At 37.5% G+C, this 51,626-nt stretch overlaps 6 protein-coding genes and 1 pseudogene across 12 annotated transcripts; 1 reads left to right on the top strand and 6 right to left on the bottom strand.

Annotated features, from left to right (window-relative positions):
- Window positions 1-2,774: 2,774 nt before the first annotated feature.
- On the bottom strand, window positions 2,775-4,199 carry LOC149384982 (O-fucosyltransferase 13-like; annotated as a pseudogene). The gene is made up of 3 exons (XR_016301364.1): window positions 4,094-4,199; window positions 3,912-4,000; window positions 2,775-3,834 (listed from the first exon to the last, which is right to left on the bottom strand). The product of XR_016301364.1 is annotated as an O-fucosyltransferase 13-like (transcript).
- A 1,466-nt stretch (window positions 4,200-5,665) lies between these two features.
- On the bottom strand, window positions 5,666-7,433 carry LOC149384981 (pentatricopeptide repeat-containing protein At5g15010, mitochondrial-like). The gene has a single exon (XM_089626215.1). The coding sequence runs from the start codon at window positions 7,431-7,433 to the stop codon at window positions 5,943-5,945; it is 1,491 nt and encodes a 496-aa protein (XP_089482341.1). The 3' UTR covers window positions 5,666-5,942.
- A 489-nt stretch (window positions 7,434-7,922) lies between these two features.
- LOC149384980 (putative pentatricopeptide repeat-containing protein At3g15200) lies at window positions 7,923-9,470 on the bottom strand. Its single transcript, XM_089626214.1, has one exon. It carries the CDS (start codon window positions 9,468-9,470, stop codon window positions 7,923-7,925), a length of 1,548 nt encoding a protein of 515 aa, XP_089482340.1.
- Window positions 9,471-17,951: 8,481 nt separating this feature from the next.
- LOC149384979 (Pectin lyase-like superfamily protein) lies at window positions 17,952-21,419 on the bottom strand. Its single transcript, XM_089627389.1, has 5 exons — window positions 20,873-21,419; window positions 20,148-20,268; window positions 19,631-19,805; window positions 19,150-19,220; window positions 17,952-19,055 (listed from the first exon to the last, which is right to left on the bottom strand). Exons 1-5 carry the CDS (start codon window positions 21,302-21,304, stop codon window positions 18,427-18,429), a joined length of 1,428 nt encoding a protein of 475 aa, XP_089483515.1. The 5' UTR covers window positions 21,305-21,419; the 3' UTR covers window positions 17,952-18,426.
- Window positions 21,420-32,212: 10,793 nt separating this feature from the next.
- On the top strand, window positions 32,213-35,577 carry LOC149384978 (protein CHUP1, chloroplastic-like). Of its 2 annotated transcripts, XM_089625306.1 has the most exons (8): window positions 32,213-33,133; window positions 33,214-34,140; window positions 34,235-34,366; window positions 34,464-34,645; window positions 34,742-34,853; window positions 34,932-35,075; window positions 35,174-35,282; window positions 35,365-35,577. In XM_089625306.1, exons 1-7 carry the CDS (start codon window positions 32,390-32,392, stop codon window positions 35,252-35,254), a joined length of 2,322 nt encoding a protein of 773 aa, XP_089481432.1. In that variant the 5' UTR covers window positions 32,213-32,389; the 3' UTR covers window positions 35,255-35,282; window positions 35,365-35,577. The 2 variants fall into 2 exon arrangements, with proteins under 2 accessions (XP_089481432.1, XP_089481431.1); XM_089625305.1 differs by having other exon boundaries at window positions 35,174-35,577.
- A 718-nt stretch (window positions 35,578-36,295) lies between these two features.
- Window positions 36,296-39,961, bottom strand: LOC149384977 (P-loop containing nucleoside triphosphate hydrolases superfamily protein). 5 transcript variants are annotated; one of them, XM_089625308.1, is made up of 11 exons: window positions 39,732-39,961; window positions 39,559-39,640; window positions 39,079-39,308; window positions 38,888-38,996; window positions 38,724-38,805; window positions 38,524-38,609; window positions 38,044-38,147; window positions 37,606-37,736; window positions 37,435-37,528; window positions 37,165-37,220; window positions 36,296-36,547 (listed from the first exon to the last, which is right to left on the bottom strand). In XM_089625308.1, exons 3-11 carry the CDS (start codon window positions 39,121-39,123, stop codon window positions 36,448-36,450), a joined length of 807 nt encoding a protein of 268 aa, XP_089481434.1. In that variant the 5' UTR covers window positions 39,124-39,308; window positions 39,559-39,640; window positions 39,732-39,961; the 3' UTR covers window positions 36,296-36,447. The 5 variants fall into 5 exon arrangements, with proteins under 5 accessions (XP_089481434.1, XP_089481436.1, XP_089481433.1 ...); XM_089625310.1 differs by having other exon boundaries at window positions 39,079-39,280; XM_089625307.1 differs by having other exon boundaries at window positions 39,559-39,961.
- A 4,176-nt stretch (window positions 39,962-44,137) lies between these two features.
- LOC149384976 (uncharacterized) lies at window positions 44,138-45,190 on the bottom strand. Its single transcript, XM_089626213.1, has one exon. The coding sequence runs from the start codon at window positions 45,188-45,190 to the stop codon at window positions 44,138-44,140; it is 1,053 nt and encodes a 350-aa protein (XP_089482339.1).
- Window positions 45,191-51,626: the final 6,436 nt, after the last annotated feature.

The raw sequence follows: 51,626 nt of genomic DNA, 5'->3' as shown, positions 1-51,626 counted from the left end.
CTTTCTTCCATTTCTTATGAATATTTTGAATATACATCACATATATTTTATATTTTGTAATAGTTTTTGTATTATATGAAATTTGTCATTAATGTAATATTAACTAAAACTAATCTTATATTATTAGTTAATATTTCAAAAATTATTTTGAATACGTCATATTTTCCATCAAAATAATATTATGAATTATTTTAATAATTCATTAATAACAATATACATCAAGCAATTCGCAGCATAGCGCGGACATTTTACTTGTATATATATATACACACACATAGCCATCAGACAAACGCCATCCAACCCTGCCTCACCCCACCTTACCCAGCGAACACAACCCATCTAACAAACCACAAAAAGAATATACTATTTTCTCATCATCAATTAAAAAAATCAGAGTGATCAAATTCAATTCATGAGTTCGAGTGAAGTGTAACTATTACTAATATAACATGAAAGCTTGGCATATTAGAGGCGAAAAAAACTCAACCCACACAATTTTTGTGTGCGCAAATGCAGTTCCCAAAAAGCGAACGCTTCCCTGTTCTCTTCTCTACTTCAGTAAGAACCATAAGCACAAGAGAAAATAATAGAAAACGTTTACAAAAATAAAAGATTACCGTTCTTCGACGAAGGCTTAACAAACCCTTAAACAAAAGATGAGCATGCAAGAGAAAGAGACCAACGATCGAGCTCATGAAGAGAGACAAAATCAAACCGAGAGACAAATAGGAAGAAGAAAAATGAAAACAAACAGTTCTTCGATGAAAACGAGCACGATTGACACTCAGGATCTTCTTCTTCGCCTCATTTTGCACAAACACGAGTGCCCAGGAAACTGATTTGTTTGTTGGGTAATTAAGGCATAAACATTATTATTATTTTGTTATTATTTTGCAAGGTAAGAACAGATCTATTGAAGGTTTTATCAGTAAAGTCGGTACAAGAGAGAAAAAAAAAAGACACCGAAGCAAAAACATACGTAGAGAGAGGGAATTTCGGTGTAGGAAGAGAAGAACTAGAGAGAGTAACGAATGAGACCTTAACCTGACCTGAGCGAGTCCAAGACAGAGACACAATAGCAAAAGGAGATACGACTTTCGGAGCTCCGGGAGCTTGAGATTTCGAATAATCCAGCTCAGCGAGTCCTCTCTCTCTCTCTCTCTCTCTCTCTCTCTCTCTTCTTTATGGATAAGCGGCGGAAGCAAATGAAAGGTATGAAAGTCTTGCACACAAATATAACTCACGCATAAGTTGGGATTTTATATTTGGGCTTATAATTTTCTTTGTTTTCATTTCAGGTCTAAGTAATGGGTTTGGTTTGGTGTTTCGCTGATATAGTATAGAGCAGTGTGTATATATAATGTGTATTAACTGAAACTATGTATTTAATTTTCCAATTTGCATGATTTTTAATAATGTTGCCAACAATATTTTCCAATACATAATTTTTAATAATAACTATATTTATTGTCTTTCTTTCAACTACATGTTTATTAATATAAAAAAAAATCACATTTTATTATTTTTAATTAATTATATAAGTAAAAAATGTATTAATCATTAATTTATATTTGGGTTTCTATTTTCAGTTACATTTGATCTTTATTTACATAGACAATTTAAATAAAAAAAAACTATTATTTAGTATTAATGCCTTTATAAAAAAAAAATTAGCATTGTCTCAATTCATGAATTCATGTGAGATTTTAAAGGTGTAAGGATACATCGTATTAAGTCACATAACAACTTATGACGCTATGTTTAACTGGTTATACCAATTTTATTAAATTGAATATGCAAATTAAAAAGGAAATTTGAAAATTTGTTTGCTTACATTATTGTGAGAGTCCATATGGTAATTTCTCTTTTTGATTAATTACTAATATTATATATAACCCAAAGATAAATAAATTACAATATACACTGTCACAGAACCGCATATGATGTATGCCACTATATAGTATGCCATAATTTTGATAGCTCATTAATAATCAAATATATTAAGGAACCCGCAGCAACGCGCGAGTATTTTTGCTTGTAACATTATGATATTTAAAAGCCTCGCCATTGTATTGAGCATAAAAGTACTAGAGAACTTCAAGCTAATATAGTTATAGTAATTGCACTCAATTAATCAGTAGAATATTGGTGACTGGAAAAATGGCGTTCCACTACATGATAACTAACCCCGTTTTATAGTTTTCTTGGTGAATCCCATCTGATTCGTAATTATATGACAGTATATAGACTTGCCATATATCTTTTACTGTCTAGTTTAATTAGTTAACTAGAGTAACTAATCTGCACATATGTAATCTGGGTGATGGATTGTTAAGAATTGTCCATTTTCGTTGCTGAAAATTGGGAATCATAATGGTTTTCGATTGCATTTGTTTTTGTATGTCAGTGATTTGTGGTCTTTAAACAAGATTAGGGAGAAAAAGAAATATTTATTTTTTATGTTACAATTTTCTGAATGATCTTATTACTATCAAATAGGCGTCTAATTAAGCGCAGTAAAATCCGAGTCATAAATAAATAATTATAAAAGTTAAAAAATACGTGATTTCAAAATGAGGGTATAATATCTATTTGAATGAAAAGAATCCCAATTTTTTTTCCCGGGTAAGAAAAAACCCTTTTCTTTCTGTTACAAACCAGACCAAAAAGCAAGGTTCAACTTGCCATTACCGATTAAAGGTGGGCATTTTATCCGATTAACTGATCGATTAATTTACATTTATCTGCTTAAATAAGAGAAAGATGGATAACCGTTGAACATACATATAAATCATCTTACTACGGATAAATTGTTTACAGACAAACGAGGCAAACTGTAATAATTTATATAACAAACAAATCAGAGGAATGAAACCAAATTCAGAAATCACAACTCGACTTCACAGAAGCAATCAGGCAAAGCAGACCCTATACCCATCACGAAATCATGTCTATGAGCTTCCCACAAAGCTAACTTCAGTTCTGTCCCTCTTAAACCCTGCGACGTGAAATTTGCGAAATCTCTCCTGCTCAAGAACAGAGTCTTGTACAAACCCTTTTTCGCCCTCATCGCCGAAACCATCTTATCCATGTTCCCGAAATACGTCGCGACGTACGATTCGCTGTTGATCAAGACATAGTAGTCCAGAGCCGTTTTCGTGTTCCCGTGCATCGTTCTGAAGTCTTCTCCGCTGAGAAGACCAGACTTCGTGAACACGTTCTTGTAAACCAAAGTCAACCCTTCGAGTTCCATTATTCCGTCCCCAGCGGCGAGATATATGTTTGTGCTTTTCGGGATCAAAAGCGACTCGAGAACGAACGCGGTCTCGTTCGGCGTGAGAGGGCATTTCCCTCGGCTTCTCCACCGCACGGCCTAGTCTCCGGTCAAAGGCCTCCGATCATCTCCCCGAGCTTTCTCGATGGCTTTCAGAGAATTCGAAGAGAGACCCGAGTACTCGCATTGGCTATAAGCCACCATGTCGGGCTCGAATCGGAGGTGGAGCGAGATGAACGGCTTCGAGAAGCTGAACGGCTTTTTTCTCCAGCGATCGGGTGAGGCGTAGCGCGTCGTAACAAGCCTGGCACAGAGCGGCTTTCGCGTGCTTCGTATATCTGTCACGTCTTTGGCTCATCGCCGGCGTGATCGAGATGTAACGATGTTCCAAGAGCGATGGAAGAACGGTTTCGACGTAATCGAATTGGCCTTTTCGTTTGCTACAATCCACGTGGAACGATTCCTTTGACGCGATCTCCGGCGGAAGATCTTTAACGACGTTGACGAAGCCTTCCATTTGTTCGACGTAGTAGTCAACGTCAAATACGTCTGCGAAACCGCTGATTTGTCGGCCAAAATTTAGTTGAGACAGTGAGTATTAAAACATTTAAGCCAAAAAAGTTACGGTGTATTTCACCTTTGTTCGTCCCAATACGCAGCCACTTCAAACTTTGGCAAAACGAGGGTCGCGTTTAAAAGATGAGCAATTCCAACGCCATCGCAAAACTGCGTTACCCAGGCAACAAACATTGGTGTGCTTAGAAAAATAAATATGAAAAAGTAAAAAATAAATAAATAAAATAATTTTTGGGGACGCACATCTCTTCTCATTTGGTTGAGTCCGCCGTAGCAATCCACTCGAATATATCCGTTGGTTTGAGCTGGCAGAGCTCAACATTTCAACAAATAAACCAAAGCAATTTGTCTGCAACGAAAGTCAACAACGGATTGGACTCGGAATATCGAAACACAATTCAAAACCCCAAATCAGAATCTACTTTATTTTTAATAATCGAAACATAATGAACGCCGAACAATTTCAGTGAAGAACACAGTAAAATTGAACTAAGATCATAAGGACATACTCTGGATTATATTTACAAATCATTGAACAATTACAAAGCCATAATAGAGTGTAAGAATATCTGTATTTGTGTGTGTACCGGGAAAATTTCCTTGTCGCCACCAATTGCAAGGTCTCCATTCGAACTTCCTTGTCACACTTCATATATCATTCTCAATTCTGCTTCCACACATTTCAACAACACCATGGAAACTAATGTTTGAGGAAACTCAACCGAATCAACAAAATTCACGACAAAAGTTAGGGTTCGATACTCACAGCTGAGAAGTGGAAGGGAAAGGAGTCTGTGAGAACGGAGAAGAGAGAGAAAAGAGAACGACGGCGAGGAGGAGAGAGAAATCCACCGCCGCGCTGATTGTCGGCTTCACTGATATCATTCTCACCACCATCTCGCTTTTTTCAACACAAATCTGATTCGGTCACAATCTTCTTCAGCATTTAAACACTTTAACCCATTCTTGTTCAAGTCTGAAGTCAATTTCTCCACAACAATAATGAAATAGCTTAATTTTGTCTCGCATCACTCAACAAACACTTTGATCCGAACTGATAATCCGTTCACAACCAAATGATAGTTTCTTCCTTACTCTGATCTCTCAGACCATTTTGATGCCCAATCTCTACTAATCCCTCTTATCTATCTATTGATGATATGAAAAGAAACAGATTGTAAATAAAAACGGATAAAGAACTCGCCTTGGGTGTGAAGGAGCATAACAATGGAACCGAACTCGCTAGAGATGGAGGATCGAACGACGAAGGAGATGATTGGAGTGTTCGTGTGCGAGTCTTAGCTGAGAGGTCAAGATCTGTATCAGAAAAGAGGAAATATCCGAAGATTAATTTTTTTTTATTTATATAAATTGATTAAAAGAATTCCGGTCCCGTCCAAATGCACAAATTTAAATTGAACCAGTTGTTAACAATATCGATTTTTTTTTATTTTTTTTTTATTTTTTTTTTTAACATGGCACATTAGTTTTACTTTTTGCATCAAGCGTAACACATAATTTTGATTCCGAATTTATTCGAGTCTCTGTTACACAATTTTTGGTGTTTGTTTAACTTGTAAAGCATACATTTTCAATACATAAATGGTTTTTTTAATTGAATTTAACAAAAAAAGAAAAGAAAATCACACAAATTTCTCTTTTTATAATCATAGGTTCCTATGTCATGTTTATATTATTTTTGAGCAAGTTCATATTAATACCTCACATCAACATATAATTTAAAAAGTGGAAAATATAATTTGTACGAGAACAAACTTAAAGGAGCATAGAAGTCATATTTTAATGTCACCTTTATTTGTGTGAATTTGTATCACTTTTGCTACTTTTATGTCGTTTTTTTCATATGGAATGCCATTTTTATCACCTGATCTTAGGCTACTTAAACATACTTTACAAATCGCTCATGAGAAGCCATAAAATGTGAAGCTAAAAATTTACTCTGTGACTCAAACTCAAAGGAACAAGTAAGTCTTTCTGATTTGACTGTTTCAGTGATTAATGAACCACAAATTCAGTGATCATCTTTACGATAATTAGTCGGCTTATTTCGAGCTCTCATCACATAAGCCATCTATCGTACCGAGGGATACGTGCTCAGTTCCATTTTAGTAGCAATACGCTCAATGCTCTCAGCCAATCCCAGCCTCAGAAGCCGATCTCTCAGCCTCTGAACCGTGGTCAAATACGGCACGATTCCCCGGTCAACCATCTCCTCCAAGTACTTGCAAGCCATTTTGGTCTCTCGATTTCCCTTCATCAAGAATCGGTGTATCAACGTCGAGTACGTCGAAACCGAGCCACGAAACCCTTTCTCCGACATTCTCTCCCAAACCACTGACATGTCATCGAATCTCCCGAACCGAATCAGCAACTTGAGAACCATGTTGTACGAGTCGCGGTCCGTCCATTTCTTCTCCGTAGCAGACAAGAGCTTCAGAGCTCGATTGACCTCGAAGTTCTTGCAGTGGGAAGAGATGATCGCATTGATGGTCGACGAATCCGGCGAAACCCCGTTCTCGATCATCTCTTTCATGAGCTTGTAAGCCTCGTCGGCTTTGCTGTGATTGCACAGCTTGTTGATCACGAGGTTGTAACCGGAGAAACCCGGAGAGAGATTGTGTCTCGTCATCCCGGCGAGGACTCGGAAAATCGCTTCGATGTTATCGGATTCGCAGAAAGCTCGAAGGAAGATCGCGTAGCTTTCCGCATCGGGGCTCGGTGATCCTTTCTTCGCCATTTCGCGGAGAATCTCATGAGCCTCGTCGGAGTTTCCTCCTATGCACATGGATTCCATGTAAGCATTGTAAGAACAGACGTCGAGGGAAATTCCTCTCTGGGACATTTCGTCGAACAGTTGGCGTGCTTTTTCTGGGTGGCCGATATTTCCCCAGTCGAGCATCAAAACGCAGTAAGTCTCGGCGTTCGGGTCGAGCCAGGGTTTCGATTTCTCGAAGAACTCGTGTGCGTGTTCGACGTGCTTGTGGTTGCGCAGAGCTTTCAAGAGACCGTTGAGATCGTCAACGGTTGGTTTGACTCGAAACTCGGACATTCTGTTGAACGCTCTAATAGCGTCGCGAGGCAAACCGGCTTTGCTGTACGCCCGGAAAATGACGCAGAAGATCCCGGAGCCGATCTCGAAGCGACCAGAGTCTTTGACATCGATGAGTAGGTCCCACAAGATCGCGAACTGGTTGCCAGGACCCAACGCGTCGACCAAGATTCGGTAGCTCTCGTAACTGTGTTCGAAGCCTGGGATTCCTTTGGCCCAGAGGAAGAACATGTGCGCAGAGAAGCCTAGGGTTTTGCATCGCTTGAGGACTTGTTCGACGAGGTTCGTAGAAATGTGTGGCTTGAAGGAAGTGAGTGACATCTCCAAGTTGTCGTGTGGGTTTCGGTGGTCGCTCAGAACGCGAGAAAGAGATCTCGCCAGTCCCGGCACCGACGGTTGCGACGGCTTCGAACATATCCGGCGAGAAGTTTCGGTGGTCGGCGGCGAGAGAAGAGAGCGAAGGACTGAGCCGAGGACTGTGTGCTTCGAAGAGAGACTAGTCCTGAAAGCCATTGTTGTTTGTTAGAGAGGTCAATGTTCGGCTTATTTGTTTTTTAGGATGTTAAGCGTGTGATTGGCTTCGACACGTGTATAGTTCATTATTAGATTTAGTTGCAAACGAAAGTCCACTGAATTCCATTCTGTGAATTTTCTCATTCTCATACCATGTCGCCTATAAACACCTCTTCATTATCCAGATTTAGATTAGAAAAATGTAAGTCTTGTGGAATCCAATGCTAAAAACGACTTTCATTTTGATGATTTTTCTAGAATCTTGAACCATTGTAATTAAGTTCTCTTGCATCCGATTTTAACTAACTTTGAACACAACTGAACTAATTCGTTGAATTAGTCTAGACCATACTTTGTATTCCTCTCATTCAACTTCGTTTAAACTATGAAATTCTTCAATCCTCAATTTCATAATCGGCTCGAAATACCTTTGTTTTGTTGCTCCCAGGATCATATCAAGTCCGTACCATCATTTTCGTGTCCGATGTCTCATCGAGTCGGTCTCGTTCTTAGCCTCATCTTGGGGCTCAGATCCTCGCCTTTGAGTCCTCTCATCTGACCCACCATCTCTCGAATCTTGCAGCTAGTGCTTCGTTCCATCTTGTCGGCGATGACTCGGACTCGGCCGGCGAGCCTGTCCTCGAAGAGCCGTTCCCTCAAAAGCTTCACCGTAATCGGGTACGGCGGGACCCCCTGCTCGATCATCTTCTCGAAGAACTCGGCGGCCGATTCGACCTTCCCGTTCTTCCGGCATAGCCCGTGGATCACTACCGTGTACGTCGACCCCGCCGGATAAAAACCCTTCTTCCCGAGCCTTGCCCAAACCTCGGCCATCCGATCGAACCTCCCGATCTCGATCAGCATCTTCAGGACCATGTTGTAGGTCTGTGAGTCCGGCTCCGCTGATCCCGTGTTCTTCTTCGTCTGCATTCTCTGAAGCGGGCTCAGAGACCTCTTCACCTCGAAGTTCCGGCAGTGTGAGGCAAGGATCGCGTTGTAGCTCCAAGTGTCCGGGGAACCTCCGTTCTTTGTCATCTCTTCAACGAGCTCGTACGCCTCGTCGACTCGCTGGTCGTTTCCGAGTTTTCTGATCACGTGGTTGTACGTCGCGGTGCTGGGTTTGAGGCCGTACCGTTTCATTCTGTCGAGGGCTCTGAAAGCCGAGTGAAGGTCGTCGAACTCGCAGTGAGCTCGGACGAAGATCGAGTACGACTCCGCGTCATGGCTCAGCCCTTTCTTCAGCATTCCGGTGAAGATCTCGTCGGCCTCGTCGGATTTGCCTCCTTTGCACATAGCCTCCATGTAAACGTTGTACGCCGTTGTGTCGGGAGAAAATCCTCTCTGGAGCATTTCGTCGAACACCTTGCGGGCTTCTTCCGCGTCGCCGATCTCGCCCCAGCCGCGGATCAGGATCAAGTAAGTTTCCTCGTTCGACTCGATCTCCGAATCGGCCTTGGCTCTGGTGAAGAGCTCGTCCGTGTGTCTCACGTGCTTTCGACCAGAGAGGGCGTGCAAGAGGTTGTTGAGATCGTCAACGCCGGGTTTGACTATGAACTTGGGCATTCGATCGAACGCCCCGACGACCTCGACGGGCAAGTTGAGCCTCGCGTAGGCTCCGAAAATGACGCGGAAGATCTCGGAGCCGACCTGGAATCGACCGGAGTCTTTGACGTCGACGAGGAGGTCCCAGAGCGAGTCGAACTGCTTGTTGCTACCCAGAACGTCGACCAGGATTTGGTGGCTCTCGTAGCTGTGTTGGAATCCCGGGATTCCTTTGGCCCAGAGGAAGAATCTGTGGGCGGAGAAGCCGAGGTTTTTGCATCGCTTGAGGACTTGTTCGACGAGGTTTGGTGACACGTGTCGCGCGAAGGAGGCGAGTGAAGGCTCCAAGTCGTCGCGTGGGTTTCGGTGGTCGCTCAGAACGTGAGCGAGCGAGTTCACCAGACTCGCCACCGAAGGTTTCGACGGCTTCGAATAAAAGCGATGACAGCTTTGAGAGATAAGTGAGCGAATGACTGTACTACTCCGATGGGCCATTGTTCTCTTTTCTTGTCCTGTATCTTGTACTGTAACGTCAGTACCATGAAAAATCGGTCACACTTTTACGTCAAAACTAAATTTTCTAAGCTCAAAAAATATTTCAGTATTTCCAGCTCAGGAAATACTATTTCTTTTTTTTATTATTACTTTTACAATTACAATTTCATTTTAGCTTTAAGAAAAAGCGTTTTAAATAGAGTATGAGTTGTTTCCGCTGGTGTTTGAGAGGGAAAAAAAATTCTAAACGATATTCTTAGAATAATCATAAAATATAGGGATAATTCCATAATTATGATAATTTAAAACAAAAAATTGACCAAAATCCATGGATTGCTTCTGATTCTAAAACTATGATCAAGTTTGTAACGAGTTTTTTATTGACAAGTTTGTCAATAGATAATCATATTTTGGAAAGAAAAAAAATTAATGATCGTAGTTATATTATGGTATAATCATAAATATAATTGACATATGGGTGTAAACTTCCTGGTAAACAATTTTAAGAAATGGGCTGAATTGGTGGACCAGAATACAGGCTTAGAGTACTGCTAACCGTGTTTTTGGGTCAACACTTAGAACCGTCCGTGGTTCGGTCTAGGGCCAGACCCTATGACCGCACGTAGGTTAGATGTGGTGAAATCTTCTCTTCTCGTCGTCTTTGCCTTGCCGGAAAGAGGTTTCCGACGTCACGTCACTTCGTGATTAGTTCAACTTCGTGTTCTTTGGGTTCTTCGGATTCGTCGAGTCCTTCTAGTTAGTCGTGTTCTTTGGGTTCTTCGCATTCTTCGGGTTCTTCGTGTTCGTCGTGTTCTTCGCCTGAAAAGACAAGAAAAGTGAACTAGAGGGACGCGGATGAGTTTTCCCTGGCGCGCGCTCCGACGCTCAACATTAGTTGAGGTGGGGACTTATCTCTCGTCTCAAGTGTCGAGAGAGAAAAATATAGCGAGTCGGGAGTGAAACGGAGATTTTCTAAGTCGAGAAAGACTTACCTTGAGAGTGGATGGAGATGCGGTATTTATAGTTTTTCATCTTGGAGTTTGAGTGGGTTTTGGAGGCAATTGAGCCTTGGAGGTCGATTTTGGCCGATGGTGTGCCTTGGATGCCGATAGTTCCACGCCGATAGTTCTATGTCGATAGTTCCATGCCGATAGTCTTGTCCATGAAGCTCGCCGATAGTCTCGGTCATGAAAGTTCGCCGATAGTCTAACGCCGATTGTTTTGTGCCGATAGTCTTGTCCGCCGATAGTTTCTCAGATTCTTGTCTTGCTGATAGTCTTACTTTGCCGAAGATTTTAGGACGCCGATAGTTTGGTCTTGAACTTCGCCGATATATGGCCGCCGATAGTTCAATGATTTTTCTCTTTGTCGATAGTCTTGCTTTGTCAAAGGCTTTAGGACGCCGATAGTTTGGTCTTTAACTTTGTCGATGGTTTGCATGACGAGGGTTTCAACACGTCGATAGTTAGGTCTTGAACTTTGCCTCTTCTTATCGTTTTTGCTCTCGGGGTATCATTTTTATCTTGTGAAAATGATGGCATAACAAGTACTCTTCAATATCTCAGTCTCTTGTTACAGACCTATCAATGGTCGTTTGTCACGACGAAAGGGCAAAGAAACGACGACCCAAACTAGTGAAATTTGGAGGGTACAACTCATACTTGCCGTATATATATTTAGGCACTTATAATCTTGAAAAAATTACCGCCTAAACAAGCCCTGCAAATTATATTTTACCAACAAGGCAACAACCACATGAGCTTTTTCATATGGAAAAGACACTTTGAAAAGTTAAACTTAACGTCCAAATACTGACGGAAGTGGCAAGTTGTAACACGTGTCTAAGTTCTGAGATTAGTTCTGCAACAATTCCGAGTCCAGGGGGTGAAATGAAATCGAGGTACGAGTCCAGGGGGTAAAAAAGGAATTAATTCAAACGTGAATGTTATTTTGACAAGACATAAAAAGAAAAACTGGTTTCACTACTCGTTATAAATTGTTATATACCACTTTAAGCAAATGATATATTTTTTTTTTTACTTTTTTTAATAAACCAATAAATCAAATATGTGTTTCGACGTTTTCATTTTACATATCCTAAAAGTTTATTATCTATTTATAGGGTTGTGAAAAGGCGATCTAATATATATCTTAAGTTTTAACCTCCCTCAAAAAAATATTTACCTTAAACAAATATGTTTTTACTGCTGAAAAAATTATTTAAGGAATTAAATAAAATTAATTAAATTATATTGTTATATAATACTTTTTTTAAAAAAATAAAATTATTCAGTTAATATGATCCTTAAATAATTCTATTGGTACAGATCATATTTTCTTGAATATAAAATCTAATAATTAAATCCTAAAAATCCAAATGTAAAGATTAAAGTTGTAGCAAAATACACATAAATAGAGTTATTATTACTAATAATATTATTGCTGTCGTAAATAAATATCATTATTAACCGCTGTACTTTTTCTGAAACTTTTTAAAAAAAATTGTTCTCGTAAGAATTTTTAAGCGCGCTTTATTATAAATTAAATTACAAATGTATTTAAGTTGGAGAATAGAGATTAATAATGAAATAAAATATGACTTGAGAGTAAAGTTGTCAAAAGGGCCGGACATGGTTGGGCTTTTATGGGGGCTTGGGTCGATCGGGCCGGGTTTGAGGGTCTATACTCTAGACCCAGCCCATGCCCTTCATTAAGTCCGGGTTGGTCCGACCCTTTTGACGGCTTTACTTGAGAGAGAGAGAGAGAAAAAAAAGTGGGTCTCGCACTCGAGAGTTAAAAAAAATAGTAATAAATTATTGGAAATGTGTCATCTCTCATGAAGAATTGTTGGACCTGACTATGAGCAAAGTTAAAAAAAAACGTGGGGCCCCGCTGTAATAGCTGATGAGAGTGGAGAGATTTTTTTTTAATTTTTTTTATTGAAATGAGAGAGGAGAGATGATGACGTGAGGGAGAAGATATATGTCACGTGGCTTCCTATAAACGCAAACATCCGCTCTTTTATACTAAAGTATAGATAGATAGTATCTCCAACTCAAAGCCGTATAAATGAATATTTTTTTTATACTGAGTTTGTATAACTTTAACTAGTAATTTATCTCTATTCCAATACTCTATTTTTAACACAAAAAAAGAAGTATTATATATTTTCCCTAATATTTTAATAATTGTAATTTCCTAATTATTACATTATAGTCCATACATAACTTGTATCTTTTGTATCCAACCAATCTATATAATTATATAAACTTAAAATGATTATGCGACTCTCCAATAAACACAAAGTAATATTTTTTTTCATGAAAATAATCACAGATTACACATAACATTTAAATACTTGGCAAACAATTATAAATTGAAATGCACCATTAGGTACTAATTAAAACTTTACATATTAAAAAAACATAAAATGTAGAGTTTTCTAAGTAACTAGGCCACCTATAACATTAGGTTTGGGATTTAGTCTATGTTTGGAGTTTTTTAGGGAAATAGCCAAACGTATTAGGTGGCAAAATATTTTTTACTTTTTTATCCTTCAATAATTAAAGCAATTTTTTAAGTCACGTTTTTTTTTTCTTTTTTTTGTGCATGTTAAATTCGTATTTTGTAGAAGGTAGTTACGAATCCACGTTCTCTCTCTATCTTCCACGTTCTCTCTCTCTCTCTCTTTATCTCTCTCTCTCTCTCTCTCTCTCTCTCTCCACAAAATCAAATCTGGGTTTTTTTTAACCACGTTCTCTCTCTCTCTCTCTCAACAAAATCATATCTGGGTTTTTTTTTACGTTCAACACGCCAAGATGACGAGGAAGACGCCGAGGTCGCGGGCCAAGGAGGCAGTCCAGCCGAAGAAGTTGTCGGCGATGACGCAGATCGGCCGGAGGCGGCGAAGGAGGTCGGCGAAGGCTCGTCGGAGCCAAATCAACGCCCACAGGAGGCGGTTGACGAGAGCGTAGGGGAGGGAGACGGGGTCGCGACGAGTCTCACGGTGGTGGTTGGCGGGAGAGACAATCGGAGCTTGGTTAGAGGTGGCCCGACTCTCATTGTTAATTTTTTTTTTAACAGTGAAGATTTTCGAATGTCAGTTTTTGGAAAAATGTAGAGGTACAGATTATTTATTTACAGTTATTTCCATTCAAATTACTTAAATGTGGAGAATGAGATAATTTCCAGTAATTTACGTTTATTATCTGTGTTGACAGGTTCTTACACAGTAACGTCAGTCTTGGTGAATCCGTTCTAGATTAGCGCGCCGCATGATTAATGATATATTTGATAAAATATTTTGTTGAGATTTGTTAGAGGTTAAAGGCTACGTATAACAATTTGAAATTGTCTGTTATTTTATATCGTTATTGCCTATTGTTTAATATAATTATATTCATTATTTCCCTTTGATTAAGTAAAAGGGCAAATTAGTCTATTAATAATTGACACCTAAGCACGTTGGCTATTTCCCTAAAAGTTATGAAACATAGGCTAAAAACAAAATCTATAGTTTCAAACTGGCTATTTTGCTACACTGCCCTAAAATGTATTATGTCTATAATATTGTTTGCACTTGACTTTATAATGTATTGTGTTAAGCAATTTATTTTTAGGGTTTTAATTTATATATATACCATATAATTTAATGACTTTTGATTAATTTTCATGCCAAATTAGAAAAATATAAAAATGATCTTGTGATAAATTAATGTAATTATATATAAAATATTAAAATGTAATAATTTTTTGGGTCATTTTGAAATTATTTAAATTATTTTAATATTATTAAGATCTCACTCCAAAGATAGCACAGTAGAATGAACAGTGAAACTCTATTTGAAATTATATTATTCTCTCACTCAATAATAGAATGAATTGTATTGAACAAATTCAATTTTATTTTTATCATTTTTCACTCTATCACATAGTGGGGGTTGGAGCTGACAATGAAAGTTCAAATTGGGGTTCAAGTGATGTTGAAGCCACTTTCTGAAGCTTGATTTCTTAATTGAGAAATAGTACCATGGGAAACTAATAGCCGAACTAATAGCTTGATTGGAGGTCGTGGGTTCAATCCCCACTGCAGCAAAGCTGCCTTAAAAAAAAAATAGCTTGATTTCCAAAGATAGCACAGTAGAATGAACAATGAAACTCTATTTGAAATTATATTATTCTCTCACTCAATAATAGAATGAATTGTATTGAACAAATTCAATTTTATTTTTATCATTTTTCACTCTATCACATAGTGGGGGTTGGAGCTGACAATGAAAGTTCAAATTGAGGTTCAAGTGATGTTGAAGCCACTTTCTGAAGCTTGATTTCTTAATTGAGAAATAGTACCATGGAAAACTAATAGCCAAACGAAACATATGTGTAATAATGAATTAAAAGAAATGAACAAGTTATGTTACTTTGCTGTCCATAAGAAATCCATACAAGTATTAGTGGACTACTCATAAAGACCACAAGGGTGAACTTTCCTCTTGCCATATTAGAACTCTAAGAGCTCTCAAACTTTACCAGATTCTCAAAAGAACTATATTTTTATGTGTTTCTCTCTTTCATTTTGTACTTGGGGTTACTTCAACCTATAAATAAATGGAAAGTCTTCAATAGAGGGAAACTCCATCTGAATTGAATTCAGACAATTCGTAGGATGAGAATTTCATGTATTTTGTAAAAACTTCAAGATATACTTGAAGTTTAACGGTTCTTCATGAGAACTTATAATTTTATTTATTTATTTACAGAACATTATCATAAATCACGTTGCGTAAGATTACCAATTATGAGATTATGAATGATTATTGCATTTATCATATTTGATAACAATTTTATCGTTTTTATCCGACTTAGTTGGGATGTCTGTTCTCAGTTTGATTAGCATAGGTTGTCATTTATTTTTCGATTCGAGCTTAACTCGATTATTTAGAGGTGAAAAATCCTAGTAGTTTATCATAGATGGTGTCAAATTTTTTATGCTAAAATCTTTCTCAACAATCACAAATAATTTTTAGTTGGGATGTCATTTTGAATTAATATTTGTCGATCTCAAGATTTTATCATATAATAATAAGATAAGCTTTTATTTGTAATTTCTATGAGATGAATTGAATAATATAAATAATGAGAACTAGCTAATGAAAAAATAATAAATATTATTAATCTGGCAAAAATAGTAGGATTGATCGAGCTTGACAACTTGATTGCAGAGAAAGTCAATTTGAACAAGAACGAAATAATTATATTAAGTTATCAAAACTAATTATCTTAAAATTAATCATATCTCTAAATTATTTAACATACCAATTATCATATTAAAAAATTAAAACCTAACATATTTAACTACTTAATTAACTAAAAATTTAATAATTAAATACAAATGTATTTAGTTAATTGAATTAACAAATTAACGACGTCCTTTTGTATTAACGCCTGAAAATGTTGGCGGAGAAAACAAAAAAATTAAAATTTGAAAGATTAGAAGCCCTAAGTGGCGGAAAAAATATAGAAGCAATAAATGTCGCTTCTAATCTCAAAAGTATAATTTTTTCAAGATATAATGTTTGTATTTCCGTAAAATAGGATGGAAGCGACTAGTCGCTTCTAACTGACAAATGTCGCTTCTAATATATTATGTCGCTTATAAAAGCTGTTTTTGTAGTAGTGCTTCTTGAGGTTGGCTCTTTTCTCATGCTATGCTGTTTTCTTGTCATCCTCGTGGTTGTCGAACAATGACCTGGTGTTAGAGCAGAGTTTGAGAGCAGGGTCTCCGTTTTTGGCATGTTCTTGGCCTGTTAATTAATAAGAACACATTTTTCCTGGTCTCTATTTGTCCATCGAAGAAGGATCGGAAGGATCGGAAATGAAGAAACTTGAGAACGGTTTGTTCACCTCTCCTCGTTCTCTGATCGAGATGTAAAAAAATGTTGTGTTTTAATATCAATAATAAAAGTTGAAATTACTAAACGTGTACTGAGAAGGTTGTTCAATTATATCGTTTGAACAACTATCTGCTGGCGCAAGAACAATTAAACAAGCAATCAAACAAGCTAAAAAACAGAAGGCAAAATAAAAAGCGCACGAACTTGGTAACCCTGTTCAGTGATAAAACACCTACTCAAGGGGACTGATACGTACAGTGGTGAAAAACGACTCACTATCTCAATAATCAAAGGTACAAAACTTAGGTTTGCATACTCTACGCCTAGTTTCTTTGACTTCTTCAATGGATGATAATCTGAGCTCCCCTTAGATCAGAGACTTCCTCTCTCTTTCACGCGACTCTTCATCCCGAAGATCGTACGATCCTCTCTCGAAGATCTTCTCAGCGTTTCAACGCAAAACACGCACTCACAAAACCATGTACAAATAAAGCACATTAGAAGCAAGTTCCTCGAACCAATTATCGATGAAGATCTCCTAACAGATAGACTAGTTCTAGGTTAAGGTCAGCTTGAATTGACCTAAAAGTGACAATCGGCCTAATGAAACCCTAGGCAGGTTTTATTATAGTCAATAACAAAATCTCTGCGAATCAAAACGATATGGGAAACCAAATACGATCGTATCTCCATGATTTTCGGAACTGAAAACGAAATATTTTTAATTAATTTCTCGCTAGAGGAAAGTGATTTTAAGTGTCTTGGATCTTGAACAACTTCTTACAACTTGTTTTGAACAACTTTGACATAATTTGTTTTGCCAAACTAAATCATGCCACAATATAACCAACAAAAGTTTCTTAAAAAAATAAATATAAATTGTCTTCAAAACTAAGATTGTGACTTGTGGCATTCAGTTTAATTTTGACATCAAACAAGTAACAGCGATAATAAAAACAAACAATAAGAATATTACCCGTCGAAAAAAAAAATAAAGAGTAAACTATATCCATCTTAAAACTTTAAGAATTTATGGACCTATTTTCAATATATATCTATATATATATATATATATATATATATATATATACATATATATCGAATTTTAAACTATGGGAGCTATAATAATTTATATTAAATCCAAATTCATTGTTTTACCATAAAAAGTTGGATCGGTTTTCTTCTACATTCACTTCTATAAAGTAAATATTAAAAAAATAAATAGATAAATCCAAGTTCTAGATGATGAATATGTACTTTGTCTGACTTATCTGGAAATTCACTAGATGTTAAATTGACTAAAATGGTATTTTTGTATGAATTTGCGTCAAAAGTTCAATTTTTGAAATTTTTCGACTAAAAGTCTAATCTTAATATTTTTTCAATTTTGAGGTTTACAAAATGAAATTTCTAATAATATGAAGAATACAATAGAGGAAAAGTTTGAGAAACACAGAAATTCTGCAGTCAGGAACGCGAACTACGATTATTGAAGACTGAGATGGTAAGCATCATCAAGTAAGAATATAGAAAAATTGAAGGACAGCAATCATACTCCAAAACTCTTCACAGTCAAACAATTATAACCCTCAACCCCTTCATCTTCCTCGTACTTTAATGGGTTATCCATATCAATAATTTTACTTGTAGAAATCCGTAAATATTAAAAACACACACTGAAGGGAAAAACTCAACATTTATTCGAATATCAAATATAAATGATCTAAAATCTGTCCTCTGCGCATTGTGCTTGAAGCAAATTCATAGCAGAGAGCAATCTCCACGTGCGTATTGTAAATTTGTAGTTTAAATCAAACGCCACTCAAAACCAAGTGACAGATTCATGGTAGAATACAATATCAACCAACCATGAACCTTTTAAAGAATGAAGTGAATGGTAAGCTCTATCCAAACATTCATCAGTGAGGTATCTATACATGATCATCTCCGACGCTTACAAGCCTGGACTGTAAAGAACACCTGTAACCAGCCCATCAAAAAGTAATAACGGAAAACATAAACCATAAAACTCATGGAGTATAGAGTTTCCGTCCAAAATTCATCTACGAACACCAGTGCGTAGAGTTTCCGTCCCGCAACTCGGGACACGGGGCCGGAAACACCCCGTCGGCATAACCCGAGACCGAATCGCAGTGCCACGCTGCCGATCGAGGCAAGCCAAGCACCGTGAAATTCCTGAAGCAGATCTCTTCGAACAACGCGCCCTCGACGGCCTTCAGTTCCGGGGCTCGACTCGAATTCACACTCATCACGTTGCTCACGGAAATGCCCTTCACTTTGGGGAGGGCTTTCCGGTCCCACCCATCGTCAGGGTGGTCGTTGGAGCCGCGGCTGAATCTGATCGGGATCTTCACTCTCTCCATCCTTATGTTGCTTATGCTCACATTCACTATGTGCCCACCTCGGCCCTTGTCCGATTTAATCCTGACCCCGGCCGCGCAATCCCAGATGTGCATGTCCTCGATCGTCACGTTCGATACCCCGCCCGACATTTCGCTGCCGATTCCGACCCCCGAGCACGTCGGAGTGGTGCCCGAGACTCTCCTCACAATGATGTTCGAGCTCGGACGTGCCATTCTTATCCCGTACTGGTCCCACCCACTCTTCACGGCCACGAGATCGTCCCCGCTCTCGATGTAACAGTCTTCGATGCAAACGTTGGTGCTGGAATCTGATAAATCAACCAAAACAAAACAAAGGCATTTTCCTTTAGCATACATGAAAAGCTTGGAGATTACATGTTGGTATAAAATAACTTCACGTACCTGGGTCTATGCCATCGGTGTTCGGGGCATTAAGGGGAGCCAAAATTGTCATATCCTTGATGACAACGTTACTGTGACAGATCACAATCCAATTGAAGTTAAACAACAAAAACCGGACAGTGAAAAAGCTAAAGCAGAAAAGTATCGGGCATTTTAAGTCTTGCTACTTTTTTCTTCTTCTTCTTCTCTGTATTTAAATAATAATAAAAACAAAACTTCTTTTGCTTCTTTAAACTCTAAAGGACTATAGATCATAGCCTTTGACAATGTATATTTGCAAAAAACATTAGATTGACTTTTGTACCCTTTGATTAGGCTTGATGCCATAATTACACATTTCCTTTTACCTATTCATCTAATCATTCATGATAAACAAAGTCAAATTTACAAGCTTTAAATCCTTAAACGACTAAATTCAGACCTATCGTAATCAATTAATAAACAAATAAAAAAGAAGAAAGAAACAAAGAAGATGGCAGACCTAGAGTAAACAGGATGGATAGTCCAAAAAGGGGAATTGAGGAAAGTGAGATTGGAGATTAGAACGTTGTTAGAGTTCATTATCTCAACAAGGTGACCTCTCGTGTAATTCAGTGTTCTGTTCCACCATAGTTCCCACCACATTTTCCCTTGCCCATCAATTGTCCCATTTTGCCCTGTTAAAGATCGTTGGTGAGAAACACACATATCGAATTAATTAATCATGACCTTTTTTGTGCATAAACTAAACCATATTAATGTCGTCATTTAAATCAACAATAAAACAGACCAGGCATCTCTTAGCAAATTGTGTCTCATTCACGCCTCAAACAAACAAATTCAAACAGAGTAAATTTGGTTGGTTGACACTTGTACTTGGCTACTTATCTTATCTAACCAAACTAAATCATGTTTACACCAAGGAAGAAGTAATAAAATAGTTGCTCCTAGAATGAGACAGAAGTAAGTTGGGTCTACCACGCTACGCGACAAACGAGAAAAATTAACGTTACACTTACCTGTAATAACAACATCTGTGAGACCATTTCCGTGAATAAGGCTTATGTGTCTTCCTCCTAATCTCTCTCTCCCTCTTCCGTAAGAAGGTAGTGCCTCGATCACTGGCCATTCTTCTGGGTCCTGTTGATTTTCAAATAATAAAGAATTCAAGTTAATATTCCTTCTAATAAATCATTACTAAACAAAAAGTAAACGGTGCTTTATGACTACTTAATGCATCACCACCCAAGTCACAAGATGAGCAAATGTCCACTTTCTAATTCTATGCATCTTAATAAATAATTGTTTTATTTTCTTTGCAGGAAATCTCTATATATTATTATATGTCTTATACATGTGAAGTCTAGAATCAGGTTAGGCATGACTAAAAGTGCACTACAAAGCGTAGAAGTTCCATTTGCCTTTCTCTTTCTTGGCCAAATCCCAAAAGCCATATATATGTATATATTCTCCTACACTAATATCACAACAAATCTACGGTGAATAAGACACATTGTTCTTATATATGATTTGTTTTTTCCTTTTTCCCTTAGCAACTTTTGGTTCACAGGTTTTTTTTTTCTCTTTCTTTACCCAAGTCACTCATGAGTCATGCATATCCCACAGGAAATAAAATTAAAAAAAAAAAAAAAAAACACAGGCAATAATAAGAATCGAAACAGAAAACTATAATTACATCAACAAGAAATAAAAGTGAAGAAATCGAGATTGTTTAAAATCAAACCTGAGATCCTAAAATAACAGCACCGTCCTCGAGGAAAAGCGTGAAATTACTGGTGAGATTGAAACTCCCCGTGACCCACCTCCCTCTCGGTACGTTCAGTTGCGAACCGCCTCGCTCTCCGAAACGTTTCAGATACGAAACGGCCCTCCGAAACGCCTCCGTCTCGGACCTCTCACCGTCGCCGACTCCGCCGAAGTCCCTCACCGACATCCTCACCCTCCTCCGCCCCGGGTATCCTTGGAATATCCCCGCGCAGCTCTTCCGGTCGTCGGAGAGGACATCTCCGGCCCCGGCGGCGTTCCAGCTCGGGAACGCCGATCTGTTGGAGATTTGGACCGACGCGACGGCGACGAACGCGAGCGCGAGGAGAAGCGCCGCCGCGGAAGGTGGCCGGAAGGGGAATGGATTCTCCGGGTGGGTTTTAGCCGACATGCATGGGATTTTGTTGATGGAATGAAATAGAAGCGATCGGGTGAGGGAAAAAAGAAAAGAAAGAAAGAAATGAGTTTTTACGTGAAGGAAGGCGTGATGTGAGGTACGTGCTGGTGTGGAGAAAAATAAAGTATGTTTATAATTTTATATAAATAGTCAACAATGCGTGTGAACTTTTCTTTTGGTGCGGGCTCTCAAATGACTGTACTAGTGCACAATAACTTAAGGGTGGAGATTACTTCTATTATTATGCGGGAGTGGATTAAGAAAAATATTACATTTAATTGAGAGTCTATGAGAAGAACCATATAAGAAGACCAATGTATCTTACTACTAATTGGAAAATATTAATGAAATAATACATCTAATTTATAATTATATTTTTAACTTTGTTGGTTCAGTTAAAATTATTTTAATCACATTTTACAGAATAGAAAAATTTGTATATAATAATTATGAATGTAGAACTTCATCTTCTTTCTTTAAAAGAGCAATTGGGCCTTATGATTTTAAATTTGTGACCCGTCAACCCGTGTTGGTCCATCGGGCCATCGGGAAGCTCGCGGGATCCTGGACACCATGAGGTCGTACGGGACCGAGAGTTGGCCCATGTGTTTTCCCTCATTGTCTGTGCCAATCTCGTGAGGTTTACCTTGTGTTGTGAGTGGATGAGTTATTTATAAGAGTTAATGAGTTTGGTGGTGACGGATAAGTGGTAGATGGTCGAGTGGATGAGTGGTCTTGTTTGGACAAGAGGTTGACCGTTTCTCTCTCCCGGTCGAGTGGTTGTTCATTTTCTTTGGCGGCTGAGTTGTTGGTCACTTTCTTCGGAAGCCGAGTGGTTGGTCACTTCATTTGGCAGCTGAGTGGTTGGTCATTTACTATTCATGGCTGAGTGGTTGGTCACTTTTCTTAACGGCCGAGTGGTTGGTCACTTTCTTTGGCGGCTACGTGATTGGTCACTTTCCTTGGCGACCGAGCGGTTGATCACTTTCTCATGATGATCATTTTTGGCTAGTCGAGCGCTTACTTTCTTCATGACAACCGAGTACTTGGTGTCGAGAAGGTCTTGGCGCAGACATGTCTTTGAGTTTAAATCTTTTAATAGTGGGCTCGGGCTCTTGTATTATGGCTTGCTTTGTCTTTTTTTTTTTTTTTGCACTCAAGGTGTCGTTTTAACCTTGTGAAAATGACGGAATAACATACTATATTTACAAGAGATTTATAAACAACTAGCCTACTTATAGAGGGGACTTTTAAATTATAGCCCAACTATCTATTTATTTAGGGAAATAGCCCATATTTCTCATACTTCCAAAATTGCCCTTGGTTTCATAAAACATCGTTCTTATTTGTTTGTTAATTCTAGATTTTTTCCAGTTATTCATCATCGGATTTGAATCATGGAATCGTTCGCCAAATCGGAGACATGTATTTTGTTTTTTCGAATGGTAAATAATATTTCACTACTACAAATACTATTTTCCGCTGCGGAAGACATTCAGGTGCGACTTTTCGCACCCACAATTCGCACCAAATGAGTCTTTCAGTTGTGACTTGTCGCACCCAAAACTCAAACAAGCATATAAAAATTTTCGCTAATTTTTTTAAACTTTTGGTGCGACTTTTCGCACCCAAAAGTCCGTCAAAACTTTTGGGTGCGACTTAGTCGCACCTATAGTCTTACAACATTTGAGCGGTCAACTTTCCCCTCTTTTTTGTGAAATACTATTAGGTGCGACTTTTCGCACCCAAAAGTACTATTGGGTGCGACTTTCCGCACCCAATAGTACTATTGGGTGCGACTTTCCGCACCCAATAGTACTATTGGGTGCGACTTTCCGCACCCAATGTCTTAAATTTTATCGCGGTCAAATTTTCCCCCTCTTTTTTTTGAAATACTATCAGGTGCGACTTTGTCGCACCCAAAGGTACTGACACTGATCATTGGGTGCGAAAAGTCGCACCCAAATTCTAGGTCATGATATGAAACAAATCAACCCGAGCCTCTCTCTCTCCGAGTTCTCTCTGTTTCCATCTTCTTCTTCTCTTGTCCGTGCGCGAGCTGTGACCCCAAAGAAGCAAGGAGGCCGCGAGTTGGAGCGGTGTCACCGAGCTGAGTCCCCCGCCGCCGCCGCCGGACCTCAGGTGAGTTTCCTCTTCTTCTCTTTTTTTCTCTCTGTCCGACTCTCTCTCTAACTTTGTCTCCCTCTATTTCTTGTTTTAGGTCTATAGACCTGGTTCGCCTCTCGCACCCCCGCCGTTGGCTCCGATCCGACCACCGAGCACCGGCCGAGAAGAAATCGCCAACCTCTCGTCCACACAACCCAGCCAACCACCGAGACTTACCACTGGGCGCGCGCGCGGACCGATAAGGAAGGGGCTGAGAAGAAATGTGTTTTTTTCTGTGTGGGTGTGTATGTGTGTGTGTATAGTAATTGAGTGTGTGTGTGTGTGTGTGTGTGTGTGTATAGTAATTGAGTGTGTGTGTGTGTGTGTATCCTTGGTTCGGAAGCTGTGGAGCCGGTCGCAAGAGGAGCGGCGACGGAGATCTGGTCCCTCTCGAAGAGAAGCACCTAAATGTCGCCATTTTTTTGTGACTTTTTAGGTGCGGCTTTAGGTGCGGAAAGTCGCACCTAAATGTCGCACTCGAAAGTAAAGACTTTTGGGTGCGACTTTTAGCACCCAAGACTTTTAGGTGCGGACTTTCGGGTGCGGAAAAGTCGCACCTAATGATATCTTTTGGGTGCGAAAATTGACTTTTGGGTGCGAAAAAAGTCGCACCCAAAGGTCTTTTTTGTACTAGTGTTTACTATCGGATGACCCGACTATAAATATTATTTACCATTAAAATTATCCTGCGATTTGCAACCAGGATATTCGACAACTCATTTGGAATAGTAGGATCATCGATTTAGTAGATGTTCTTCTATTGTTCTTATATTATCTGTTCGTTTAGGTTAGTCATTTAATCCTTCTTAGTTTATGTTTGTTTAGTGTAGGTGTGTAGGTTCTTTAGTTTCTTACAACTTCATTCTTATTTGGTTGTTAATTCCAAATTTTTTCCAGTTATTCATCATCAGATTTGAATCATGGAATCGTTCGTCAAATCAGAGACAAGTATTTTTTTTTTGAATGGTAAATAATATTTACTATCGGATGGTCCGATAGTAAATATTATTTACCATTCGAAAAAGCATATTTTATAGTTAATCTAACAGAGAATTGATCGGAGATGCGGGAGAGGGTTTCGATTATGGTGTTCTATGGGTTAATCGAATTGGAAATAATATATACTTACCATTTTTTCCAAGTCTGAGAACGGAGACGCTTCGTCGGCTTCGGAAGTGGCAAAATCAGAAAATTGGTGGCGAAAAAGGAGGTCGGACGCAATATCGGAGGATTGAGGGATTCGAAATCGACGGAGAGTTCGGAGGCAATATCGGAGGATTGAAGGATTTTGAGTCGGATCCGAAAATTTTGGTCTGTATTTGATGAGGAGTAAGATAAGAATATAATATTGTTTGGTAGTGGATTGGGCTAGTTAGCTAATTTAAGTAATAGTTGGGCTATAATTTTAAAAGAGGTGCTCAATTTGGGCTACATACCTAACTGGCCCAATTTACAATTCAAATTTGGGGTAATGCACCAATGCAAAAGAATAATAAGATGACAAATAATTATGTGTAGTCTAGAAAATAAGATCCTTTAAGATTGTTTTACAAACTCAAACCAACAAAGATCTCGTTGTGTGAGTGGTTCTTCTGAAGTAATGTCTTGTTCCTCAAGCTCAAGTTGTTCCGATGAGTAAAACTGGTATGTATATGCCAATAACCAACTTTGATAGCAATCACAGCGTTGTCGACTCTTGTCGATTTTGGGAAAATAAATAAATAAATTCAAGCATTAACTGTCTATGAGTAAGGCACATCTAAAACAATGTAAAAAGCTTGGCTTTCATAATTTTTTTGTTCAACTCTAAAATAAATACAGTAACTCCATCATCAAGCTTCGCTTTCAAGAGAATTCGATAATTGTTGAAAGACAAAATTAGTACAATAATTCTCTCACGAAGAACAATTAGTTTCGAGAACACAGTCTCGAGAAGTCTGAGTGTCTACGAAAAATTATCTATAAGTACAGGTGAATCTAGTAAATAGAGAACAAGTAAATGAGGGTGCTGAATGAAATGTGAAGTTTTGGACTTGTGTTTTGTGTGTGAAAATGCGAATGAATCTCATTCAACGTACTTTTTCTCTATTTATAGGTAGTTTTGGGTTGAGGACGTGTGGTGATCAGTCCTGTGTTTTTGACAGTTATTAAGTAACGTTCTCATTTCGTGTGTAGTGGGTTGTTATTCCTCGTATGCTTGGTATAACCGTTGATGTGGGTGTTTTGTTTTGATTTTACACGTGTTTGTTTTGTTTTAACTAGTTTTTATCTATCAGCTTCTCTTCTCTTTGAAGTTCTGCTCGGTAGGGATCGTTCTTGCCTTATGAACGAGTCGTTCCTTATCCTTCATGAGCTCTCGGGCCTATTTAACTCGAGCTCAATATTGGATTCCTTCTGTTCTTAATGTCTCCGAGTAAGTGCTCGGATTCAAGCAATTTATATGAGTTCCAATTTATACAAAGACGTTCGCAAAGAATAAGTGAAACCACTACTCCTGAAAACTCGTTAGGGCCAAGTAGTTCGTTGCGAATCTCTTCGGACCTGGACGGATTAGCTCTCCTTGTCCCTCTTCTCGCATCTTCGAGAAGACTATCCCGTGATTGTAAATGAACTTCGTCACTTCTCTACAATTCTTAACAACTTCGGCGACAGTTGCTCATTTGCCCACGTCCTCGAGCATCAAGTCAATACAATGTACGGCGCACAGAGTCTAATACAGATTGTATCGCCGAGCGAGTTTCATTCCAGCTTTCTTGTAAGCTGAACCATTATTAGTGATAATCTAACAACATTATGTTCTCCGACTTCTTTAACCACGGGCGACAGAATCTTATAGATGTATAAATAGTTCTTGATCTCATCTGATGCATCAACAGACTTCAAAAAATAGTCTTACCAGCCGAATACACCAGATGCTCAAACGCGTCGGTCCCGTCCATCCGTCTGACATTATGGTGCATTTATATTCCTTCCACACTTCCCGTTGCTGATCAATGTACTTCTTGAAGGACACAACCTCGTCTCTCAAGTACGTGTTATAAATCTCGTATGGAGTCAGAAGCGGGATACCTGGACCTGTGAAGTTTGAAAATGCAAGTATAGTTGGACACGACAATATTTGTCAAATTAAAACCGTTACTTTAAATACACGAGTCTTACCTACTGCCATACCTTCATTGATCATGCGTCTGAAGTGACGCGACTTCACTTTGTTTGCCGGTATGTTCTCGTGGATGACGTAGCTGCTAATGGCTCGTCCTAGTCGTTGCTTCAATTTCGGATTTGTGGTTTCTGAAATAGTTGGTTGTCGTCCACTATCTGGCCGAAAATGATGAGGTGGTGGTGCAGTCCCGGAACCCCTACCAGGGTCAGATCTCCAAGCATCTGGCTGTGTCTCTTGACGGCTTCTTCTAAGAGCTTGCATAATATCATGTTCGTATTGTTGGTCGGGGTTAAGCTCTATGTGAGTCGGACCGAAGCGTCCGGCCAAGTGCTCGTCAACGGTTTCATCAAGGACGGACTTGTTTTTCTTCTTTTGGAAGTCGTCACTTGTAACGCTAACATCTCTTTGCGTACTTCTGCAGGACAACTCGTACATTTCTTCACATTCTTCTTCGGATCGTTTCCACTTAAGTGAAACTTCATCCGTGTGATTCCCCCTCCCCCGGTTACATGCCCACAATAATTGCACGTGAAGTGGTTTGAGTTTGTTGCAGCTGGGGTGCAATGCTTACGAACTCCTTCCTTGCTCATCTTCGATATACCTGCATATTAAATTCAAACTTTCAATCCAATTTCAACATGTCAATAAATTCTACTCAAACTACTTTCTTTTCAATATGTCCACAAATTACCTTCAACACGTCAATAAATGCTATTCAAACTAATTTTATTTCAATTCAAAACGTAACAATTTCAATTCCTACTCTATGCTAACATCTCCTAGCATACATGATAAATTAATTTCAATTCAAAGTCTACTCAAACTAATTTCATTTGAATATATCAACAAATTTTCTTCAACATGTCAATAAATTCTATTAAAACTAATTTCATTTCAATTCAAAACGTAAAAATAAAAATTTCTACTCTACTCTAACCTCTCCTAGCATACATGATAAATTAATTTAAATTCAAAGCCTACTCAAACTAATTTCATTTCAATATATCAACAAATTTCCTTCAACATGTCAATAAATTCTATTCAAACTAATTTAATTTCAATTCTAACTATTTCAATTTCATTTCCAACTCTATCAATTTCATTTCTAACATACATGATAAATTAATTTCAATTCAAAGTCTAACTATTTCAATTTCCAATTCAAAGTCTAACAATTAAAATTTCAAATCAAAATCAAACAACATCAATTTAACACAACATAATTAAAACCAATTCAAAACATAAACTTATGTAATTTAAAATTTAAAGACATAACCTGACATAAAAAAAACAGAAATAAAAAGTTGAGAAGCTGATTTTAGAGTCGCCGGAAAAAATGGTGGTTCGTCGGAAAAATGGTGATTCGTCGGAAAAATGGTGGTTCGCCGGAAGTTCTCTAAAAAACCTGAAAAATATATATCATAGATCGTCACATTACAATCAACATTCATGAAGGGGATTATATGAAAAAAAAAATCAAATTACTCAATAAAATGAACATGCAAGTTTCAGAAATTAGGGTTGTAAAACGAAAATGGAAATTCCATAAATCCGGACGAATTTCTTCGGCGATTTGCTGCATTTGAACCTTACTGAGACGAAAGGAATGGAAAATCGCCGATTCTCTTTGATTTCGCCAGTGATTGCGTCGCCTTCTTCCCTGCTTCGGTCGGCCCGAAATTAATTTTTTTCCTTCGATAATCGCTGAAAGCTGTGGAAAAATGGAAGCTTTTTATATTGAGATGTAAACGAAAAACGACGACAACTTGGGAACGAAACGGCGTGTCGTTGCCCGGCATTTCGAACGACAAAAAATGAGGAAACGACAAACTTGCATGTCGTCGACCGTTGACCCACCGAAAACGAATTTCCCGGTGAAAAACCAGGAAATTCTCAGGCATTTAAATCCTTGATGCAAATACATACACCAAATACACATTAGTCATGTATAAATATATATTATATCTGAATATTAGAAATAAAATAGTATAGTATCACAAACTTGAATATAATATTTATGAGCCAAATATGTGTTGGAGAAACAAGTGTGGTATCAGACACGAACAGTCGCTCTGATACCACATGTTTGTGACGCACTAGTGGTATCAAACACGAACATTTACTCCGATACAACTCGTCGGGATTATGTGCTCACATTGATAACCATATAACTTGTGGAATAAATTAATTACACTAACAAGAGCTAATTAAAAGGATAGTTATCTAACAAGATCTAGATTTACTTTATTAACTAAATAATGAAAGCATTTAATCATGTCAAGTAACCAATAAGATCAAAGATCAAGCCTTATAGAGAACTTACCAATTCGGGTCACGAACAAAATCTTCTAGCTTTCACAATCCGTCTTCAAACGCCTTGATCTCATTCTTCAAGCTTTCATATCCTCGTACTTGAACGCATTGATCTCCTTCTTCAAGCTTTCAGATCCTCGTCTTTGAACGCCTTGATCTTATTCTTCAAGCTTTCAAAACCTCGTACTCCTGTTAATGACACCGTAGTCTTCCGAAACATAATCTCCGGACGAATAAAGAAATACGGCGTGGGACCACACTCTTTAATCTCATACGATCAAGAAACAAATGTTTTTTCAAGATCTCACTCTTATTTTCTAAGAACGGAATAGAGAAATTCCAAGGGGTAGAGAGAGAGAGAATCGGCCAAGAGGAGAGGGAGAGTCTCTTGGTCAAATTTTCTGAAATGCACAAGTGTGTTTTTCTCTTCTCATGAACCCCTTATTTATAGTAGTGGAAATGATATATTCTTGGTAGTTTCCAAAATATATTATTTTCTTTTATTGTGTTTACACTAGTGAGTCTAAGCTTGGCCATTGGATCTTATCTCATGAATCCTACTTTCTCTTTTAACCATCAGATCAATATCTATGAGATTTTATTTCCTGTTTAAATAGAGAATATTTATTAATGAGAGAATAAAGGAAATATCTTATTTCCTTTTAAATATTATTCTCTCATAAAAGATAATAAAGGACAACATCTTATTTCCTTTTAAATATTATTCTCATTAATATTCATGAGAGAGAATAAATGACAATATCTTATTTCCTTTTAAAAATTATTCTCTCATTAATATTCACGAGAGAGAATAAAAGATAAATCTTATTTCCTTTTAAATATTATTCTCTCCTTATATTCATGAAGGAGAATAAAGGACTACATCTTATTTCCTTCTAAATATTTTTCTCTATCATTTATTTAAACAACTAAAGAGAAAATATTAGTAAGTACCAATAATATAGTAAACGAATTTCTACCTCACGGCCAAGAGGAATTGCACATATCCTTGTGCCAAATCCTAAAAATTCGATTCCCACTTTGGTGCAAGGCCCAATTGTTTAAAACTCAATTAATTATTTATTTACTTGGTCCAGCAATAAAAAATAAGTAATTGAATAATTATTTACTTGATCAAACAATAAATAATTAATACTACCATATATAATTATTTAATTATGCAAATACCCGTATTTCAGAATTGATGTTGTCAATCACAATTACAACTTGTGAGATTATAATAATGAAACACATTATTATTAGAGGTTCTTTATTCGTCTTATCGAAGCCGAATCGTTGATTATGGACCTAGTAATAGAAGCTTAACAAATCCGATGAAAAGACGAAAAAGTCATTTCTCTTTTCCACATCAATTTGTCTAATCTTGGTCAGACTCCACCTAGGTAAGCCAAGATTGAACTCTCCTTTATACTAGAATTATATTTATTCATCGCGACGAGTGTCCATTAATCTAGTCAGTACGTGATCAAGATCCTCCAGGTTCAACCTGTATCGAGAAAGGTCAATTTTTCCGTTATACCTTTCTTGATACATATATACCTTAAGCATCGTTGCTTCCCAAGCGAAAGATTCTTCCGAACGTACAAACTTCGGAAGTTCTGGCAATCTATCGGTTCTGGAATCAACCCTTAGGTGAGTGAACATTGACCTTTTTTCAGGAAGGTTGGATTCCGTATCTGTCAACCTCTTCCCACTCGAATCATGCTCCGAAAAACTCCCAACACATAAGCTGTGATTAGCATGACATTAGCCTTTTAGCGAATGAGTCAAAGGGTTCAGTAACATGATCCAGTGTCTATGATCACTCCAGGATTTAGATCAAGTCTCACTGTGACCATCATAGCGAGCCCGGTTAGTGTGTCATAACGGTACTTAAACGACACGTCTACAACCAAAGTCTGTCCGGGTCGTACACTTACCACAAGTGTAGAATGCTCGCACGTCGTGATCAACTTTCACTAGTGTTCCACATATATGACTTTAGATACAGCTGTCCAGGCATGTATCAGTCATCGACCATGTTTTAGCAACACTGCCTGAACTCAGGTGTTCAACGCGTGACACAGTTTAATACGGAGGCTATGGATGATAGTTACTATTGATTCTGATATTCAGACATCAACCCACTAATCATATGATGCTAATAAAGCAAACCATTATTCTATTTAGTAATCATTTATTTATTATCTCTTGTGGGTAAGAATTCCTAAGAATATGCACAATATTTTTTTTATTCCTTTAAAAAAGAGAGAGCTAATCATATGAATCATTTAGATATTTTATGACTAGTTTGTCCTCAAGGAGAGGGCAGCTTTGACACTCGAGTTGTTCGGTCCAATAATTTTGTTGAAGTGGGGAGGTCGACTTCATGGGCCTTTGAATGAACTTGGACTTTTGGCCCAATAATTTTTTTTTTTGAAGTGATGAGATCGACTCTACAATCACAACAATGATTTGGAATATATTTAAAGATAATTAATTTGATAAAGTTTTATGTCTAAGCCATACTTTGAAACTTTAGTAAATACTAATCTTAATTAAACAACTAATAAATGTATTTTTAGATATTCTGGCTACTAAATTCCTCTATTTGAATTTTCAATTTAGACGGTTTTAGATTGCAAATAATGTCATAAGTGTTTTATAAAAATATAAAGTAAAATAAAAAAAATAACGTGATGTCATAAGTTCTCAGTTCTCTTGACTATTATTGATTGTTTTAGTCTTCAATAAACACCGAAGAGGTTTGATATTTATGTATTGTTTGGTAGGAAAGAATAAGAAGAAAAAGGATGGATCATAGCAAAGAATGTAAAAGAAATGAAATAATTTAATAATTTCTTAAGTATGTTTGGTAGAAATGAAAGAAAATTAGATAAATAAATCTTTTAGGGATATATTTATAATTTTTTTTTTTTTTTCATGGATTATATTTCCTTTCAAAATTGGAGCTTGAAAATAGTGGGTCCGGTGAATTTACAATCAATCCCTCCAAATTCATTCCTGTTTTCTTTCGATCTTTCCTACCAAATATAAAACTGTCGATCAATGGAATCAATTCATTTCCCTCTTATTCCTCTGTACAATAAAAATAATAATAATAAAATGAAACTCCTGAAGTGGGGCCTACCCGGCACAAAAGTCGACCGTTGCACGCTTTCTCTCGTGGCAAACCAGAGTAATGAGCTTCTTATTAGCATTCAAATTTCAAAATTTAAAAAGCACATAAACCCCTTGGATTCTGCCGCAAAGAACAAGAACGAGGTCTCCTTTCCAGAGACACTTTTCCTCGTAAGTCTCGCACCTCATCTCGGCACCAGAGCTTCTTCATCACTCGCTCACTCACTTTAAACATTCAAAACTATCAGGAAATTAAAAGCTCTCGCTTTACTTCCATGTCCGTCAGTTAACACGAAATGAGAGAAGATAACCCGTCAGAGACCAGACCTAAAGCCTCTAAATTCAGCGACCAGAACCAACCACCAAAGCCTCACAACCAGAACCCCAAACCAACCACCACTACCAACTCTTCAAAACTGAGGTCCGCGTCTTCATGGGGGTCTCAGATAGTGAAGAACCTCGCCGGAGAGAAGAAGCCCAGAGCCTCAGCCATGTCGAGGAAACAGCCGCTACAGAGCTGCTCCGATTCGGCGACCCAGAAGAGTACGACCACCATCACTTCGCAGGCGCGAGCAAAGCGATCGCTCATCGGAGACTTGGCTTGCTCGGTCAACCCGACCCAGGTTCATCCACAGTCGTTTCAGATGCATAGCAATCATCGGAGGCAGTCTTCGCGGGACTTGTTCAACGAGCTTGATCACCTCAGGACTTTGCTCCAGGACTCCAAGGAGAGGGAGTTCAAGCTTCAGGCCGAGCTTTCCGAGTCGAAGAGGGATTCCCGTGAATCGGAGCTCGAGAGCGAGGTCGATTGTCTCAAGTGGAGAGTCGAGGAGCTCGAGGACGAAAAGGCTTGCCTTTCGGAGCAGTTGTTGTCGGGTTCGGCACCGCCGGTTTCTTCGGAGAAGGGCGAAGAGAATATAGAAATGGAAGTTGTGGAGCTGAGGAGGCTTAATAAGGAGCTTCAGCTTCAGAAGCGAAACACCGCTTGTAGACTTGCTTCTCTCGAGTCTCAGTTAGCTTCGACGGTCAAAGCGTCCGAGGTATCAATAAATTCACATACCTTTGTTTCTGCTGAATATAGTTGCCTTCCTCACTTTCCTGTCTATCTGTGTCTTATCAGAGTAATAACGTAGCGAAGATCAAAGCCGAAGCGTCTCTTCTGAGACACACCAACGAAGACTTGTGTAAGCAAGTTGAAGGGTTACAGATGAGCAGACTGAACGAGGTTGAAGAGCTTGCGTATCTGAGGTGGGTTAACTCGTGCTTGCGAAACGAGCTGCGTGGTTCGGCCTTGAGTTCTAATGGGTTGTCGAGCCCAAGTGCGATGGAGAGAAGCACAGAGTCCACCGCTTCGTTTCCTTGTCAAAGCAACGAGTACTCGGAGTGTGGTAGCTCGAAGAGGGTGAACCTCATAAAGAAGCTGAAGAAATGGCCTCTGAGCGAAGAAGACTTGTCTAACCTAGAACGCCCGGATTGTTTGTCGGACAAGAATTGGGTCGAAGTGGATGAACGGAGAAGCCCGAGAAGGCGACACTCCATAAGCGGATCGAAATGCATCACGGAGGAGTTGCTTCCCAATAAAAGGAGGCAATCCGATGCTTTTATAAGTGCGAAAGAAATGGAATTGGAAATAGAAATGGAAAAGGAATCGGAGCCACTGGGTTCCCAGTTCTACGGGAACTGCCATGAAATACTCAAGCTTTCAACTTCGTGCGATGTCGAGAAAAGGGCTTTGCGAATACCAAATCCTCCTCCGAGGCCTTCTTCCTCTGTTTCGAGTGGGATCAAAGAGGAGGGTCCATCACAAATTGCCCCTCCGCCACCGCCGCCGCCACCGCCGCCACCATTTCCGCCAAAGTTTGCGGTCCGGAGTAATGCGGGGACATTTCAGCGAGCTCCTCAAGTGGTAGAGTTCTATCATTCGCTCATGAAGAGAGACTCGAGGAAGGACTCTCTGAGTGGAGGAATCTGCGACGGCCCGGATGTTGCCAATGTTCGTAGCAGCATGATAGGGGAAATTGAAAACCGGTCCTCGCATTTGCTTGCAGTGAGTTTCTTCTCAAACCTTGTTTTTTTTCGGTTAGATGTCGGAGGTCAGAAAGTTTCAAACTTGTCAATTTCTAATTTTTTTTTCCTTTTAGATTAAGGCAGATGTCGAAACGCAAGGGGAGTTTGTCAATTCATTGATTCGAGAGGTGAACGATGCAGTTTATCGGACCATCGAAGATGTCGTGGAGTTTGTCAAGTGGCTTGACGACGAACTCTGCTTTCTCGTAAGCCGATTTTCTTTCCTAAACTTTTCTTGACTCGTGATGACCTGATTTAAAGTTTGATCTTGTGTTTGCTTTCTTGTAAAAAAAAAAAAAAAAGGTGGATGAGAGAGCAGTCCTTAAACACTTCAATTGGCCAGAAAGGAAAGCGGACACATTGCGAGAGGCAGCGTTTGGGTATAAAGACATCAAGAGATTAGAATCTGAAGTGTCTTCTTACAAGGATGATCCTCTATTGCCTTGTGACATTGCACTGAAGAAACTCGTGGCATTGTCTGAAAAGTAAGCTGAATAAAGAATCAACATAACTTTCTCTCAATCCTATAGTCCTCAACCTTTTGCAAATATCTGAAAGTTTTTATTTTGTCCCTCGACCAGGATGGAACGTACCGTTTACAACCTTCTTCGGACGAAAGAGACTACATTGCGTAATTGCAAGGAGTTTCAGATCCCCACAGATTGGATGCTTGACAACGGAATCATAAGCAAGGTTCGGTTATATAACGGAATATGACATGTCATTTATTCAAAGCATGGCAGCTTTCTATAAAGTGTTTTCTCTTTTCAGATAAAGATTGGCTCTGTCAAGCTAGCAAAGATGTACATGAAGAGGGTCGCTACGGAACTTCAGTCAAAAGCAGCGTCGGAAAAAGATCCTGCTATGGATTACATGCTTCTTCAGGGAGTGAGATTCGCTTTCAGAATTCATCAGGTTTGTTTTGTGGGCATCAAATCACTACTCTCTTGCTTATGCGTTTGTTATTTGATCGTATGTACTTATTCGCTGTTTTTTGTTGTTTTTTTACGCAGTTCGCGGGAGGTTTTGACGCGGAAACAATGCACGCGTTTGAGGAGCTTCGCAACCTTGCTCATCTTCTCAACAAAAAGTAAAGGGTTTGAGTCATGGTTTACTAGCTCGGTAACCACCATATTAGATAGTGTACACATCTCAGCAAAGGATTTGGGTCTGGTCCGGAAGCTAACATTTTTATTGGGTTCAGGACCTTCAAGTTTTGGATTCTTCAGGAGTTGGATTACTTGTGTTCTTCCAAAGTGACATGTAAAATGACAGGAGAGCCTGATTTTTTGTATTTGTTTTTGTTCTTTGCTGGGGACAAAGAGAGCATGATGTAAATGAAGTATTTTTTTATTAGATCTGTGGAAAATATGGAGAAAATTTATTTTATGCTCCCAAATTTTTGTTCATCATTTTACTTTTTGCCCCATTGTCTATTCTACTCGTTTCATATATTATTTATGTAAGACAATAATAAACAATGATGGTAGGGATGATAATTTTACCCCACTCACACACCCAAGTTCTACTCGTTATGGGTATAATTTTACATGCATATATAGGTATACAGTGATAATATATGCCATTTTCGGTAAAATTACATGGTTATAACTTATAAGTAGGACTTCATATAAGCTACCTTTTATCATATATTGTTAGGGGTTTCACTACAAACTCAAAATAATATTCTTTACTCTAAATAAGTGGAATTTGTTATTCAAATCAATCTTGCTTTCAAAGATCTAAAGAAAATGTCTCTCTGCATCGATCAATCTACCTATAGAGTCTCATATCAAAGATTTGGTCTGATATTCAGAATTAGAATATCAGTAAATACGCACTATTTCTGATTGAGGATTTATAAAGAATATTAGAGGTCCTTGAAATTGACATTAAATAGGGGAAAGAGAGTGGGACAAATTAAAGAACAAATATACAAGCAAGAGAGATTAATTATGAAATAGTGAAAGTTTGGAATGAGTTCTTTTGTTTTGGTCGAAATTGAAATTTATGTATAATCTCCCAATTTCAGATTAACTTGCGTATTTTTATCAATTTAAAGTGTTTTTATCATTGTATTACCGAGTCTTGTCATTCACACTGATCAAAATGAAAGATTTTCCTCGAAATCCAGATATACAAACCCACTTCCATAGAAGATACAAAACTCAGTTTAATACAAGTAATATATTGAAAAATCAGCTGCATCTTCAGAGGGATCCATAATTCAGTGGCTTAAACCCAAAGCACGGCGTTTTCGAAAGGCCAAAAAGATTGTTAGAAGGGTCTAGTCGTCATCCTCCGGCGGATCGAAGTCCTTGATCTTCACATCAGCATCTTCGCCATACTGTATGGCGGTATCAATTTGAGACAGAACATACTTTATGCTGTACAACACAACAAGCACAAGTCAAAGACCAGAGGAACCGAAATGCACGCACGGATTTTAGTACATTGCAAATTGACCAAAACGACTAAACCCACCGACTAATAAATATTGTTCACTAGAATAGCCTTGTGACAGAATCATGTTCCCTAAATGGTAAATGAACACTCAAACCTCAAGTGGTCAACGAAGCAATAATTTTGTTATTACGAAGCAATTGAAAGATATATTATTTATTTATTTTTTATTATTTTTTTTACTTGAAAATATATTATTACGATATGCATAAAATAATCAAAATTAATTGATTTATGAAATGAAGGAAACGGGTAAAAAAAATCTTTGTTAATTATGAATGAAAATATATCTATATTTTTTTATAAACAAGGAATTTTTTTTTTCCTTTTTTTTTACGAACACATAAATAGATCATTCTCTAATCACTACTGCAAAAAACAGGTCTTTAAATTCTTTGATTCTACAATCAAGCCACAGGGTTCTATTACAATTGATAAAATCTACCCATTTGCAAACTGGATAAGTATCAATCTTGATTGTGAAAGTGCACCAAGAATCCACAAACAATTGGAGGACCAAATCAAGTTGAAAGAATTATACCTGCTCTCCTTCCTCAAGTCGAGTGGCAAGAAACTCACCATGTTATAGTCCTCAACCTGAAACCATATAGATACCATGTTAGAAAACTAGTTCATCGAGAAGAAAAAAAAAATTCCACTACGGACGGCATCATAAAAAATATCAACCCTCGTCAGTTAATTTTTTTGCTCAATTAACTGATATGGCGCTTATTTGTATCTAGATGACTGATATACTTGTTCTTAAATGAGTCAAATTTGGCTTAAACCGACAATAGACCCATCTACTCACCAGCTCAATCAAAGACTTGTTAAGCTTTGAAAACTGTGGAGCCATCCTCTGATTTAGTTCCGACAACAACGCTCGAGGATTTGGGTTCAGGAAACTACGAATAATCAGCACAACAAAACGATCGTCAATATTTAAAGAAAAGAGAAAATCGGCGAGGGTGAATGAACTTACTCTTCGATGTCCTTTTTGTTTGAGACGAGGTCCATTTTTGAGAGGATATTTACATGGGGAACCTCAAGCTGTATCATTGCAGAAAGAGAGGACATACACCCACTGATAAACTTTGTTACATCTGTCATAAACTGATACAGTGAATGAGAAAAAAGCATTAGTATGAATAAACTAACAAAGTGGCAACTTGACTTGACCAAGACAGTAACAGGTAACAACATAATTTAATTTTTCTGAACCCTCTGATAAAAGTCTGACGAAGTTGCATTTTTCATGGCAGAAATAATAAACCAACATTTCTGAAGTAGCTGAAGAATTAAAAAAAATCATCCACACACGTGAATAAAAATGCACGCTTACATGTTTACAGGCAAGACTCAGATTGTACCTACTATAAGGGTATGCAAATTAGCCAATCAAACAAAAAGAAGTAAATACCTGCGAATCAAGCAAATACACTCCGCAAACATTGAAATTTCTACGTTTCAAATGCTCCACAAAGCTCTGAAGAGCTGAAACATGTGAGAAAAGTTCTATTTGGCCTGAAAAGAAAAATGAGGTTTCACAACTCAGCATCACCATCCGTATGAAAGGATAGCATGGTACTCTTCATTTTTCTCTGTTTTAATGATACATGTGAGCAGTGGAGAACATATTTGTAATCGAAAACATAAAAACCAATTATCTGTTGGTCGACTAAACCCATCACACATAAAGCACTCCTGTAGGATTTCGTCGACTAAACCCATCACACATAAAGCACTCCTGTAGGATTTCGTCGACTAAACCCATCACACATAAAGCACTCCTGTAGGATTTCGTCGACTAAACCCATCACACATAAAGCACTCCCTGTAGGATTTCGTCGACTAAACCCATCACACATAAAGCACTCCCTGTAGGATTTCGTAACCTTACCTGGACAGTCAAAAACAATGTAATCATCGTCTAGGTAATTTTCCAGCTCTTCTGTTAACCAATCATCCATATTTTCTTCAAGGTGTCTAAACTCGGAGGTTAAGGCCCAACACCAAAGAATAAATAAAAAAATACTTGCAAATAACAAATGTCTTGTCCATCATTACAGAGCGACAATAAGAAATGGCACATAAGGATACTCCATGCAGTATATAAGACCACCATTGGGACCCAGCCCAAGTTCCTCCATGACATCATCCAAAGAAATCAGTTCCCTAATATCTACACGGCCACATCATTACATAGTTGGATTAGTAAAACACTAAACTAATAAACGAAAGCTTTTAAGAAAGTATGCCCTTACCCATGGCTACAGGGTAGTCGAAGTTTTCAGCAGCAGGATCTAGGTTTATGATATGAATCGTCCTCCCAATAGCTTCACAATGTTTGTGAAGACTAGAACAGTACGTCGACTAATTCCACACCAATAGACAGAATCAGCAGACACATTCACTAATAATAGTCAGAAATAAAAGAGCGGGATGGTAAAATCACCTTTCCACTGCCCGCCGGGCCAATCACAAGCTGAGCGTATCCCATAGAAACGATTCCGAGCAACAACTTCACGATCAAATTAAAACAAGCAGAGAGAGTTGAAGACACGTAGTGACTCAAAAATCGCAGCAGCAATATAGGCGATACACCAAACCCCGATCGCGAACAGTATAGTTAGGGAATCAGAGTAGTCCATAAACACCTATGACAAGAGACCATATGATAATGTCCTGAAATGGGATATTATAAGACTGTCAAAGTCGATGAACAAAGAAAATCATTTCCCTAATTTTATCAGGTACATTATCATTACTTGATTATCATTCCCCCAAACCAGAGCATTTTTCTAAATGTTCTAATGATCAATAATCCCTCCTAAAGCTGAATGTCCCAACTAATTAAAAAAAAAATTGTTGTAACAAGAGCAATTAGGAAATAGTGATTCTCAACTAATCACAGAAATGATCGACGACAACGGACCTTGAATCCTCACCGCAAAACGCGTGTAGGTTTTTTTTCTTTTGCTTTTGCTTTATGGACTCCCCAATCTTGTGACTTTTCCCTAATATTATTGTTACGATTATTGTTATTATTTCTAATACGTTATCAAAATTAAAAAAACTCGAACCAATACCGTTCAGGACTCAACTTACCGAACCAAGAGCTAGTGTTATTTTTTCAAAAATGGGTCAAGAAAATCGAAAGAGCTAGAAACCAGAGAAATCTACACTAACACAGGTTGGTGATATCTCACCCAATAAGAAAGCAACTATTTGTAGAGCTGTTCAACAGAGGACACGTTAGAAATCGCAGGTGTTTTCTTGGTGACGGCCAAAATATGTTAATAAGCTTAGAAATCCCTAACAAATGGAGAGGAGCGAGTCTATACCTGGACTATTTCATGAGTATATAGAAATGTGTCTTGCAACTCTTTGGGGCCCATTGATTGTTTTTTCCCAATGGGAATAATGAAAACGTGTAATTTGTTATGAAAACCAAAAGAATAACTTAAATCGAAAACTCTTTAAACACTTATTATAAGGTAAGAATTTTAGAAGAGAGATTAGAGAAGTATGAAGAGTAAATTTTGGAGAGAAATTGAAAGAGTGAATTGTAGAAATTGGGATGATTTTCCCTTCATCATGCTCATGTATTTATAGTGAAAATTTGTGTACATTAGTCAATAAATTAGGTGTAGGGTAATTAATTACTTACCTATATTTTTGACTTATGAGCATAACAATTATTTACAACACTCCCCCTTTGGGATGCTCTTCGATACATTTACGTGTTCATGTTGCCTCATTAAAAACCTTAATAGGAAAAACTCAGTGGGATAAAAACCTCAGTAAGGAAAAAAGAGTACAGCTATGCAAAGCTCCCCCTGATGCAGACATTGGTGTGGTCTTTCTACAAATCTTGCAATTTACGCATTTCAATGTCATGAACATGTTTTCTGAAAGTTGAAGTGGGGAGCGCCTTTGTGAGGAGATCGGATGAGTTATCACAAAAACGAATATACTGGATGTTGATAACATTGTTCTTCTCTAGCTCTTGGGTGAACGAAAAGAACTTTGGAGGGATGTGTTTTGTTCTGTCGCTCTTGATGAATCCTTCCTTCATTTGAGCAACACATGCGGCATTATCTTCATGAAGTGTGATGGGGTCTTCAATTGTTGGAAGACCACTGGTGGCTCTGATATGTTGCGTCATTGATCTCAGCCATACACATTCACGACTTGCTTCATGTAGTGCTATAATCTCCGCATGATTTGATGATGTAGCAACGAGCGTTTGCTTTTGAGAACGCCAGGAAATTGCAGTCCCTCCATACGCAAACACGTATCCAGTCTGAGATCTCCCTTTGTGTGGATCTGATAAGTAACCTGCATCTGCATAACCAATCAAAACTGGTTTTGTCTTGTTAGGATAAAATAATCCTAAATCAATCGTTCCTTGAAGATAACGAAGCACATGTTTTACACCATTCCAGTGTCTCTTTGTAGGAGCTGAGCTGAATCTTGCTAATAGATTAACTGCAAAAGCTATATCTGGTCGAGTGCAATTAGCAAGGTACATAAGGGCTCCAATCGCACTGAAATATGATACTTCAGGACCAAGAATCTGTTCAGATTCCTCACATGGACGAAATGGGTCTTTTACCACATCTAGGGATCTGACAACCATTGGAGTACTTAAAGGATTTGACTTATCCATATGGAAGCGTTTTATCACCCTTTTCGTGTAATTTGACTGATGCACAAATATTCCAGTTTTCACGTGCTCAATCTGTAAGCCAAGACAATATTTTGTCTTCCCAAGATCTTTCATTTCAAATTCTTGCTTTAAGTAAGAGATTACTTCTTTGATCTCTTCATCAATCCCAATGATGTTTAAATCATCAACATAAACAGCGATGATTACACATCCGAATGTAGTTTTCTTAATGAATACGCATGGACAAAGAGAGTTATTGACATAACCTTTTTGTATTAAATATTCACTTAAGCGATTAAACCACATTCGTCCGGATTGCTTTAACCCATATAAAGATCTTTGTAATTTGATGGAATATTTTTCTCTAGGCTTTGAACTAGATGCTTCAGGCATCTTAAATCCTTCGGGGATCTTCATATATATTTGAGTATCTAACGATCCGTATAAATATGCTGTGACAACATCCATGAGATGCATATTTAGTTTCTCATGCACTGCTAGGCTGATCAAGTATCTGAATGTAATTCCATCCATTACAGGGGAGTATGTTTCTTCAAAATCAATTCCGGGCCTTTGAGAAAAACCTTGGGCAACAAGTCGAGCTTTGTATCTCACAATCTCGTTTTTCTCATTTCTCTTTCGTACAAATACCCATTTGTATCCAACAGGTCTCACATCTACAGGTGTGAGTACTATAGGTCCAAAGACATTGCGCTTGTTAAGCGAGTCAAGTTCGGCTTGAATTGCATTTTTCCATTCCCCCCAATCGTGTCTATTTTTACATTCAGTAACAGACATTGGTTCGGGATCTCCATCATTTTCATCCATGACATCGCATGCCAGACTATATGAGAATGCATCATTGATTTCATCATTTCGGTTCCATTGTAGACCTGTATTGACATAATTAATTGAAATTTCTCGATTTTCCTCGTTTTGTATTTCTGGAATACATTCCTCCATTTTGGGGTCATTTTGTCTCTCTGCTCCTTTTCTTTTCCGAGGATTTTTATCTTTGGAACCGAATGGTCTTCCACGCTTCAGACGTGTTGTGACTTCATGAGTGACTTTATTTTCAATTTGTCCTTTTGGGACATCAATTTGCGCGGGAGCATTTGCAGCAGGAATGTATGATTAAATCACTCTTTTAGTGTCTGTAAACACATCAGGAAGTTGATTTGCAATACCTTGCAAATGTACAATCCTTTCCACTTCTCCTTCACAATCTTTTGTGTAAGGGTCAAGATGCAATAATGTTGGTACAGACCAAGTAATTTCTCTTTTCAGCTGGTTTCTTTCTCCCCCTAATACTGGGAAATTTTCTTCATCAAAATGGCAATCAGCAAACCGTGTTGTAAAAACATCACCAGTTTGAGGTTCTAGATACCTAACAATAGATGGACTTTCATAACCTACATAAATTCCAAGCCTCCTTTGAGGTCCCATCTTTGTTCTTTGAGGAGGTGCTATAGGCACATAAACAGCACATCCAAAAATTCTCAGATGAGATATATTTGGTACTTGGCCAAATGCAAGTTGCAGATGGGAGTATTTATGATATGCACTCGGTCGGATGCGAATTAATGCAACAGCATGTAATATTGCATGACCCCATATTGAAGTAGGGAGCTTTGTTCTCATTATCAATGGTCTAGCAATAAGCTGGAGGCGCTTAATTAGCGATTCAGCTAGACCATTTTGTGTATGTACATGAGCAACAAGATGCTCAACATCAATCTCAACTAACATACAATAATCATCGAATGTTTGGGATGTAAATTCACCAGCATTATCGAGCCTGATTTTCTTAATTGTATGATCAGGAAATTGAGCTCGTAATTTAATTGTTTGAGCAAGTAATTTCGCAAATGCCATATTGCGAGTTGATAACAGTCAAACATGCGACCATTTGCTAGAAGCATCTATCAATACCATGAAGTATCGAAATGGACCAGATGGTGGGTGAATAGGCCCACATATGTCACCTTGAATACGTTCAAGGAACGTAGGTGATTCTGTTTCAACCTTTCCCGGTGAAGGCCTTATGATAAGCTTTCCAAGAGAACAAGCTTTACATGGGAAAATATTACCTTGAGGGATCTTCTGGCCCTTCAATGGATGCCCATGTGTATTTTCAATAATTCTTCGCATCATAATAGAACCAGGATGACCCAAACGATTATGCCATGTCATTAACATTGAAGACTCAATGACTACCGAATTTGATTCTATCGCATTTATATATGTGTAGTGCAATCCAGTAGGGAGCATAGGTAGTTTTTCTAAAATTTGTTTCTTTCCAAATTTGGATGTCGTAAGACACATATATTTCATGGTGCCTTCAGTTATAGACTGAGTATTAAATCCATGAGAATATATGTCATTGAAACTCAACAAGTTTCGTTTGGATCTCGGTGAAAATAAAGCATTATTTATATTGAATTCTGTTCCATTTTGCAGTGTGAAATTTGCCTTACCAATACCTTCAATCAGATCCACAGGACCTGATATTGTATTCACAAAATTTTTCGTTGGCTTTATCATTGAGAAAAACTTTTTTATCATTCAAAATAGTATGCGTTGTTCCACTATCCGGTATGCAGATTTCTCCAGTACCAACCATTTGGTTCGCTACACAATTTGCTTTTTCCATATGATAACTTCATATTAAAACAAAAATAAAGTTAATGAGAAAAACGTACTTGTATTATATAATACTAATGTGTTACATAGTCTTGAAAAATATTACACATATTATACATATTTATATTTAAGTAACTAGGTAAAATATTGGACTTTGCTTCATTCCCAAGCATGGGAAAAACATACATGCATCATTAATCTAGAAGTCTTCTGTGAAGGCAGCAGAATCAACAACAGTGTGCGCAAGATCACCATCGAAGTCGGAAGCATTAAGATGAGTGGAGTCATCTAAAGGTTCTTGGTCAATAAAGTTGACCTCCCTTTCTTTCCCATTCACGAATGCTTTATGTAGATTGCACAAATGTTGAGGAACACGACAAAGTCTAGACCAGTGTCCTTTTGTGCCACAGCTATGACAAACATCTTCACTACCCTTGGAAGTACTTGGGTATTTTCCCTTTTTGTGTGGATAATCGTGATTCTTTTCATCTTGTTGCTTCTTATGATATTCTTTCATGATATTGTAAGAATGGTTATGATTATAACCACTTCGACCACGTCTATATCCACGTCTGCGACCATGACCACGACCATGACCTCGTCCTCGACCCGGAATATAGTTCCGTTGTTCAAGTTCTTCGGAGTTGACAGCGTTTACTTCAGGTAACGCTTTTGAACCTGTCGGACGGGATTGGTGATTCTTTATGAGCAGTTCATTATTCTTCTCTGCGATTAGAAGACAAGTAATTAGTTCAGAATATTTTGTAAATCCTTGAACACGATATTGTTGTTGCAAGGTTACGTTCGATGCATGGACAGTGGTGAACGTCTTTTCCAGCATGTCAAGATCTGTCACTTGGTCTCCACAAAATCGCCGATGAGATACTATTCGGAACATCGCAGAGTTATATTCGCTGACTTTTTTGAAATCTTGGAACCGTAAAGCGTTCCATTGATCACGGTATACTGGAAGCATGATCTCCTTTTGGTGAAAATATCTGTCCCTCAACTCCTTCCAGAGTAAACTTGGATCTCTGGTGGTGAGGTATTCACTTTTCAATCCCTCGTCAAGATGTCGACGAAGGAAAATTAAAGATTTTGCCTTGTCTATATTTGACGAGGTATTTTCCTCAGAAAGTGTTTCCAGTAAACCCAAAGATTCCAGATGCATCTCTACATCTACCTTCCACGGCATGTAGTTTTGGCCTGTGATGTCTAGAGGACTGAAATCGAGCTTGACGAGATTTGCCATGATGATAACTATTATGAAATATAAAATTTCTTAGATTAATAATTAAAGACATATAAGTCTACAAGAATTGTAAGGAATAAAAATAAATACATGAATCCAAACATTACTACAACGAAATAAAATTCATTCGGTGGAATTTCTATGGTAAAAATATAAGCATTAAACATAACAATAAATATGGCAATAAAGACTAGTAGTAAGCGAGACATTTTGAGCTTGTACCGAAAAATAGTAGGAGATGAGAAAAATATGTATGAGGTAGAAGAAAATTTGAGAGTTGTGTGGTAAAAATGAGTTGAATAGATATGTATTTATAAGGTAAAATATAGCCATTTATAGCCGTTATATTACCGTTGGGTATTTATTAATTTTGTGGTAAAAATTATTGTATTTAAGTATAACAATGTGTAATAAACAATATGTAGATGTACGAGTATTGAATTGACATAGCTAATCAAAATAAAATATTAAGTGGAGCAGTTAAAATAAATTTGCAATTAATAACATTTTTCTATAAGGTGGCAAAGCCTCCTGTGTATAGAAAATTGATATTAATTACAAGTAAGATGTAGTTCACATCACTTTACTATAAGGAGGCAGAGCCTTCCATACGTATAGTACTATGATGTTATACATTAACGAAGGTAAAATATTGTAAATTACATCATATTACCATAAGGTGGCATAGCCTCCTGTGTATAGTAATCTGTTGTTATACAATAAATAATAGTTATACGAGTTTTAGTGTTTAGAGTATTATACCTCCGAATTGATCTTGACGAGAGTGATCGTGCTGATAACGTGTTATGAAAACCAAAAGAATAACTTAAATCGAAAACTCTTTAAACACTTATAAGGTAGGAATTTTAGAAGAGAGATTAGAGAAGTACGAAGAGTAAATTTTGGAGAGAAATTGAAAGAGTGAATTGTAGAAATTGGGATGATTTTCCCTTCATCATGCTCATGTATTTATAATGAAAATTTGTGTACATTAGTCAATAAATTAGGTGTAGGGTAATTAATTACTTACCTATATTTTTTGACTTATGAGCATAACAATTATTTACAACATAATTATATATGTATAATATATAAAAGTATTATTTAATTAGGCTAAGAAAATTAGAAAAAAGGCTCAGTAATGAAAAAGCTCAATCGATAATTTTATAACATAATTTTATTTTTTATTTTTAAGAGAATGAATAAACATGTAGGTATTTAAAATGAATATATACGTATGTTTATATATCTTTTTTAATTGTATTAATTCATATGAAAAGTGTCAATAATATACTCGTCGGTATCCGGTATACCCGTAATTTTGTATCATTATAAATCTGTAGTGATATTAAAATTATTATGGCCTACTCATCGGTATACACGTTAGTAGTCGATATAGTATCTATAACGGTATTAAAACTCTTATGTTAAACATCTAGCCTAATTATTTCATTATTAAAAATAATCTTAGTTATGAAAAATTTATGCGCTATATTATTTTGAGAGGATTAGACACAAGGTGAGCTCTATTTTTATTATTTGAATAAGTATATTATAATTTTAATTGAGAGTAGCTATTATATTATTCCAAATATTTTTTTATGAATAAAAATAGGTTTGTAAACCCCTTTAATATATATCTTAAGTTTATTATTGCGAAGATTGGGAAGACAAAAAAGCATATGTGTAACTTTCAAAAACAATTTATAAAGAAACACGCATCGAAAATAAATTCAATTTTGTAGAGCACTAAAGTCATAATAGTACGTTTATAGCACCGCAACTATTAAACAGTGTAAAAAAAAAAAAAAAATTGATATGATTTTACTTTTGTAAGATAAACAAACTTAATAATGATTTTTACTGTACAAAACATGTCAAAACTTCATGTATATGATAAAATTTGAGTAGATTTGTATAAGCTTCAATGGTGGAGTCAGAAACAAGTTTCGTGGGATTTCGGAAGAGATAAATATCAATGTCAGAGCAGTCAATGATACACACATCATACAAATTTCATTAAATTTTTCTACGATATATTCTTACTGTTTTTTTAGGCCATGCGCAACCTGTATGTACATATTTTAATAATTTTTTTAATGATATATATATATATATATATATATACATATATGTATATATATTAGTGTAGGACTTCGACCCTTTAAACGAAAGTGACTTTTGGCCTCAAAGCGTCTGAGCTCTCGGCACAAGTATGCAAAACTGGGCTTGATCAACCCACTTATGGAAGTACGATGAGACAAATTTAAGGTCAACTCACTCTGACTGCAACTCGAATTCATAGCTCAAATAGGTGTCCTGGAGATGGTACTACAAGTTGCTTAAAACACAAAGACGAAGACTAGTCAAACGCTTCTTCCTCAATTGGCTCACCCATTTCGAGGAGGAACACATATCACAAACTGAATAGTGCTGACTGATACATGACGTGTTCGCTCAATACACAGAGCTCAAAGGAAAAAATCGAGACTGTAAATAGAAGATGGATTCAGCAAAAATGGACACTTACGTTAAGTGTTTTCTTTTTTCTCACCACATGGAGAGAGCAAGAGAGTATCTTTAATAATACAATCGATAACATTTGACTTTTAAAGAAGCAAACATGTGGCCACTACTAAATAATTAGCTATATGTGTTCAACATTAAAAATCAGGGCCGAACCTTGTGACCGCACTAAACCAAATTGGTATTAGAATCTCCAACCCGAGCTCCAAATAAATGATTGTCGATTAGTTTGTGAGTTTGCTCCTGTTATGGATGTGATTCGCGAGTTTGCTCCAACTATGGTTATGCTCCAATTTTGAGTTAGCTCCAGCTATGAGGGCGCTCTTGCTATGAGGGCACTCTCGCCATGAGGATGTTAGGAATATTGTCCACTGAAGATAATAAATAAACATGAATGATTTTTGAATTTGACAAGAAGTTTACTTTATTAGCATCATATGATCAGTGTGTTGTTTTCTGAATCAGAGTCAATAACAACTATCATCCATAGCCTCCGCATTAAACTGAATCACATGTTGGGCATCTGAGTTCGGGCGGTGAGCTAAAACTTGGTCGATGATTGATACATGCCTGGATAGTTGTATCTAAAATCATATATATGGAACACAAGTGAAGGTTGATCACTTTGTGGGAGTATTCTGCACTTGTGGTAAGTGTACAGCTTGGACAAACTTTGGTTGTTGATGTGTCGTTTAAGTACCATTACAACACACTTACCAGAGTCGCTATGAAGGTCACAGTGAGACTTGATCTAAATCCTAAAGTAATCATGGACTTCTAGGTCATATCGTCGGGTTCTTTGACTCACTCATTAAAGGCTACTGGGACACTGGGATACTTATGTCTTGGGAATCCAGAACGTGATCTGAGAAGAAGAGTCGCTATGAAGGTCACAGTGAGACTTGATCTAAATCCTAAAGTAATCATGGACTTCTAGGTCATATCGCCGGGTTCTTTGACTCATTCGTTAAAGGCTACTGGGACACTGGAATACTTATGTCTTGGGAATCCGAACGTGATCTGAGAAGAAAGTGGTTGACATATATGGAATCCAGCCTTCCTGAAAGAAAGTCAATGTTCACTCACCTAAGGGTTGATTCCAAAACCGATATATTGCTAGCAGTTTTGTAGTAAGTAATGTATGGAAGAATCTTTCGCTGGAGAAACAATGGTGTTTAGGGTATATATGTATTGAGAAAGGTATGACGGAATAATTGACCTTACTCGATACGGATTAAACCTAGAGGATCTTGATCACGAATTGACTAGATCAGTGGACACTCATCATGATGAGTAAATATATTTCTAGTAATAAGGAGAGTGCAGTCTTGGATTACTTTGTGGAGTACTGAACAAGATTGAACGAATCGATTGAAAAGAGAAATGACTATTTCGTCTTTTAATCGGATTTGTAGGAGCTTCTGTTACTAGGTCCATAGTCCTCTATTCGGCTCTAACTAAGGCAGACAAGAACTCTTTAGTAATAATAAAGATAAATACTATTATTATTATTATTACAATATCATAGTTGTAAATTATTTAGCAGCATTTATTCGGAAATTTGTCTATTTGCCGAATTAAATATTTATTGTGGAATTAATTATTTATTGTTAGATCAAGTAAATAATTAATTGAATTTTAAGTTGGGCCTTGTGCACACTATAAGATTCGAAATTCCTAGGCCCAATAGTAGCTAAGTTGGGCGCCTACTATGAGTATTAATTACACAATATTCTCTCTTTAATTAGTTGCTAGATTTGTAGAAAAGAAATCAGGTAACTAATTAAATAAGAGAAAGAATAATAATGTTGAGATATTCTCTCTCCATTAAATAAAGAAATAAGATATTGTCGTCTATTCTCTCTCAAAATTAATTTCCTAATATATAGGAGAATAATAATGATAGAGATATTCTCTCAATTAAATAAGGAAATAAGATATTGTCCTCATAATTCTCAAATATATAGATTCCTTAAATATATGAGAAAAATAAGGAAATATAATATCATAGATTCTGATTTGATGGATGAGAGAAAAAGTATGATTTGTAATCAAGATCCAACGGTTCATGCTTAACTACAAAATAAGAAAAATAAAGGAAAATAAAATATCTCTAAGAGCTTCAAGTAGGAGTCAAGGAGAACATAATATACACACAACAGAAGAAGCAAAAATTTGGCCAACATCACAGAGGTGGACGAATTGTCTTCTCTCTCGGACTTTTGTGATTCCATTCTTAGAAAAATAAGAGTAGATTTGAAACTCCATAATCAGATCATATGAGATTAATAGAGTGTGCCTACACTGTATTCTTGTTTTATCCGGAGATTACGTTTCGGAAGACTACGGTGTCGTCCAAGGAGATCCAAGAGATTCAGAGATATCACGGAGATCAGATCGGAGCTCAAAGATTGGGGAGGAAGACGAGAAGAAGAAGGTGAATCCGTTTCATAAGCTTGAGGAGAAACCCGTAAGTTTTCTGATAACTCGTCTATTTAATTCGGTTGCTTGATAATTGCTCTCATGGTTTGATATTAATTAAATAGATCTAGATCTTGTTAAATAACTTTAAATAATTAGTTAAGTAGCGTAATTAATTTATTCTGCATAGTTATGATGAGGTGAATAGTAACCAACAAGCGGTATCAGAGCGATTGTTCGTGTGTGATACAAACCTGTTTTCCAACAGAGGATGCTCAAACTACGAGGAGGCTATAACTATGCTTGTGTGCTCTTGAGAGACAAATAAAACTTGAGCTATTGGGGTACGGAGGCAGTGCCTCTAGCGGGCTCTCCGACACTCAACATTAGTGTGATTGCATTGGGTGCTTATGAGTTCTTAAGAGTAGACTCAGTGAGAATCAATTTTAGCAGATATTAAGGGTAGAGAGTTTTCGTTACCTCCCCCCTCGCGGAGAAGGGGTATTTATAGATTCTGGAGGAGTCAATGACACATTACCCTTGCCTTGGGCGTCAAGGAAGCTTATGGCTTGGGAGGCTGACCGAAGATGAGAGGCCAGTTGAGGTAAGGAAGCCAACCAAGGCAGTGAAGCCGGCCAAGACAGGGAGGCCAGTCAGGCATGAGAGGCCGTCCAAGGATAGGAGGTTGGTCGAGGCAGGGAGGCCGGTTAGGTATGAGAGGTCGGTCGAGGCAAGGAGGCCGGCAAATGCAAGGAATCCGATCAAGGATGTGAGGACTGTAGAGGAAGGGATGCCGGCCAAGGTAAGGAGGCCGGCCATGGCGGAAAGTCCGGCCAAGTGACGTCAAAGTGATCCGGTCTGGTCATGTGACCCTGGCCAGCCAGGTGATCCAGGTCGGTCAAGTGACTCAAGCCGACAGTTCAATTCATGACCTCGAGCTTCCGTGCAAGCGCGTTCTTGAACTCTTGTTCTCCGATGCCTGGAATTACTCCCTTTGGCCTTGTCTTTTTGTACGGGTGTTAATAATTAGATTGAGAGTGTCAAAATTTGAATAATGTAACTTTATATTTTTTTTTCTAAATAATGGAATTGAAAATATAGTCAATTGAAAATAATGGATTCGAAAATAGCCAAAATATGTTTAAAGTTAGTAAAATAGTCACAATTTACAAAAATATACGCGTATCAATAAATTTGTTGACGGTAAAAAATTATTTACATACGGATGTCAATACTTAGATTGACAACGTCAAATTTGGATAATGTAACTTTCTATTTTGCTAGACACAAAAATTTATCTAAAATTAGTAAAATAGCCACAATTTACAAAAATATACACATGTGTCAATAAATTTGTTGACAGTAAAAAATTACTTTATACACGAATAATTAGAATGACAATATCAAATTTTGGATAATGCAACTTTCTATTTCGCCAAAAACTCAAAACCTTAAACAATTTTTCTAATCAATAAATTTCAAATTACTA

This window comes from Urtica dioica, chromosome 9, assembly GCF_054948205.1.
Source record: "Urtica dioica subsp. dioica isolate 48M chromosome 9, U.dioica_male_clone48M_v1_H2, whole genome shotgun sequence".
Taxonomy (NCBI): domain Eukaryota; kingdom Viridiplantae; phylum Streptophyta; class Magnoliopsida; order Rosales; family Urticaceae; genus Urtica; species Urtica dioica.
The sequence above is the reverse complement of the archived record's forward strand: the minus strand, read 5'-3'. Positions and strand labels throughout refer to the sequence as shown.

Excerpts from the sequence above, each read along its gene's own strand:
- LOC149384981 (XM_089626215.1), bottom strand. The coding sequence starts at position 7,433 with ATGGCTTTCAGGACTAGTCTCTCTTCGAAGCACACAGTCCTCGGCTCA.
- LOC149384980 (XM_089626214.1), bottom strand. The coding sequence starts at position 9,470 with ATGGCCCATCGGAGTAGTACAGTCATTCGCTCACTTATCTCTCAAAGC.
- LOC149384979 (XM_089627389.1), bottom strand. The coding sequence starts at position 21,304 with ATGTCGGCTAAAACCCACCCGGAGAATCCATTCCCCTTCCGGCCACCT. Across the intron at positions 20,269-20,872 it reads CTGTTATTTTAGGATCTCAG|GACCCAGAAGAATGGCCAGT; the intron begins GTTTGATTTTAA and ends GAAAATCAACAG. Across the intron at positions 19,221-19,630 it reads ATCCATCCTGTTTACTCTAG|TAACGTTGTCATCAAGGATA; the intron begins GTCTGCCATCTT and ends GATCTGTCACAG.
- LOC149384978 (XM_089625306.1), top strand. The coding sequence starts at position 32,390 with ATGAGAGAAGATAACCCGTCAGAGACCAGACCTAAAGCCTCTAAATTC. Across the intron at positions 33,134-33,213 it reads CGACGGTCAAAGCGTCCGAG|AGTAATAACGTAGCGAAGAT; the intron begins GTATCAATAAAT and ends GTGTCTTATCAG. Across the intron at positions 34,141-34,234 it reads GGTCCTCGCATTTGCTTGCA|ATTAAGGCAGATGTCGAAAC; the intron begins GTGAGTTTCTTC and ends TTTTCCTTTTAG.
- LOC149384977 (XM_089625307.1), bottom strand. The coding sequence starts at position 39,123 with ATGGGATACGCTCAGCTTGTGATTGGCCCGGCGGGCAGTGGAAAG. Across the intron at positions 37,737-38,043 it reads TGTATTTGCTTGATTCGCAG|TTTATGACAGATGTAACAAA; the intron begins GTATTTACTTCT and ends TCACTGTATCAG. Across the intron at positions 36,548-37,164 it reads GACTTGAGGAAGGAGAGCAG|CATAAAGTATGTTCTGTCTC; the intron begins GTATAATTCTTT and ends TGTGTTGTACAG.
- LOC149384976 (XM_089626213.1), bottom strand. The coding sequence starts at position 45,190 with ATGGCAAATCTCGTCAAGCTCGATTTCAGTCCTCTAGACATCACAGGC.